The 72,089-nt window shown below is 42.3% G+C and overlaps 1 protein-coding gene across 1 annotated transcript; it reads left to right on the top strand.

Moving 5' to 3' along the window:
- The first annotated feature begins 49,100 nt into the window (after window positions 1-49,100).
- LOC144828226 (uncharacterized) lies at window positions 49,101-70,214 on the top strand. Its single transcript, XM_078686313.1, has 3 exons — window positions 49,101-49,506; window positions 49,778-50,152; window positions 70,057-70,214. The coding sequence occupies exons 1-3, from the start codon at window positions 49,101-49,103 to the stop codon at window positions 70,212-70,214; spliced, it is 939 nt and encodes a 312-aa protein (XP_078542439.1).
- Window positions 70,215-72,089: the final 1,875 nt, after the last annotated feature.

Below are 72,089 nucleotides of genomic sequence, written 5' to 3'. Positions count from 1 at the left end.
TCCACTTTCTCTACACCAATGGTATCAATATTTTTCTTGAAATCTAGAGGCAAATAAACAACTCTTCCCTTTAATCCTCTCTGTAAATCTGAAGGAGGCAATTTCCCTATCTTAGGCTCCATGCGAACAATAGCCTGAAAAGGATGGACCCATTGAATCAAAATAGACTCATATGTATTTAAATCCATCAATTCAGGAGGAATGTCTACCAACTCCAGATTATTCTGAACAGCTCTAGCAGGCATTCTGTTTTGATTTAATTTATCATAACAATATTTACAAATACGCTGATCAGAACTCAAATCAAAACAATTCTCCACCCACAAATAGGTTGCAAAATCCTTCCACTCATAATTATTTATCTTTTCACTTTTTACGTATAAATCAACTAATCTAGTTTGATGCTTATAATGAGTTCGTGGACAACACACACAAGTAAAATTCGGCCTTTCACTTGATTTCACGTTAAACCTGGTAATTTCCTGGTCAAACTTTTCTGTACTTGAAATCTGTACATTGTCTTCCACATTACCTTGAATTTCTGTCTCAATTTCTACACTGTCCTCTTTTTCACCAAAATAACAAATCTCAATTTCTTCACAAATCTTCTTCACATCTAATTCAAATCCATGCAAAAGAGCACTGTTTAATTGTTTAAGCTTAAGTGCTGGACTTTTTGCATAATACAACATTCTCACTAATTTCCTCATTTTGGTATGATGCACTGCTAACATCCTAAAATGATGAAAAACACTCTGACAGACTTTTCTAGAAAGACAAGCCAGTGAATGCCCTTGCAAACCTGTGTTTTCTCTCACTCTGCAAGGATCTAAGTTTTGCAACAACTTCATTTCCTGCTTTAGACTTTTCTTACTATATGTACGTAAGAAATTACAAAACAAATCAATTGATTCCTGTCGCACACTACAAATACTACCACACTTCCAAGTGTACACTGGACCCGTAGTACGTCTCCCTAAAACTTCATCTGTTGACACCTCTTCTGGTTCTCTAGGCACAAGTTTCTCTTTTTCAATCGGACAACCGTCTTTCACCTCATATGCTCGACCACTGGTGTCAACTGCATGCACTAAATCATTCTCCTGGAAGTAACTCTCCTCATTAAAAAATGGATCACAACTTGAACTGTGCATCCATTCTCCTGAAAAAACTTTACAAAAATTAGTCCGATTAATTACTCTTTTCCATCTACTGTTTGATTTGAAAACATCAATTGTCTTGTTAAGTGTCCTAATTCTATTGATTATTAAAATAAATAATTTTTTCTTAACTTCAAAAGCCTGATCAACAATCTTCTCTACACTTTTCTTTTTCTTATAAAAAGCAGCTCTCTGTTTACCTTTCCTAATGTTTTTTAACAAATTTAAAACCACCCTATTGCAAAACATTCGTTTACGAATGTCTCTAAACTGATTCTGCCTTCTATTCCTATACATATTATTCTCTCCTGCTCCAGTTGTAAGATTTTTTGAGGGTCTCTCCTTCCTTTTCAAATTTACTCTCTCATTCTCTTTTTCTACATGCTGTCCAACATGTGTTTTTTGATCTACATATGTTCCGTAAGAAAGACTTAGTTGTCTTACCAGGAGCTTTGTTCCTTTTTTTTGAAGTATTTGTTGTGGAAGAGTGCTGTAATTCCGTTGCTGTTTTTGTTTTTTTGCGGTTATCATGTTTTCTTCTCCTTTGCCTTGAGGGCATCTTTCCTTACTATTGAAATCTTGATTTCAATCTGTGTTAAAGAAAAAAATAGCACATTATAGACCACTATTACCAAACAACAAAGCAATGACAAAAAGCAAACGGTCTATTCAGGGTTACAGATCAGGTGAGGATTCTCCAGGGGTGCAGAAGAGGTGAGGCCTGTATTGAAGAGTGTAGTGGAAAAGAGCTCTGTCCACAGGTACAAAGAAGATGAGACCTGTGTCTAAGAGTGCAGTAGGGGATAGGCTTCATGAAGTCTAGTCCACTGCACTCTTACACACAGGCTTCACCATCTATGCTTCCCAGGAAAGGCCTCTCTCCCACTACAGTCTTGAACATAGGCCTCATCTCCTCTGTCCCTCTGGACATGGCTCACCTCATCTGCACAATCTACTTCCTAATCTGAAGTAACACAGGTGACATTATTGTGAAAGGATGAAATATATGTATTTAATCATGCAGACACTATTTATTCCTTCTCAAAAATCTAAAACTCATTCATTTGCACCAAAATCGTTTTTAAATAACATTTTAGACACACACTGCACTTCCTATGTATAAGCATTCAGTGTCCATGAGTACAGTGGAGAGGACTGACCTCCTCTCACCCTTGGACAAGCCTTACCTCATCTGTGTCCTCTGGACAGGCCTCAATGTATTGAGTATAATTGATGGTAACTGGGTGCAGATGAGGTGACGCATGTCCAAGGGTGTAAATAAGCTGAGGCCTGTCTAAGGATACAGATTAGTTAAAGTCTATTCAGGGTTGCAGATGAGGTGAGGATTGTCTAGGGGTGCAGAAGAGGTGAGGCCTGTATTGAAGAGTGTAGTGGAAGAGAGGTCTGTCCACGGGTACAAAGAAGGTGAAACCTGTGTCTAGGAGTGCAGTGGGGGACAGGCTTCATAAAACCTAGTCCACTGCACTCTTAGACACAGGCCTCACCACCTACGCTCTCCAGAAAAGGCCTCTCTCCCACTACAGTCTTGAACACAGGCCTCACCTCCTCTGTCCCTCTGGACATTCCTCACCTCATCTGCACAATCTACTTCCTAATCTCAGGTAACACAGGTCACATTATTGTGAAAGGATGAAATATATGTATTTAATCATGCAGACACTATTTATTCCTTCTCAAAAATCTAAAACTCATTGATTTGCACCAAAATAGTTTTTTTAAATAACATTTTAGACACACACTGCAGGTCCTATGTACAAGCATTCAGTGTCCATGAGTACAGTGGAGAGGACTAACCTCCTCTGACCCTTGGACAAGCCTTACCTCATCTGTGTCCTCTGGACAGGCCTCAATGTATTGAGTATAAATGATGGTAACTGGGTGCAGATGAGGTGACGCATGTCTAAGGGTGTAAATAAGCTGAGGCCTGTCTAAGGATACAGATTAGTTGAATTCTATTCAGGGTTGCAGATAAGGTGAGGATTGTCTAGGGGTGCAGGAGAGGTGAGGTCTGTATTGAAGAGTGTAGTGGAAGAGAGGTCTGTCCACAGGTACAAAGAAGGTGAGACCTGTGTTTAAGAGTGCAGTGGGGGATAGGCTTCATAAAGTCTAGTCCACTGCACTCTTAAACACAGGCCTCACCACCTATACTCCCCAGGAAAGGCCTCTCTCCCACTGCAGTCTTGAACACAGACCTCACCTCCTCTGTCCCTCTGAACATGACTCACCCCAACTGCACAATCTACTTCCTAATCTGAGGTAACACAGGTGACATTATTGTGAAAGGTTGAAATATATTTATTTAATCATGCAGACACTATTTATTCCTTCTCAAAAATCTAAAAGTCATTAATTTTCCCCAAAATCGTTTTGACATCACATTTAAGAAACACAGCACAGCACCTATGTACAAGCATTCCATGTCACTACTAAAACTTCACAATTTTACAAAATACATTTCCTCTATGCAACGAAACTCAATGTGCTTCCTACACTGAGTTAACACAGGTAACATCATTCTGAAAAGGTCAAATTTATTTCTTTCAGCATGCAAACACTATTCATTCCATCTCAAAAATGTAAAAGCCATTCATTTTCCCCAAAATCGTTTTTGACTTCACATTTAAGAAACACAGGACAGGTCCTATGTACAAGCATTCCATGTCATTACTGAAACCTCACTATTTTACAAAATACAATTCCTCTATGCAAACAAACTCAATGTGCTTCCTACACTGAGTTAACACAGGTAAAATCACTGTAAAGAGTCAAATTGACGCCTGTGTCTAAGAGTGCAGTCGGGGATAGACTTCATGAAGCCTAGTCCACTGCACTCTTAGACACAAGCCTCACCACCTATGCTCCCCAGGAAAGCCCTCTCTCCCACTACAGTCTTGAACAAAGGCCTCACCTCCTCTGTACCTCTGGACATGCCTCACCTCATCTGCACAATCTACTTCCTAATCTGAGGTAACACAGGTGACATCATTGTGAAAGGGGCAAATTTATTTCTTTAAGCATGCAGACACTCTTTATTCCTCCTCAAAAATGTAAAAGCCATTCATTTTCCCCAAAATCGTTTTTGACATCACATTTAAGAAACACAGCACAGGTCCTATGAACAAGCATTCCATGTCACTACTGAAACTTCACAATTTTACAAAATACAATTCCTCTATGCAAAGAAACTCAATGTGCTTCCTACACTGAGTTAACACAGGTAACATCATTGTGAAAAGGTCAAATTTATTTATTTAAGCATGCAGACACTATTTATTCCTACTCAAAAATGTAAAAGCCATTCATTTCCCCCAAAATCGTTTTTGACATCACATTTAAGAAACACAGCACAGCACCTATGTACAAGCATTCAATTTCACTACTGAAATTTAACCATTATCAAAAAAAATGACACAAACCAACAGCAAACAAACTCAATGTGCTTCCTACTCTGAGTTAATACAGGTAACATCATTGTGAAAGGGTCACATTTTTTTCTTTAAGCATGCAGACACTCTTTATTGCTTCTCAAAAATGTAAAAGCCATTCATTTTCCCCAAAATCGTTTTTGACATCACATTTAAGAAATATAGCACAGGTCCTATGTACAAGCATTCCATGTCACTACTGAAACTTCACAATTTTACAAAATACAATTCCTCTATGCAAATAAACTCAATGTGCTTCCTACACTGAGTTAACACAGGTAACATCATTGTGAAAGGGTCAAATTTATTTCTTTAAGCATGCCCACATTATTTATTCCTTCTAAAAAAAGTAAAAGCCATTCATTTTCCCCAAAATCGTTTTTGACATCACATTTAAGAAACACAGCACATGTCCTATGTACAAGAATTCCATGTCACTACTGAAACTTCACAATTTTACAAAATACAATTCCTCTATGCAAAGAAACTCAATGTGCTTCCTACACTGAGTTAACACAGGTAACATCATTGTGAAAAGGTCAAATTTATTTCTTTAAGCATGCAGACACTATTTATTCCTACTCAAAAATGTAAAAGCCATTCATTTTCCCCAAAATCGTTTTTGACATCACATTTAAGAAACACAGCACAGCACCTATGTACAAGCATTAAATTTCACTACTGAAATTTAACCATTATCAAAAAAAATGACACAAACCAACAGCAAACAAACTCAATGTGCTTCCTACTCTAAGTTAACACAGGTAACATCATTGTGAAAGGGTCACATTTATTTCTTTAAGCATGCAGACACTCTTTATTGCTTCTCAAAAATGTAAAAGCCATTCATTTTCCCCAAAATCGTTTTTGACATCACATTTAAGAAACACAGCACATGTCCTATGTACAAGAATTCCATGTCACTACTGAAACTTCACAATTTTACAAAATACAATTCCTCTATGCAGTAAAAACTTTTTGCCAAACATTATCAAAAAGCATGACACAAAGCAACATTAAAAAACCACAATTTGCTTCCAAATCTTCTCCATAGAGTATACAAGTCTCTATGTATATTAAATGAATCATTACTCACCTTTACAAATGCTTTAGGAGATTGAGAACAGTGTCAGACACACACACCAATATTTCTTTAGCAGAGCAAAAGGTATGTACTCCAGGCACTGCAGCCATGAATGGCACAGAGAACCTCTAATTCTACACACATATTGCACATGGTAACCAATCAAAACTCTTCCCTCTCTATTTTCAAACCAACACCCTTCCCCCCTCAGCCTTTTCTACCTGTTACCATAGCAACTCCCTCCTCACTGAGCTCTCAGGGTTAAAAGTTTATTCTACAATGTTGCAAATGAACTAAGCAAGGATGTTTGACCTCTCAATACACCAGCTTATCCGCTGCAATCTTTCTTTAAATGATTTTTTCTTAACCATTCAAATTGCTTCTTTCACAGAACAGAACCATGCACCCTAACTTCCAGTTTTCAACTATCTGAATCCACCAATCATTGCTTGTGATTGAAGAGCACTGAAACTCTACAGTTTTTTTTTTGCAAACTCATACTGTTCCAACTGCCACTTCATTCCCACACTTCATCTGACTGCACCAGAACCTCCTCTTAAAATGTATTCTGTCTGGATTATTGGACATAGCTACATCCACTGGGCTCAAAGGTATGCAGCTACCAGAAATTTTCACAACCTTGACTTACCAAATGTAGACATAAAATGGATTGGCCAAAGAGGATTGAGATGTCATCAATTGATACCATTGGTGAAAACCTTTTTGCAATTGCCACACCCTAACCTCATAATTCTGCACTGTGGTGGAAATGACTTAGGCACTTTGACTGGGGTAGGTCTGGAAATGCTTTTAAAGAACACCTTTGGGCAATTGATGGCACTTTTTCCTCAAACTGCCTTGGTATATTCCAATATATGCCAAAGACAGAAATGGAAGTGGTCCAACCAATTTTGTCCACAATTTGAGAAAGCACGGAAACATGTGAATAAATCTGTTTCTGCTTACATGAGAGACTATGGAATGGGTTCAATATACAACAACAACTTGCGTTACAACATGCAAGATATCTACAGAGGAGATGGTGTGCACTTCTCAGATGAGGGGAATAGAATATTCCTCCTGAATATAAGACTGTGCATTGGAACCTACTTGTAGGTACCTAAATCAGCCACAGAACCCAAAAGCTCTTTTCAGAGCTACCCTACCTCTGATCACTCAAAATGATTATTTTACTCTAACTTTTTTCACTGTTTTTCACCAAAGTACGCTCCCCGGTACGCTTCCCGGTGCGCGTACCGGGCGCTCCCCCCGCGAAAATTAAAAAAAAACTTGGTTTTTTTGGGCCTATATGGTCCTCCTAAGCGCGCACCGGTAAGCGCTCTCAAAAATTTTTAAAAGTTAATTTACGTAAAAACCTCTGGAGACACTTTCACCAAATATAGAATAGGCCCTACTACATACCAATCCCTGCCATTTTCCCAAATTTGGTGGAATTCCATTGAGCCATTTCAGCTGTAGCATTGTCTAAATATCCTGAGGTAAATTACATGACAAAAACACATCTGAAGTGTTAGAATTTACAACGAATTAAAATGTTACTTTCATTTTCTACTTTTTCTTCCTGACATTTGATTGGTTATGTACATGAATATAAATGAAAAATGAGAGGGAAACACGGCCATTTTGACTACAACTTTTGCTGTTTGGCTTCCTGTGCCTGCTCTTGACCCGGACCTGCTGCTGATTCATAGTTTGGGCTCTTTAGGGGGAGCGGGACTGCGAGGACCAGAGGGACTTGCGCTTCGTGACCACGTGCACCGTGTGCCTCTTCCTGCCCCCTCCTCCCTGCTGCCTTCATAACACGACTCGTGGCCCCCGCTACGCGGGTGCCGCTCGCAGTTGAATTCCTGGAGTAACCTGGTGACATTGGCGTGTTTTTAAAGCCCGCGTACCTTCTCTTTTACTGGGAACTTTTGCTGTTTGGCTTACTGTGCCTGCTCTTGACCCGGACCTGCTGCTGATTCATAGTTTGGGCTCTTTAGGGGGAGCGGGACTGCGAGGACAAGAGGGACTTGCGCTTTGTGACCACGCGCACCTGGTGCCTCTTAACGCCCCCTCCTCTTCCCATATAGCCACACAAGCGGGACGCGCGCGGGACGAAGACCGGGACGAAGCCCGGACAAAGGGCGGACAGTCTAAGACAGTCCGAGACAGAACGGGACTGGACTGGGCACGATATACTGCCCGCGCCGCTGCTAAGAGCGCCTCGTGAAAGTAAGACATATTGTGTATGCTATCGCTGCTCTGAGGTCTAACATCTGGTTCTACTTTGATATATCGTAATTCACCACTACATGGACCAGAATATTGTGCTATAACTACCATTATTTAGCATGCCAAAAAAGATCCCGCCAGCATTGTCTAACACCATGGACAATTATCTGGTCCAAGTAGTATCCAAAATTAATAGTGAAAGAAGACAGTCATTAGGACTAAGTCAATCCCCTATTCTCCACCCCCCCCCCCCCCCAGCCCACCATTAAATTCTCCATGGGTTGATATACCATCCCAGGTCATAGGAAATGAAGTTTTAGACACTGAGCTACGTGATAGCGAGATCCATAATCACAGTGCACTTCTAGAGATTGACCCAGAAACCGATGATGAAAATGACCCCGAGTTTCAGGTTATTGTCACTGCAGAAGTTTGCCCTATACAGGTGGACTCACAGGTAGACACATTAGTAGAGAAACCTCCTATTCTCGTGCCTGTTACCCGGGTGGTTATAACATGCAGAAAAGCTCAGTCAAACCGTGGAGGGTCACGACCTGGGAGAAAAAGGGCTGTATCACCAGTGAATACAAAGGACAAAAATAGGGGCCAGGGGGAAGATGGCGGAAATCAAATCATGGACAATGAGTTATTTAATAGGATAGCGGATATGATTGACTACAAGTTCAAGGCAATTATTAAACCATTGGTGGCTAAATTAGATAAACTCGCCGCCGAAGTAAAGAAACTGGGTGGGACACAGAATAAGATAGCGGATGAGGTGGCAAATACAACAACTTTGGTCACAAACCTAGCCAATACACACAAAGAGCATAACGTGAATAGGGCAGATGGAGGTGAAAACGAGGCACTGATTATCTCCCCAGAACTTATATTAACAACAGAATGTAACCAGCCTGAGATAGGAGACGACCCTATACCACGATTACCTGTAGAGACCACACCACATATAGAAAAAGAACCACTACAATTTATAGAGGAAGCCTCGCCCTTAGTGCTGGTACTAGCAAATGTAACCGCTCTGACTTCTGGCCAAACAGAATCCCCGACATCTCTGACAAGCAAAGCCCTGCACTGGCTGACTGGTAATATGCAGATGTCTCCTGGGGGGAAACAACAGTTAGCAAGTGAGGTCAAGTCAGCTAGAAGGGTACCCTGGATAGGTCACTGTCCAAAAAAGTTTAAGGGAGATTGCATAGTGCTAAACTTCACCAACTCAGCTGTACTCCCTAACGTCTTATCAAACATACTTCCGCCCCAACGTAGGAGTGGCACCATTGTCCCACTCACTTTAGAATTTTTTAATGGAAAACAGCGAAGCACGTCATATCCCAAATCACTCCCTAATCTTATAAGGTCAGAGTGGAATGTAAGGACAAATGGATGGGGTATGGGTGCTCCTGTAAACGACTGGGGGAGCAGTCTAGAGAGGCGAATAGGACCAAATCAGCTATATCAACACAAGTACCATTACCCTACTTATTTTAACAACCAGTACAGTATCCCTATTTCAAATAGGTTTGACGCCCTGTATGGCCAGGGAGGTCTGGAAGGAGTAGAATGACTACCTAGTGTACAATTTCAGCTCGATCACACTGCTCATATAGATTTACGAAACGAGGCCACTATAAATGCGTTGTATGGATTCACGCAAGCTGAAAACTTTGAACTAAACAATCCCTTAGCTCATGTAATGGGTTCTTTAACTGTGGTAGAGGCAACAATAGCCCGGACAAACCGACCTATTAGCTTATCAAATGAGTATAATCCTGTCCCTACACAAGTTGATCAGTTATATAATACTGTAGAAGAGCAGGTTCTCAGATGTACAGAGCTATCGCATACTATCCCACCTGAAAAGACTAATATAGACACAGATACAAACGACCTGTGTCTACAAATTCCCTGTAGTGCAAGCCTAGTATCTTGGAACATCGCAGGGTTGGTTGATAAAGCTTGTGATATCACTTGGCTGTCCTCTGTTAAACAATATGCAGTGGTATGCCTCCAAGAAACATGGCTGGTGGAAACAAATGTCCACATTGAGGGGTACCAAAGTTTTTTCATTCCAGCTGAACCATCGAACAGTGAAAGAGCAAAGGGGGGTTTGGCAATTTATGTCAATTTGGCTTTGATATGTCATAAAGTTACACGCTATTCTGGGAACAGAAATATCCAGGTCCTAGAGCTAAAGAGGGGTAAAACTACTTTTGCCCTGATGAATTTTTATAATGCAGTGAACCAGAATGGAGATTGTAATATATTGTCTCTGAGCGATTTTCTGAGAGAAAATGCGAGGAGTTTGCTGCGCCAAATGTTGATTGTAGGTGATTTTAATACTCATCTATGTGGAAATCCAGGAGAGACTGTTATTGATCAACTGGGATGTAACAGCTTGAAAGGCTTCCACTTTGATCACTCGCGGCGTGGAATGCAACTAAACACGCTAATGAATGAAAATAACTTAATCACAGCTATGTCCATGGTGGCAGGACAAACTCTTTTTACCGTTCCTACTTACAAGGGTCATATAAACGGATCATACATTGATCACATACTATTGTCCGCGGACCTCTCCAACACTGTCCTGGGCTTCTCCATCCAAAGGAGCATTTACAGTGATCATAATCCTATTTGCATTAAAATGGGTGGGGGAATCTTTGAACAGCGAAAGCCACGTGTTGATCGTGGATCCATAAAATGTATAAATGGAAAGCGTCGCTTAAAATGGACAATGGTAAATTGTGAAGATTTGTATATCTCTATTAATAATTTGTGTAGCCCCGAGCTCTCTCTATGTATGTCATCAGTATCATCACCACAACAAATCTTGGCAGCTTTTGAGGGTGTCGCATTAACAGTAGGATGATTGTTAATGGTGCCAGCCAAAGGGAATAGTAGTAATAATCCAAAATGGTTTGATAATTCGTGCTCCAAGGCTAGCCGAGATCTAAAGATGGCTTTGAAAACTATACCTAGAGACCCGGATTACAGCAAGGCTATGCGTGGTAGATACAAAAAGTCTCTTGCCAGTCAAAAGAAAGAGGTAAAGAAAAGTGTATGGGAGGCCCTCTTAGATCCCAAAAACGTGAGAAATAGTGCCAAGTTTTGGGAAATTATTAACACACCTTTGTTTGATCACCCAAGCAACTCTATTATTGGCACAAATATCCCAGAGGAAGAGTGGGTTAATCATTTTAGTTTAATTTTTAAAAGTAATGAGCCTCAAGCAAAACATAGTCCGGTTATACCTAAGGAAAACTTTTTACTCTTCTCAATAAATGAGGTTGAAAAAGGAATTGAAGGGCTAACAAGTAATAAGGCCCCAGGCCCGAATGGCATCCCACCGGATCTTTTTAAATCTTCCATATCGCTATGGGCGCCTGTCCTCACAGCTGTACTTAATGCGGCTGTGGCTTCGGGCTGCCCAAAGTCGTGGGGTGTGTCTACCATCGTACCCATCTTTAAGAAGGGTGAACGTAATAGCCCCCTCTGCTACAGACCAATATCCTTAATTAACTCGGTGGTTAAAGTAGAAGGGGGAGTAATTTTAAATAGGCTAGTTGAATGGGCAGACGAAAACAAAGTAATATCCCCAATACAATATGGATTTAGGCCCGGTCATTCAACGATCACCCAGTGTCTGAACTTGTACATGATAATAGGGAAATATACTATGGCCCGACAAGGTACAATTCACATGGCGTTCATGGACCTATCGTCGGCTTTCGGTTGCGTAAGCCGAGGAAGGCTCTGGGACACCATGGCGAAAATGGGTGTAGAGCAGAATTGAATCAACTTGTTAGCAGACATGCATTCTGACACGAGAGCAAATGTCCGGTACACACATGACCTAAAAGTGACAAGAGATTTTGGTGTGCACCGGGGTGTCAGACAAGGCTGTATTTTAGCCCCGTTTCTTTTCAACCTATATATAAACGATTTGGAAGAGTACCTTTTAAGTAGAGGAGGAGATTATCCTTATGTTGGACGGAAGGGACTGCCAGTTCTGCTTTATGCGGACGACGCAGTCCTTTTATCCAGGACTGCAATAGGTCTTCAAACACTGCTAAACTCCTTCTTTGCTTTTATGAAGTCCCGAGACTTGAGTATAAATAACTCTAAATCCTTCGTAATGAAGGTTGGCCAAGGTAATAAAAAGCCAAACTGCCTAAATGTAAATGGGGAAACAATCCCAATAACAAAAACATTCTCTTACCTCGGAGTTCTCTTCGACCATCAACTAAATTGGGGATCTGCGGTACAGAAGAAAAAGGGAGAGGTAACCCGGGCAAATGCAGCAATACTCGATTTTGCAAGAAAAATGGGAAATAGCCCAGTGGCCACACTGCTTCAACTTTACCAGGCCAAGAGTGTTGCCATCGCAAGTTATGGCAGTGAGTTATGGGGATACGTATCAATAGGTGCCCTGGAGGTATTAAAAAACAACTTTTTAAAACAGATACTCAGGGTACCTAGGGGAACAGCAAACTTCTCAGTACACGAAGAGCTGGGTATGTCATATTTAAGTGACAAGATAGCAGTAAGTCCTTTACTGTGTTGGTTAAATTGTTGGCTAAACAGTGATGTACCCCTTACTCAGCTCATACTGAGGGACGCACTAACGTGGGAAAATAGGCTTAAGGTACCACAAATAAAATATCTAAGCACCTGCTTTAATGAATTAGGGCGCCCCAAACTCTTTTTAGCTCCAGAATCCATTACTAAATTGGATGTTATTACTGTGAAGAAGGTTTTTTATCTGCACTAGGCATTTAGTCAGGGAGAATGGTGAATTAAAGAAAGGAAGTGTACGGAAACATGTGCTATTAAAAACATCTATGCTCATGGACCCGTACCTGACATGGCTTATGTCAAGTTATGACCGTTTCCTGTTGACGAGGTTCCGTATGGATTTATTTCATTTACTACTGGCAGTGCCTAGGGGGTCCTATTATAGTCAAGAGTTGCCGGCTTGCGGCTGCGACGAAAAGTCTCCGCAAGACCTGGCACACTTTCTTTTTATCTGTCCTTTTTATATCATACCAAGGAGGCTATTTTTAAAACCCTGCCTCAAAAAATTGAATTTCACACAAATTAGACCAGCACTTTATTATCTCCAGTTGTTAAGTTGTTATTGCACTTTATTTGTATGTAGCTTTTTAAAATTAGCTCTCAAATTTAGGAAAAGTATGGAGGGGTAATAGTGATATTGATATATTCTCTTTTAAAAATTTACTTGTAAAAATGAGTCGGCACATTTGTCATAACCTTGATCTATGATGCTTTTAAAAAACTTCTTTTGTAAATACGAGTCAATGTATGTATAATGTAATATGCTTTTATGGTTGTTATTTTCAATAACCGAATAAAGTTATTTGACTGACTGACTGACTGACTACAACTACCTGAGGTACATCTTGAAAGGATTTTCGCATTTTGTCCTCTTCACCTCTCTGTAAAGTAAGTTGATAATTTGTAAGGGGCACTTTAAGTTAATTTGTAAAAACGTTTTCTGATAGTTATTTACTGTCCCTCTGCTATAGTTATACATAGAGATAGGCTCCTCTGTTATATTTATGGATTGACTTAGGCTTCTCTGCTATAATTATGAATTTACTTACGCTTCTTCACAGGCACTTTTTTATATTTCTACTTCCTGCCTGTTACCATACACTGCCCAAAGTTAACTTCACTGTTAAAAAATCAGACCTACCTGTCTGAACTTAAACCCAACAGTGCCCTAACTCTACTGATATAGTTATTTTTTATGCAATTTACAGCAAAAATGTACTTGTAAAAATGAGTCGGCACATTTGTCATAACCTTGATCTATGATGCTTTTAAAAAATTCATTTGTAAATACGAGTCAATGTATGTATAATGTAATATGCTTTTATGGTTGTTATTTTCAATAACCGAATAAAGTTATTTGACTGACTGACTGACTGACTACAACTACCTGAGGTACATCTTGAAAGGATTTTCGCATTTTGTCTTCTTCACCTCTCTGTAAAGTAAGTTGATAATTTGTAAGGGGCACTTTAAGTTAATTTGTAAAAACGTTTTCTGATAGTTATTTACTGTCCCTCTGCTATAGTTATACATAGAGATAGGCTCCTCTGTTATATTTATGGATTGACTTAGGCTTCTCTGCTATAATTATGAATTTACTTACGCTTCTTCACAGGCACTTTTTTATATTTCTACTTCCTGCCTGTTACCATACACTGCCCAAAGTTAACTTCACTGTTAAAAAATCAGAACTACCTGTCTGAACTTGAACCCAACAGTGCCCTAACTCTACTGATATAGTTATTATTTATGCAGTTTACAGCAAAAAAATGGAAGGGGAGCAAGAAAACATCAATGTTTCCTTCGAGATTACATATGAGGAGATTCTTAATGAAGATTTTGTTGAAGAAGATTTTATGGATCAGTCTTTGGATCAACAATTTATTGAATGTTTACAAGATATAGAAACATGCATTTTTGAGGAGATTCCAGATGATCTAATGCTGGAAGTTATATTGAACTATGAAAATTCTAACCAATACATTTTTATTTAATAATTAAAAATTGTTTGAGACAATATTCATTTTTATATCTAATTCATGAAGTACTACCAAAATGATTATGTTTATATTATAGTATAAAGTGAAACTTACAGTATACTGTGCAATTTTAAAACATCATAAGGGAGCAGAGTAGACTACCCATGATCCCCTAGGTCTTCTCAGGGAGTACTTAAAGGATTTATGTTTATATTATAGTATAAAGTGAAACATACAGTATACTGTGCAATTTTAAAACATCATAAGGGAGCAGGGTAGACTACCCATGATCCCCTAGGTCTTCTCAGGAAGTACTTAAACGATCTCTTTCTGCTTTCCTGACAGACTATGGTATGGATTCCATATACCACAATAACTTCTGTAACAACATGCAAGATATCTACAGAAAAAAAGGTGTACATTGAATTTAAGACTCTGCATTGGTACCTACATGTTGGTACTTAAATCACCCACACAACACAACAACTCTATTCAGAGATACGCTACCTCTAAGCACTTTAAAATATTATTTTACTGTTTCACTGAGTTTTCCCCATGTGTGGGGGGGAGGTGTGTGTGGGGGATGGTGGGGTGTGTCTGTGAGGTGTGTGTGTGTGTGTGTGTCTGGGGGGTGAGATGTATAGGTGTGTGTAGGTGTGTGGGGTATGTGGGTGTGGGTGGGGGTGTGGGTGTGTAAGGTGTGTGTGTGGGTGTGTGGGGTGTTTGAGTGTAGGTGGAGGTGTGGGTGTGTGAGGTGTGTGTGGGAGGTGTGTGGGTGTGGGAGGTATGTGTGTAGGATGTGTGTGCATGTGTGGGATGTGTGGGTGTGTCTGTGAGGTGTGTGTGGGGGGGAGGGAGGTGTGTGGGGGGATGTGTGGGGTGTGTCTGTGAGGTATCTGTGTGTGCGTGTGTGTGTGTGTTGGGGGGTGAGGTGTGTGTGTGGGGGGGTGGGGCATGTGGGTGTGGGTGTGGATGTGTAAGGTGTCGTTGTGGGGGTGTGGGGTGTTTGGGTGTGGGTGGAGGTGTGCATGTGTGAGGTATGTGTGGGGAGTGTGTTGCTGTGGGGGTGTGGGGTTGTGTGCGTGTGGGTGTGTATGGGACGTACTTGTAGGTACCTAAAACAGCCACAGAACCCAAAAGCTCTTTTCAGAGCTACCCTACCTCTAATCACTCAAAATGATTTTTTTCCACTACTATTTTCACTATTTTTCCCCAAAGTACGCTTCCCGGTACGCTCCCCGGTGCGCATACCGGGCGCTCCCCCTGCGAAAATCGATTTTTTTTTTCACCCGCGGGACCCTTTTATGGCCCCCACATCAAACCTAGGGGGTCAGGGGGGTCTACCCTGCCCCCTTTTGGTTATTTGCCCCTTTGTTTTTGCCACCTCTTGTGTCTCGATCCTACTGAGACACAAGATGGCGGCCGCTCCGGACTGTTTGGAATGTTTACAGACACCCGAGAGCCTATCAGCTTTCCGTGCGCAAGTCGCGTGGCGCGCCCGGAGCGCTCCCCGGTGCGCGTACCTGGGCGCGGCTATAGATATATATATTTTTTTTAACCTAAATTACTCAAAATCCACTGGAGCACATATCTTGAGACATAGCAAAGGCACATCGGGCTACCAGTCCCTACAATTTTGCCAAGTTTGGTGGAAAACCATTCAGCCGTTCGGGCTAAAAGTGAGTCCAACCGCCCTATGGAAATTAACATTGGGAAAACACGTTTTGGGACCCCCCTTTTATCTCAGCCCCCGCTTGACGAAAGGAGCGGAGAGCCGCGAGGCAAATTTGAGGAAAATTTCAGGCAGATTCCTCAACCGGCGCCAAAGTTATTCCCAATAGAATGTTGCAATTTCCCTATGGAAAACAATCCTAACTATAACTACCTACTGGCGGTCGCCAGTAGGTAATATATATGTATATATATATATATATATTCACAGAAAAAACCATAGGTTATAGACCATATATAGTTAGGAATTAGCATTTACAAAACCTTGAAAATTCACTGAAAAAACCATAGGTTATAGACCATATATAGTTAGGAAATAGCATTTAGAAAACCTTATTTTACTCACACAAAACCATTGAAATTCCATATATAGTTAGTTGCACTAACTATATATCGCGCACCTGCAATCCACTGCTGATGATGTCACATATTACATCATTCATGACATGGTCAGTGACATCACTGATGACATCACTGATGACATCTCAAATGACATCACTGATGACATCACTGATGACATCTCATTTGACATTACTGATCACATCACTGATGACATCATTCATGTGATGATACAATGAACCTCTTCAGACTCTAATATAACCTTAGATACACTCAGTGTAAACAGACACTCACAGACTGTCACTCATCCATGGAGTTACTCACACACCTAGTCAGTCTTGCAAAGAATCAATCACACCTCGATTTCCTCAACTATATAGTTATACACACCTTACTTATTGGAACATATAATAACACATATTTACTCTGTTATACAATCCCTGATACAAGTTCACAATAATCCATACAGCCACTCACACATTCACTGGCTCTTATGCACAGTTATTTATATATGTCAACTATCACATGTACTGTGTTTTACATATGTACTTACTTTGACATGTAGCACTGAGATATCCATTCACTCACCAATACACTCATGCACACAGTCAACCGCCCATACAGATGTTTCCACATGCACTTTTGAACCCATACATCTAGTGAATCAACTGCTCACACATCTATGCACAGAGTCATACACCTCCCAGACACCCACACACACACTCAGTCTCCCATACAAATACTTGGGCAACTAATCAATAACCCATATAGTTAGTCATATAGCTAATGATCAACACATGCATCAGATTACAAAACAACAGACACAATGATGCACAATTTAAAACAGTTTAGTCACTAACCCATGCACTCAGTGAGACACATTTAATCACTCACTTATACAGTCAGTCATGCACCTACTAAATCCTTCATCCAGACACTTATACATCCACTCATTCTTCAATATGTAAGACATATTTTAACTTTACAGAAGCATACAGTCACTGGATGTTGTCATCAGTGATGTCATCAGTGATGTCATTTGAGATGTCATCAGTGATGTCATCAGTGATGTCACTGACCATGTCATGAATGATGTAATATGTGACATCATCAGCAGTGGATTGCAGGTGCGCGATATATAGTTAGTGCAACTAACTATATATGGAATTTCAATGGTTTTGTGTGAGTAAAATAAGGTTTTCTAAATGCTATTTCCTAACTATATATGGTCTATAACCTATGGTTTTTTCAGTGAATTTTCAAGGTTTTGTAAATGCTAATTCCTAACTATATATGGTCTATAACCTATGGTTTTTTCTGTGAATTTCATTGGTTTTTTAACAGCTAATATCTGTAGCTGTAAAATGTATTCTTCTTTAAATCCAAAAATATATTTTATATGTTTATGAATAATTTTTTTTTAAAATATTTTTTTTTCTTCGTTCCCGCTTCGCGAATCGGGAAGCTTCCCGTTAGCTGACCTTGATGCCGCGAAATAGACCGCGAGCCGGTAAACGTTTCTTTACCGCAAGTGCCGCGTTAGAAAACAACATCGTGACGCCTCCCGTCCGCATGACGTTCCACGTTGTCGCTTGATACGTCATATGACGTGCTACGTTAGCAAACTGGTACGCGAAGCGAGTGCCAAAGCGCAGGTTTCTGGAAGCAAACCGGGAGGCCCTGCAAAGCGCTTAACGTAAACACAGCAAGTCATGTGACTTGGTAATAACACTTTTCATTGGTTCATTTCACTTTTGGTTTCCTAATGATGTAAAACTAGGTCATATAATCTAAAATGAACACTTTTGATTGGTTGAGAACTCTTGTTTTTCCCAAATGATGAAAATCCCTCCTTCTTTCCTCACTCTGACTTTCATCATTGTGAGAGAAAGACCCTTTGTGATCACTGAGCAATGGCTTCTTTAGTAGCTTCAGCTGGTGCTTCCCCACCACCTCCACCACATCCAAGGAAGAGTGGACCACCTGCTCAAGTTGTAATTCAACAAGAAGAAGAAGAAGAGGAACAGGAGGACGAGCACGAAGAGAGGCAGTTTTTGCCTGAGCAGCCCAAGACGTCTCACCGGAAAGAAAACTTCATTTGGCAATTTTTTAAAATTCCCAAAGGTCAGAAAAAAGTAAATGCAAGATACGTAACTTGCCTTATATGTCAAGATAGACTGTCCAGAGGGACCGACAAAAAATACAGTTTCGGAAACTACACAATGCATCGCCATATGACTAGGTGGCATCCTAACAACTACAGTGCTGCACAGTTTCGGAACGACCTAGATAATCTCCCTATTATGGCCAGAAGATCTGTTGTACCGGAAGTAACGGGACCAGAGGGCAGGGAGATGGTGCCAAATATACAAATGAGATTTGGTGAAGTAAAACACACCTGCGTATTTTGCGATGGATTCATTTCCTACGGAGAAAGAAGCATCACTCTGATCAACAGAGCTATTGACTATCATATGCAAGTTTGTCCGAAACGCCCAAAATAATAAATACTTCTTTTTTTTGTTTTGTTGCTCCTGTTGAGCCCTTTACAATGAATCGTTTTCATTGCCCCCTCCAAGAAAAACCCAAAAAAATATAAAACTGTTCCGAAAAATTCAAAAACAGTAAAAAAATGTTCAGAAAAATAAAAAAAAAAGTTCTTTTCAGAACTACCTCCCCGTTATTAAAAAATTGGTACAATATTTGGAACTGTGCCAACCTCTATTTCTCTTAGTTCGCTTCCTAGTTCGCTCGCTGGTACGCGAACTGGAAGCGAACCAAAAACAGTAAGTATAAGGGAAGGAAACACACACTTATGTTAAAAGAAAGACAGCTATAGGGGAGTAAACTAGAGATACTATTACCCATAATCCACTACTGATGATGTCACATATTACATCATTCATGACATGCTCAGTGACATCATCAGCAGAGGATTGCGGGTTTTTTGGCAACATGCCTTATCCACGGTTTAATAACGCTGCCTTTTGCTTTATATAAGTTTTCAAATTGTATGAAATATATACCAATAGGTCTTTATGAACCTTTAGGTAGTGCTTTTGTTCATGAGGTCTGGTCGCTTCCATACACATACAGATGTTTCAAAGATGATCAAGAAGTTTATCTGAATGGAGAGGAATGCACTGAGACGCCAGATCATTCACTAATGTGTAGGCACATACAGTTACACGATTCATGCAACAAACACCGACCAAATATGGCTTGCGTGTTGCAAGGCACGCCAGTTCCTGCTATCATCCCCACGTTCAAGTTGTTGGAAAATGGTAGTTATTTGATGCTCAATAATGAAGATTGTTCTGAGTTAATTAAAAAGTATTCCTTTTATCGTAACAGTAAGTGAACGGGTTATTTGCTGCAGAAATGTTCTATTTCCTCCCACACATGAACATAGGGAGTTTTCAATCTGGCCACAAATACCAACCTTGGGACACGTTTCAACGGCATGACAAGAATAAGAGCTCTTTTGTCTCAGAGAGAGGTGGCCTTGAGTTCGGCCCGTGAAACTTTCGTACTTCACATAGCGAACACCCGTACACAGGTTTGCCTTTCAATTTCAGCAACATGTTTCCGACTATCTTTAACGCATCCTCCACAAAATCCCTGGCACACTTTTTTAAAGTTGTTACCAGTGGTCTCGTGACTTCATTTGAGAAAATCTTTGGAGTCATCCCTGCTCCCTTTCATTCCATTTTCTCCACTCTGGTTCGTGGATTGCATTTTTACTTGCATTACCAGCGGACGCTCTTGTGCTTTTTTACATTTTTAAATATGGATGTCCCTCCTATGCAACCTCCGACCCTGCAGCTGCTGACACTGTTCCGCAATCGCATGCTAGAATATTATGGCACAATGCCGTTGGCGATATTAAGCACGGCATATGGATTATCTTTTCGGTTCTCCTACTTCACCTGTGTCCAGCCTGTATTTCACTGCCTGACCTGTGATTTCGATTGGGCCATTGATTTGTGTCTCTGCGGACCGGTTTCTCCTGACGTCGACTTTAATCAGCTGATGACTCCTATCATTACTCACGAGTTGATTTGTCCTGGCGAAAGGATTATGGCTGTGGCATTGATGCATGGACTACTTGGTCCCTGGAATTTACTGGCGGCAGCACAGTCTTTCTTGGAACACAGCTTTCTTGAAAACCCACCGAGCTGTCCTCTGATGGTGATAGAGGATCCGGTGCTGGGAGAGCACGTATGTTCTTTTCCGCTTTTAAATTGGATGGCTGAACTGTTTTCGGATGAAGACGGTGACTTCCTATTGGAGGCTGTTGCAGCTTATTTTGCATACACAGTTATGTCATAGACCTTTTTCATGTTTGATATGCTGAGTACTAGCATTTCATTGACAATTCATTGACTTATTTGTCAAGTTTTTATTATTTACCTTGCCTATTGGCTTAAGACTCGATAAAGTACTTGGCTGTTTTATTTTTCTTTAGCATTGAATTTTCCTAGTTTTTAATGCTTTACCTTGCGGACCGTCCACATATAAACTTGCAATCTGCTCTCATGAGATGGCACTTCTATTATCTTATTCAGTTCGTTTCCGGATCATGAGGAGGTGTCATCTAGGTCCTGGATATCTTTACACCGTGTTAAGTTAGCATGGGCTCATTACCGGTTTAAACGCCATTTTTCCTTTTTTGCAACTTCTGCACACGACACTTAGTTGTTGCTTTAGCTTTCCACCTAGTAGTTCATCGTGGTTTACATGAGAATAATATGTTATTGGTCTACTATCTGCTTTACTTGTTAAACTATATCTGTACAGCGAGTGCTAAAGTTTCAAGAACAACACGATACAGAATTGTTATGAGGTCTGATCTCCACGACTTCATACTCATAACATAAGTGCAACTTCTGCCAATTCTGGGCATGAGGCGGGTTTTATATTGCTTTGCCGAACACACATACACAACAGTTGATGCGGTTCACATGAAGAGAGAGCTGGTGTATGCTGATGTGATTCCTTCAAATCTAAGACACTAAAGTATGGACACGCCCTAAACCAACACAAAGAGACCTTCTTAGCAAATAATATAATATGTGTATTAGGGAGGGTGAGATATAAGCAGCCGCGGGCCGTGGAGGGAGTTACGATGGGGCAGGGAGGCGGGGAGGGGGAGAAGCAGGGTGGAGCCCTCTCTACCTTGCCCCTCCCCCTCCCCGCCTCCCTGCCCCACCGTAACTCCCTCCACGGCCCGCGGCTGCTTATAAGTGTTGCTAACTCTTATTCATTTACAGCATGTTAACATACTGTCACCATTCGCTTTTTATGTACTAGTAACTATGCTGGTAATTTTGCTACTGATAATATGTGTACTTGTATTCTCCACCCTGCTTCTCCCCCTCCCCGCCTCCCTGCCTCACCGTAACTCCCTCCACGGCCCGCGGCTGCTTATAAGTGTTGCTAACTCTTATTCATTTACAGCATGTTAACATACTATCACCATTCACTTTTTATGTACTAGTAACTATGCTGGTAATTTTGCTACTGATAATATGTGTACTTTTATTATCTAAGGTACTACGCCTGAGAAGACGGCATTAGTAAATAAACATTTCAAATACACATGTGTTCTTCTTAACTCCATGTTCTGGTTTCTAAGAAATATATAACGACCGACTGTTCATGAGTTCCACGTATCCTGAGGTACTATAAGTTCATATTCTGGATTGTCTAAACATTGAGAGTTTGTTATATCCAATGTGACACTGTACCTAGCTTGCTAAATAGTTTTTGATTACTAACGTGAGTTTTGGGACACCCTAATTCGCCGAGGTTCCAATCCTCTGTCCACAGTTCTGTGTGAGAACAGAAACCCTGCGACAGGGGCACCCCCGACCCTTGCTGGAGCTTCATCACACTTGCGATACAACTCCAGCAATGCGCCACCTTTACGGCACAGATACATCACGCATCTGTGCTGTTTTTGCCCCATGATGCGCCGCATTGTAAATGCAGCACACCATAGGTGACGGAACAGCGGCACAGAATGACTAACACATCCCTGGTGATGCGCCAGTCATCATAAATCTATCCCTATGCTTCTTATCTTGTTAGAGATGAACCGCCATATGTATCATAAAAGTTATTTGCATTTCCTAAATAGCGAACTTTAAGGAATAAATAGCGATTCTTTACCATTCCTAGTTTGCGATGAGCTATTTGCTAATTAGCCGAATGTAGCCCAATGAAGCCCAATGTAGCCCAATGTAGCCCAAAGATGGCCGCCAGACACACAAAAAAACAAATGTAGCCCAAATATCAGCCAGATGTAGCCCAACTATAGCCCAGTGACAGAATGACCAATCAGCTTCGCAAACCTCCGTTACGCGAAGCGGAGCGCTGTTACAGATATATATCTTTTTTTGAACGTTAATTTCTCAAAATCCACTGGAGCACATATATTGAGACCTAGCAAAGGCACATCGGGCTACCAGTCCCTAATATTTTGCCAAGTTTCGTGCAAATCCATTCAGCCGTTCAATTATTATTTTTATTATTTTTTTTTGCCCCGCGGGGCCCTTTTAAAACCTCCACATCAAACCTAGGGGGTCAGCGAGGATCTACTATGCCCCCTTATAGTTATTTCCCCCTTTGTTTTGACCTCCTCTTGTCTCTCGATCCTACCGAGAGACAAGATGGCGGCCGCTACGGACTGTTTGGAATGTTGACAGACGCCGGAGAACCAATCAGCTTCGCTTCACAAAGCTCCGTTGCGCGAAAAGTCCGCGAACCAGAGCGCTAACCGGTCCGCTGTTACAGATATATATCTTTTTTTAAACGTTAATTTCTCAAAATCCACTGGAGCACATATATTGAGACCTACAAAAGGCACATCGGGCTACCAGTCCCTACAATTTTGCCAAGTTTCGTGCAAATCCATTCAGCCGTTCGGGCTAAAAGTGAGGCCAACCGCCCTATGGAAAACTCAATGTTAAAAACACGTTTTGGGACCCCCCTTTTTTCTCGGCCCCCACTGGACGAACCCCCCCCAAATTTTCAAGGGCTGCTCAGAAACAAAATGTGCCATTTTCCTGAAAATTTCAGCCGATTCCGTCCACAAACGCCAAAGTTATTAGACATAGAATTTTCAAAAAACCCATAGAGAAAAAATCCTAACTATATATACCTACTGGCGACCGCCAGTAGGTAATGTATATATATATATATATATATATATATATATACATATATTCCTTACTCCGTTTCCCGATGCACCCAGAAGTCTCACCAGCCGGCAAGCAGTACACGGACACGGACCAGTTAGGTGCTGTTCATTTTATTTGCAGAGAAAAGTCAAAGACGTTTCGGCTCAACGGAGCCTTGTTCACATGATATATATATATATATTACCTACTGGTATATATATATATATATATATTCACTGAAAAAACCATAGGTTATAGACCATATATAGTTAGGGATTAGCATTTACAAAACCTTATTTTACTCGCACAAAACCATTGAAATTCGCATATATAGTTAGTTGCGCTAACTATATATCGCGCACCCGCAATCCACTGCTGATGATGTCACATATTACATCATTCATGACATGGTCAGTGACATCACTGATGACATCACTGATGACATCTCAAATGACATCACTGATGACATCACTGATGACATCACTGATGACATCATCCAGTGACTGTGTATTTCTGTAAAGTTTAAATATGTTTGATATATTGAAGAATGAGTGGATGTATAAGTGTCTGGATGAAGGATTTAGTAGGTGCGTGACTGACTGTATGAGTGAGTGCATAAATGTGTCTGTTGTGATGTAAACTGCTGCATGTGTTGATCATTAGCTATACGAGAGGCTATATGTGTTATTGATTGGTTGCCCAAGTATTTGTATGGGAGATTGAGTTTGTGTGGGGGTGGCTGGGAGGTGTGTGACTCTGTGCATAGATGTGTGAGCAGTTGATTCACTAGGTGTATGAGTTCAAGAGTGCATGTGGAAACAGCTACATGGGCGGTTGACTGTGTGCATGAGTGTATTGATGAGTGAATGGATATCTCAATGCTACATGTCATAGTAAGTACATATGTAAAACACAGTACATGTGAGAGTTGGCATATATAAATAACTGTGCATGAGAGCCACTGAATGTGTGAGTGGCTGTATGGATCATTGTGAACTTGTATCAGGGATTGTATAAGAGAGTAAATATGTGTTAGTATATGTTTGAATAAGTAAGGTGTGTATAACTGTATAGTTGAGGAAATGGAGGTGAGATTGTTTCTTTGCATGACTGACTAGGTGTGTGAGTAACTCCATGGATGAGTGACAGTGTGTGAGTGTCTGTATACACTGAGTGTATCTAAGGTTATATTAGAGTCTGAAGAGGTTCATCGTATTAGCACAAGAATGATGTCATCAGTGATGTCATCAGTGATGTCATCAGTGATGTCATTTGAGATGTCATCAGTGATGTCATCAGTGATGTCACTGACCATGTCATGAATGATGTAATATGTGACATCATCAGCAGTGGATTGCGGGTGCGCGATATATAGTTAGCGCAACTAACTATATATGCGAATTTCAATGGTTTTGTGCGAGTAAAATAAGGTTTTGTAAATGCTAATCCCTAACTATATATGGTCTATAACCTATGGTTTTTTCAGTGAATTTTCAAGGTTTTGTAAATGCTAATTCCTAACTGTATATGGTCTCTAACCTATGGTTTTTTCAGTGAATTTCAATGTTTTTTTAATAGCAAATATCATAAGCTGTCGAATGTCAAGTACGTGGTAAGTAAAAACATTTTCGTGTTTATGCACACTGATCTGCTTTGAATGCTGCCCCCCCCTCATTTCTATTAGGAGTACTCTCTCTTTGCAGATAGTGAAGGGTAGTTAACGCAGGCCTTTGCCCCCGTTGTAATCCGTCGTGCCTGCTTCTCTCTCCATTTGATTGATTGTTATCCAAGCATTTACTGTTTTAGAATTGGTTCTCTTTGGTTCATTCTCTATTTACAAACAAGCACAGAGTCGCAATACTCTGTTTAGTCTTTGCAGATAGTGAAAAATCGTGTAAAAAAACAAAAGGAATCGAGCAAAATCAGTAGGCCACTAATGGGATCTGTTTTTGACCTCGCTAAAATAGAAACATTAGGAACAACCCCTCATGAGAAATACGAAACTAGTGAGATGAACTGAGCTCCACACCATGATGGCTGCAAGACAGCTCGGCTCCGCCACCCACCCCGCCCAAAATAACGATAAACTCTATGCAAATATTACAAATATATACAACACACCAGCAAAGTAACAGGGTAAAACATTTTATTAAATAACTATTTACATAACTATTTTATACTTTGTTGCCCGATCCGGCTAGCTCAATCGATCGAGCATGAAACTCATGCACTCTGATAGTTCAAAGTTTTGAGGAGTGCTTGTTAGACTGTCTGAAGCTTATTTGCACCTGCTACAGCTTCACTATTCTCAATGTAAGTGGGGGCTGTTTGAGGACGTGACTGCATTTGAAAACAATGTGATGCGGTGCCTCCCTGAACCGCTTGACGGAGGCCCCCGAGGGACGGTGTAATGGCGCGGACTCGGAGGGGGCGCTTGGCTCCGGCCCCCTCCCCAAGTCGTGTTGCCCTGTTGTGGCCTGAGATCGCCCCAGACATAGGTGGCCGGCTCCCGGGGTCAAGCGGAACTTTTTGCCTTTTGGTGACTCTTCCATTCTTGACCTTGTCCCACAATCCGTTTGACCTAAAGACACGCTGTAGTGGGGCGCCCCTTTACCGTTTCAGTTGCCATTCCGCCCGCTTTTGCTACACTGTGCCTCTTCCGCTATTCAGCTGTTTACCGCCCGCTCTTGCGACTACAGCGTCTCGCTCACCATGTAGTTGAGTTGCTCCCGCTCTTGCGGTGCAGCGATAGGCGGCTGCCACAGGACTCTCAAAATGGCGGCCGGCTCTTCAGATTTGGGCGTGGTCCACTAAAATGGCCCTGCGACACCTTGGAACTCGGACGCTTGTCTGCTAGGGCTTGGGCTCCATTCTCGAAAGCGTCCCCTCAGCCTTGAAGATTCTACAAAAGTCTTGGGGGCCCCCGACTCCCGCAGGCTTCTGGTGGGGAGCGGCTGCCATGATTGCTCGTGGAATGGCCACGACGGAGCTACGAGATGGTGGTGCTCTCATGCTGACGCCAGCTTCAGTCTGAAACATCCAGAAACACTGTAGACTACCAATTCGATCAGTTCCGGTAGCGCCCCAACGTGACCCGGTAGAGAAGAACTTGCCCTCCCCTCTTTGACTGATGGTTCTTGTTGCCTGTCCCTTCTGTTGTCATTTAACAGAACTATTTAGCCTGCTGAAAGGGGTTGTGTTCCGACCGCTGGTTGGTGGAGACATTTTGACTATATTCTGGACCTGCGTTGTCGCGTAATGCGTCATATGACGCGCAGCGTTAGTGCTTCCGGAAGTGCTCCGGTGCGCGAAGCGCAGCTTCCCAGAAGCGATCCGGGGCGCGGCGCGCAGCGCGTAACGTAAGCATAACAGGTCATGTGACTTGTTAATAAAACTTTTCATTGGTTCATTTTACTTTTCTTATTCTAATGATGAAAGGCTTGGTCATATGACCTAAAAATTACACTTTTTATTACTTTCGAACATTATTTTTTCTTAAACATATATGTTATAATGTTCCAGGCTAATGTACTGTCCCGGAAAATTTACAACTGTCCTGCAAGTAAAATATATTCCTTTTTCGAGAAAAAGGGCGTTTCTTCGTCCCATGACGGAGCCGTTGAGAAAAAGAGGCTCGGCCTGCTGTCTTAGTCGCCGATACGCCTGAATATCAGATTCTTATCGATCACTTTATGTTGCAGGAGTAGAAAACACAACAGCCCTTGACCATTTATCTTTACTGCGTTCCTGCGTATTATACCTTTTACCCTTCATGTAATTGGACTGCTTTATTTCACTTGCCTTTTACTGATTCGAAAACAGTGACTATTATTAAAAACTTTACCAATGTAAATACTACTACCATGTTTTCTTTTAAAAACCTTTATTGTGAAAATTTCAGTATACAAATACGGGCCTATAACCACGTGGGCCGGCCACGGAGCAAACTGTAATCGTATATGATGAGGAGACATTTACACTGTAGAGGAACATAACGGGCGGGCCATTAGGTTGCAAGAACTAAGGTGTCTAACAGTTGCGGAATCGGTGGACGTACATTTTATAATTAAAATACGACAGGGCCAGTTACAATAAAATAATCTAGATATACATTTGCGGGCAAGTACCATGGGTGACGTTAATTCGAACTTTCAATAGTACAGTAATCAATAACACTTAATATCAATAGGGATGTCGAAATATTCAATCAATTCTCGTCCCCGCCCGCCATGTGCTTCAAAACTGCATACGTATCTCGTGATATCAAGGTTGTGCAACCAGTACACAACAAGGAGTTATGAGTCCCATTTATTCCGGCGCCATTTTGGGCGAGGACGGGCAGGTCCAGGATATAGTCAAAATGTCTCCACCAACCATCGACTATGATGATGTTCATATGCTGTATTTATTAGAGTAACACTCATCTGTCCACATGAAATTAATTTGCCACAATCTAAACATGTCATTTTAATCTTTCCAAAGTTCTTCTGAATATTTGGGACCGTTTCCCTTGCCTCTGATGCTGTCAGTGCCACTTCTTTGGTGAATGTACTGGCAGGTCGGGGGTTGTCCTCCAAATCTCTCTTTTGTGCAGCACTATAATTAATCGGTGCCACCTCTCTATATGACGATGCATGGTATAATTACCATAACTATATATTTTTTCGGTTCCTCTGGAGAGTACATCGTGGCAGATGAGGCAGGTAACGTACCGGGCATTTACCTTTTTTGCATGAAGAGGAAAGGAAACAAAATTCGAGCGTCCGAGTTCTAAGGTGTCCCAGGGCCATTTTAGTGGACCAGGCCCAAATCCAAAGAACAGGCCGCCATTTTGAGAGTCCTGTTGCAGCCGCCTGTCGCTGTAGCAGCAAGAGCGGGCGAAACTCAGCTAGACGGCGCTCCACTGCAGATGAAGTGCCTCAACCTGGAGAGGCGGGAGAGGCTCGTTTGCGCCGCCTCCCCCCCCCCTTCGGGCACCCCACGCCGTCTTTCGGCGCAGCATTGTAGGATGGCCACACCAGTGCGGCAACTTGCTAGACACCACCTCGGTGCCATCCGGATCTCGGCGCCCCACTGCAGATGAAGTGCCTCCACATGGAGAAGCGGGAGAGGCTTGTTTGCGCCGCCTCCCCACCCCCCCTTTGGGCACCCCACGCCGACTTTCGGCGCAGCATTGTAGGATGGCCACACCAGTGCGGCAACTTGCTGGACACCACCTCGGTGCCAACCGAATCTCAGCGCCTTGTGGTGTCTTCCATTCCGAAAATATTGTTGGCAGCATTTTGAAAGGAAAGATAAACAGCCGTTTGTGGCCCTCACTACACCGTTCTCCTAGTGAGTCTCACATTGTTACATTTAGGAAGAATGTTGAAGAGTAGTATGTTGAAAATCTGAAGCCATTGTTCTTCAAACTCTCAACCAGCCTTGGATGGAAAAATCCTGAAGAATGTACAAACTGAAAACCAGTTTTTGTCTGTATAGCATCAGCAGCAACGCTTGAGTCAGCTTTGTGTGAAGCCGCCATTTTGATTCAATCAATAGCGTCCCCCTGCACACATTCAGGGACCTGGTCGTGTCTTCAGGTCAAACGGATTGTGGGACAAGATGCACAAAGGAAAAGGAAAAAAGTTCCGCCGGACCCCGGGAGGCGGCCGCCTATGTCATGGGCGATCTTCGGCCACACCAGGGCAATAGTGAAGCTGCAGCAGGTGCAAATAAGCTTCAGACAGTGTTACAAGCGCTGCTCAGAACTCTCAACTATGACACCACCTCGGTGCCATCCGGATCTTGGCGCCTTGTGTTGGTTCCGGCCTATTCACACATCGGTCCGCTACTGACGCCACCTCACAGGCCAACGGGGCACCCCACGCCGACTTTCGGCGCAGCATTGTAGGATGGCCACACCAGTGCGGCAACTTGCTGGACACCACCTCGGTGCCATCCAGATCTCGGCGCGTTGTGCTGCCTTCGGCCTATTCGCCACAAGTGCGCACGCAACTCAGCTGCATAGCGAGTGAAACACCAAGGGGCGCCCCACTGCAGCCGAGGAACCTCTATCTTGGGGGCGACGCACAGCATCACATTTATTTATTTATTTATTTACGTAATTTTTATAGCGCAACAAATACCCGGAGGTGTCTCGGCGCTGTGGAGCTACTGGAGTCAGCCATTCTCTTACTGGTTAAACAGCCATGTTTTCAAGAGCCTGCGAAAACTCATCAGGTTCGGGGCGGCTTTAATGGCAAGTGGCAAGAGATTCCAAAGTTTTGGGGTGGCCACAAGGAAGCGCCTGTCTCCCCAGGTGACCGTTCTTGTACGTGGCACAGGGAGGAGACTGGTATTGGCCAATCTTAATTGCCTTCTGGGAGTATACAGCTGAAAAGCTTCGGTCAGGAACCTGGGTCCTATGCCGTGTACTGCCTTATATGCAATACAGAGGGCCTTGAATTTAATACGGCTCTCAACTCTCAGCCAGTGGAGCTGACGAATGCCAAGAGTGGTGGATTTGCGGCGAGGAATGTTTAGGAGGATCCTGGCAGCCGCATTCTGAATGGATTGCAGCTTCGTTATGACACGCTTCTGGGTGTGAAGAAAGAGAGCGTTCCCATAATCTATTTTAGAGAAGACTAAGGTAGAGACCAGAGTCTTCCCAGCTGAGGGAGGGAGATAAGGTAGCAGCTTCTTAATTTTTTTCAGGATAAAAAATGATGACGACACGACCTTATTAGTGTGGAGGTCAAAAGCCAGCTTGCTGTCAAAAATCACTCCCAGATTTCTGGCTTTTTCCACTGGGACAGGTGGATGGCCAAGCTTTTCCGGCCACCAACTAGGGGACCATTCAGGGGAGAGTCTTCCGAAGGTCATAACCTCGGTCTTGTCCAAGTTGAGCCTAAGACAATTCGAGGCCATCCAGGTACTGACCTCAAGCATAGCTTTCTGGAAGTTGGCCGCTACAGTAAGGCCGTCCTTGTGGATACCCAGAACCAGCTGGGTATCATCTGCATACGATGTAAGCCGTACCCCATGGGCCTTTATTACCCTCGCTAAGTCCGCTACATAGATGTTGAATAGCATAGGACTTAGCGAGGAGCCTTGTGGGACTCCACAAGGGAGTGCAGAGATAGGAGAATAGAAATCTCCCAGCTTTACTGTCTGGGTACGGTTTGCCAGGAAAGATGAAATGAGATCCTTGGCCGGACCGTTTATCCCCAGAGCTGTGACACGGTCGACTAGAGTGACATGGTCGACCGTGTCAAAGGCTGCTGACAAATCCAAAAGGATGAGGACAGCCGCCCCTCCCTGATCCATAATCGCCCTGATCTCATCAGAGGCCTTTATCAAGGCAGTCTCTGTTCCATGCCCTTTCCTAAAACCAAACTGCATTTCGTCGAGAAGTTGGTGGGTCTCGACAAACTCTGAGAGCTGTCTGTTCATCAGGTGTTCGCATACTTTGGCAGGAAAGGGCAGGCACGCAATCGGTCTATAACTTGTGACGGCTGTAGGGTCTAAGGAAGTTTTTTTTAAAAGGGGTTTTATAACAGCCTTCTTCCATATACTGGGAAATTGGCCTGTCAGAAATGCAATATTGCAGATCTCCATAAGGGGGCGCTAGATCACTTCTGTGAGTTTTAGCATCACAGAAGGAGGGCAAGGGTCCAGAGGGGAGCCCGATTTGATGGTGGAAATGAGTTTAATAACATCGTCATGTGAGGCGGGTGAAAAACATGGAAAGGAATCATGATTGTGGTGGGACAGTACTTCTTTCACAGTACCACCTCTGTGTTCAGTTTTGATATCATCTTCAAATGAAGCATATATATCTGCGACCTTTGTGGTAAAGAAAGTGGCTAATTCATTACAGAAAGTCTGTGAGGGCTCAACTCCAGGGCCAGAGGGGGGGGTGGACAAAGTAGTGACAACAGAGAACAGCTCTCTGGCAGAATTAGCAGCGGTCTTAATTTGCGCCGAGAAAAAAAACGTTTTTCGAGCCAAAATCGCCTTTTTATAAATCATAAGGGCATCTTTATAAATTTGTCTGGCTATGGGGCAGTAGGCTTTCCTCCAGCGCCTTTCTAGATTCCTACAATGTTGGCGATGAAGTCGGAGATCTTCATTATACCAGGGGGCCGAAGGAGATACTCTATTAGGTCTCGTGAGTTTCTCTGGGGCCACTAGATCAGCGGCACTTTGGATCCAGTCCTGGAAATCTGAGGCTGATAGTACAGGAGCATTTCCTCCCTGAGGACCGGAGGAGGCCAGGGAATCTAGCATCTGAAGAAAGTCTGCGTTTTTCCAAGCACGAGTCCCCATCCTAGTTCGGGGCCTGGGAAGTGAAGGGTACACGGTCCGTATATCTAGCTGAAATATAATAGCCCTGTGGTCTGACCACGTGATAGGAATAATGTCCAGCACAGAAATGTCAGGATCATTAGTGAACAGACCATCAAGGGTGTGTCCAGCTTGATGTGTAATGCCCTTGACTAATTGGTGCAGTCCTAAATTGGAAAAGTCAGTCATGAGTTGAGTGGTATCAGAGTTGTCCTGCTCTTCCAAATAGAAGTTAAAATCTCCCAATATCGTATATTTATCTGAACCTATGACGTTATCATTCAGGTCAGAGAGAGTGGAGAGAAAAGAGTTACGGAGGCCAGGGGGTCGATAAAGTATTATACCCTTTAGTGCCTGCTTGGGGTTAATACTAATAGCAAAGGCAGCTGATTCACAATTGGCCGAGTTTATAGGGTCGAGTGTGGTACGATATTTATCCTTGTAAATAATTGCAAGGCCCCCACCTCTTCCTATAGGCCTATCATGTCTAGCGACGCTGTATCCATCCGGGGTAGCATCGCAAAAATCCGGACCTGACCCGGCATCTGCCCAGGTCTCAGTGGCAAATAATAGATCCAGATCATGGGCGAGAATAAACTCATTAATGTGAAAACTATGACATGGGAGTGAGCGCGTATTAATAAGCGCAGCTCGACAGCCATGCAGAGGAGCGTTATCTGAAGCATGTGGCGTGCCGTAATTTAGTTCTAGATGGGCTAGTAGATGAGGTTGGGGGAGTTGGTAGCTACAACCTGGGCACATAGAGGGGCGAGTGCCCATCACAGCAGTCAGAGAGGCGGTAGTACAGTCCTGATAAATCTTACCAGGATTCAGCTCTTTTAGATACTGGGATGAGTACAGCAATCGGGGACCAGGGGTTGTGGCCCTGGGCCGTGTCCGGTCGCGGACGGGCGCAGACGGGCTTGGCTTTGGCGCGGCTTCGGCGCGCGCCCGCTGCGCCAGCCCGCTGCGCCGTCTAGACATGGTACTAAATATATAGAGCGTGAGGAGGGTGAGAGGCCGGCGCGACTAGAGCGCAGCCCCAGCCCACACCCAAGATGGCGCCCGCCGCTGCCTTCCGCGAAAACAAAGCGGCTAGGCGAGGCAAAGAGAAGAGGATTAAAGCGTGAGGAAGGTGTTAGTGTGCCTAATCTCAATTCCCTTTTTAAAACAGTCTAATTAAAAGCCCCCAAGAAAATCAGCACATAAATGTTAAAATGATTAAAAATCGCTATTCACAACTCTGTAATGCAGCAAATTGAAAACTGAACGCAGTTGGCTCGCAGCCCTAGTACTCCCGACTAGGGAGAGCTCTAAAGGCAGCGAGCGGCAGAGAAACTCCCAACTAAATAGTCAGGGAGGGCGGGAGGCCGGCGCGACTAGAGCGCAGCCCCAGCCCACACCCAAGATGGCGCCCGCCACCGCCTTCCGCGAAAACAAAGCGGCTAGGCGAGGCAAAGAGAAGAGGATTAAAGCATGAGGAAGGTGTTAGTGTGCCTAATCTCAATTCCCTTTTTAAAACAGTCTAATTAAAAGCCCCCAAGAAAATCAGCACATAAATGTTAAAATGATTAAAAATCGCTATTCACAACTCTGTAATGCAGCAAATTGAAAACTGAACGCAGTTGGCTCGCAGCCCTAGTACTCCCGACTAGGGAGAGCTCTAAAGGCAGTCAGATCCTCACACAGCCCCCACTGAACGACGCGAACTCACAGGCCAACGGGGCGCCCCACGCCGACTTTCGGCGCAGCATTGTAGGATGGCCACACCAGTGCGGCAACTTGCTGGACACCACCTCGGTGCCATCCGGATCTTGGCGCGTTGTGCTGCCTTCGGCCTATTCGCACATCGGTCCGCTACTGACGCCGCCTCACGTGCCAATGGATTTTCTACGCTTTTTATAGCCCTATGCCGCATAACAGGTCATGTGACTTGTTTATAAAACTTTTCATTGGTTCATTTTACTTTTGGTTTCCTAATGATGGAAGGCTTGATCATATGACCTAAAAATAACACTTTTCATTGGATTAAAACATTTTTTTTTCCCAAACGATGAAAGCCCCACCTTGTTTCTGGATGTTTCAGACTGAAGCTGGCGTCAGCATGAAAGCACCACCATCTCGTGGCTCCGTCGTGGTCATTCCGCGAGCAATCATGGCAGCCGCTCCCCACCGGAAGCCTGCAGGAGTCGGGGGCCCCCAAGACTTTTGTAGAATCTTCAAGGCTGAGGGGACGCTTTCGAGAATGGGGTCCAAGACCTAGCAGACAAGCATCCGAGTTCCAAGGTGTCCCAGGGCCATTTCAGTGGACCAGGCCCAAAAAGGAAAGAGCCTGCCGCCATTTTGAGAGTCCTGTGGCAGCCGCGTATCGCTGCACCGCAAGAGTGGGCACAACTCAGCTGAATGGCGGATTTTGGCACAGTGTACCAAAAGCGGGCGGAATGGCAACTGAAACGGTAAAGGGGCGCCCCACTACAGCAGATGAGCCTCCACCTGGGGAGGCCCGTTCACGCCGCCTCACCCCACCCCCCCGGGGCGCCCCACGCCGTTATTCGGAGCAGCATTGTAGGATACCAAAACCAGTCCGGCAACTTACTGGACATCACCTGGGTGCCATCCACATCTCAGCGCGTTCTGCTGCCTTGGGACTATTCGCACAACAGACCGCTACTGACGAGGCCTCCCCCCGCATCCCCCGGGACGCCCCACGCCGTTTTTCGGAGCTGCATTGTAGGATACCAAAAACCAGTGCGGCACCCAGGTAACATCACCTGGGTGCCGTCCAGAACTCAGCACGTTGTGCTGCCTTGGGACTATTCGCACAAAACACAGCTACTGACCATTGTTGCTTCTTTTTTCAAAAAAATGTTTAAATGTATTTACTGTTTTTGTTGCGTTGTATATATTTATAAGTTATTAAAGTTTTATAATCCTACTACTTTGTTGGAGTGCTATATATTTTTAATGTGACACATAATTGTAAAAACTTTGATGTACAAAGAGGCATCCCTGGAATCTTCCGCTTCAGGCTCGGTCCCCTCCCCAATCACAATACAGGATGGTTTTCAAATAGTAGGAACGCGTGTGGTGTGACGGATCTCATCGGGTGGGGGCCTTGATCTACTGTAACTCCTTTGAAGAGGGGTGATTCTTTACAGCTGGGGCCATAAACTACATCTGCAGGGCTAGGTGATAGCTTGGGACCGGCCTGGACAATCGGACACAGAGGAAGAGGAGTGTCAGAGGGTGCGGTAGTGAATAGGGCGAAAGGGAGGTGTCGGGCGGGCACAGGGTGTGATTCTCAAGGAAGAGCAGCGCAGATGGGGGGAGGTTTATTGCCCATGCATAAGACAGAGAGCGGGGGTGACCAGTGCCTGGGGGAGATGCTTGCGAGGGTGGGGAGCCATGCTAAGGATCGACAGCGTGCAGAGAGTGGGTCTGGTCAAGGCATCTAAAATGGCTGCCGTGCACGACAAAAGTGTGACATTTGAAAAAAGGCAAGATGGCGCAGACAATGTTTATCAACACTTCCTGATTTCCTTCGAATCGAACGTTAACAGACGTTATCTCTCCCACACTACCGGTCCCCCTGGGCTTAAACGCCGAGATGGTAGGGACTGCATCCCGTGGAGATAGGCCGAGACGTCACTCAGCAGAAAAAAAAAGAAAAAAAAAGTCTATAAACATACAATAAGTTAAAAGTCAATCATTCTTGTTTCCTTGTAGTACGCTCCCCAGTCCGCTTTCCGTTACGCATACCGGGCGCACCCCACGAAAAAAAACGATTTTTTTTTTTATTTTTTTTTTGCCCCGCGGGGCCCTTTTAAAGCCTCCACATCAAACCTAGGGGGTCAGGGAGGATCTACTATGCCCCCTTATGGTCATTTGCCCCTTCGCTTTGGCCTCCTCTTGTCTCTCGATCCTACCGAGAGACAAGATGGCGGCCGCTCCGGACTGTTTAGAATGTTGACAGACACCGGAGAGCCAATCAGCTTCGCTTCGCGAAGTTCCGTTACGCGTCAAGTACGCGAACCGGGGCGCTGCCCGGAGCGCGCTTACAGATTTATATCTTTTTTTGAACGTTAATTTCTCAAAATCCACTGGAGCACATATATTGAGACCTAGCAAAGGCACATCGGGCTAACAGTCCCTACAATTTTGCCAAGTTTCGTGCAAATCCATTCAGCCGTTCGGGCTAAAAGTGAGGCCAACCGCCCTATGGAAATTAACATGGGAAAAATGCGTTTTGGGACCCCCCTTTTTTCTCGGCCCCCCCTTGACAAACCCCCCTCAAAGTTTCAGTGGCTGCTCAGAAACAAAATGTTCCATTTTCCTGAAAATTACAGCCAATTCCGTCCTCAAACGCCAAAGTTATTAGACATAGAATTTTCAAAAATCCCATAGAGAAAAAATCCTAACTATATATACCTACTGGCGACCGCCAGTAGGTAATATATATATATATATATATATATATATATATATATATATATATATATATATATATATATATATATATATATTACACCAGTTATAGTTAGCTGGAAATTTTACTCGCATAAAACCATTGAAATTCCCACGTTATAGTTAGTTGAACTCACTATAACTTGCGCGTGCAATGCACTGCTGATGACGTCACATATTACATCACTCATGACATGGTCAGTGACATCACTCATGACATCACTGATGACACCATCCAGTGAATGTGTGTCTTTCTGAAAAATAAATAATAGTGAGTAATGTTTAAATATTTAAATATATGTATTAATGTAACACTTTGTGTATAAGTGGCTGCATGGGTTGGTGTGTAGCTACATGTGTAGGTATATGCGTTATTAGATGTTTTTCTTAGTATCAGTATAAGTGTTTGTATGGTTTGGTGGGGGTATTACTTAGCACATAGATGCATGAATGACTGACTCTCTGTTTGTATGTGTATTGAATATAGCACATGTGCAGGACTGTATGGGTGGATGAGTGTGTATATGTGTATGTTAGTGAGTGAATGACTGTCTCACTAGTGTCTTTATCAGTAACTACATATGTTGTAATGTAGTATATGTGAATATTGATGTATATAAGTGAGTATATGTGAGACTGAGGGATTGTAAGAGTTCCTTTTTAAATTAGATTGTTTAAGAGAGTAAGTATGTGTAAGTTTCCTTAAAAGTAAAGTGGTAGTGTGTGTATAACTGTATATGCAAATAAATGGATGTTTAATAGTTTATTTGCATGTGTGAGTATGTGTGACAGTATCTTTTGGATGACTGTCATGTGTGTAACAGGATGTATAGGTGTATCACTACATATGATGAGTGAGTATATGTATGAGTGACTACATAGAACTGTTGGTGAATGAGTGGATGTGTATATAGATGGTGGAATTACTGAATTGGTTGTTGTAACTGGTATGGGTCTCTCCATTTTTTTGAAAATTTTAGTTTCTATTTTTGAATATGTGTTTCAAGGGTTACATTACAGTGAAAGGAGGTCTGTCACTCTGTCACAAGGATGGTGTCATCAGTGATGTCATGAGTGATGTCACTGACCATGTCATGAGTGATGTAATATGTGACGTCATCAGCAGTGCATTGCACGCGCAAGTTATAGTGAGTCCAACTAACTATAACGTGGGAATTTCAAGGGTTTTATGCGAGTAAAATTTCCAGCTAACTATAACTGGTGTAAAACCTATGGTTTTTTCAGTGAATTTAATAGGTTTTTTAAATGCTAATTCCTAACTATAACTGGTGTGAAACCTATGGTTTTTTCAGTGAATTTCAATGGTTTTTTAATAGCAAATCTTTATATGTATAAAAAAGAATACATTTTAAAACGAATTTTATATTGTATAATTATGTCCAAATGTATTATTTTTTTTTTTTATATTTAACTTGGGGCGCGCCCTGGGGCGCGTACCGGGGAGCGTCCCGGGAGCGCTATTGCCGCGAACGAAAACAACATCGTGAGGTATCGCGCACACGCGTGATGCGTCATATGACGCACAGCGTAATCGCAACCGAAAGCACGCGATCGCATACGATCGCGAAACGTCCTGACGCGCTTACGTTACTCACCCGCGGGCGCGCCCCGGGGCGCGTAGCGTAAGCGCGTCGGGTCATGTGATTTGAAAAGAACACTTTCTATTGGTGCAGAACAGGTTTGGTTTCTAAATGAGTAATGCCTGGGTCTTGTGACCAGCCTGGGTCTTGTGACCTGAAAATAACACTTTCTATTGGTGCAGAACAGTTTTGGTTTCCATATGAGTAAAGCCTTGGTCTTGTGAACTGAAAATAACACTTCTGATTGGTTCAGCACAGTTTTTTTTCCAAATGATAAAAAACCCCACCTTTCTTCCTCACTCTGACTTTGTCCTTTGACTGAGGAAGACCTGTTTCATCTACAGAGACAATTCTTTTGTACTTTGAAATGGCTACTGTAGCAGCAACAGCTGGAGCATCTGCACCACCACCACAACCACCAAGAGGACCACCACAACAATACATTGCTGGTGGTGAAGAGGAGGAGGAGGAAGAGGAGGAGGAGGAGGGGAGCAGATGGCTGCCTGAAGAAAATACCCCATACAAGCCAAAAGAACACATTGTATGGGAGTTTTTTTCACTTCCAGAGGGCAAGAAAAAAGTTAATGCGGCTAAGGTAACATGTCGAATCTGTGGTGCAGAACTCTCAAGGGGCAATCCAGATAAAAAATATTCATTTGGTAATAATACCATGATTCGGCATATGATCCGGAAGCATCCTGCTAACTATTCTCGTGCAGAGATCAGGGAACTGGCCAGTCACCTCCCCCAATGTTCAAGGACCAGCTCCAAAAGAAAGCAATCCACTCAATCGGGACCAGAAGCATCAGAGGTGATGCCTTGTATCCAAGAACGATTTGGTACTTTTAGAGTCACTTGTACTGAATGTGGCAAGCTCATCGCCTATGGTGAAAAGAGCGTAAAGCTGATCGTCCTTGCTGGTGAGAATCACATTTGCCCCAAACAAAAGAAGTAATTTTTTCCGTTTTTTGTTTTTTGCTCCAGTTGAGCCATTTTCAATTCCTTTTCTCTTTGTTTCTTCCCATAAAAAATACAAAAAAAATATAAAACTGTTTTGAAAAGCCAAAAAAAGTACAAAATGTTCAAAAAACATTAAAAAAATATAAAACAACAAAAAGAATAAAAAAAACTGTTCTTTTTAGAACTACCTTTCATTTATAAAATTAAAGCTATATTTTTAAAGGATCTCTGACAATTTTTTGCCCTTAGGGTACGTGTACCGGGGCGCGCCCCCCCAAAAAAAGAATTGTTTATTACATAGTAAAAAATAGAGAAGGTGTAATTGGATGAAAGTGAGAAAATTAAAATGACTAAAGGAGCGAAAGAAAGGAAGAGAGAGGAAGAACACTAAAGTAGAGATAGTGTGAGACTGTGATTGGCTGTTAAAAGAAAAAGAAAGGACAGTAAAAAATGGAGAATGAAGGGTACTGGCGGAACCACGATAAATGAAGAACGATGAGGGAAAGTGAGAAAAGACCAGGTAGTATAAGTAAAGAGGGATGAAAGAGGGAGAAAAATTGAATTAGGATAACACATGGGGAGTGACAAAGAGAGAGGACAAAGAGAGTAAAGGAAACAGTACCTGAATGGGCTTGAGTAAAACAGCAAAAAAAGATAAGTAATGCAGTGTGTGTGACTTATAGGGAGTCAGTGGGTGTAGGTCGGGGTGTGGGTGTGTAAGGTGTGTCTGTGGGTGTGGTTGTGTGGAGTGTTTCGGTGTGGGTGGAGGTGAGGGTGTGTGAAATATGTGTGAGAAGTGTATGAGTGTGGGGTGTATATGTGTTCGATGTATGTGTGTGTATGGAATGTGTGTGTGTGTTTGAGGAGTGTGTGTGGGAGGATTTTTTGTGTGTATGAGGTGTGTGTGTGGTGTGTGTGTGGGGTGTATGTTACAGGTGTGTGTATGTGTTGGGAAGGGGATGAGGTGTATGTGTAGGAGTAAGGTAAATAATTAAGAAATAGAGAATGAGTGAAGAAGCAAAGGAAGGGAACAGAGGGTAAGTGAAGTAAAGAATAGGGATTGAAAGAAGTTGAATATGAGAGGGGAAATAGGGAAAGGGGAGTGAACATGTAGAATCAGAATAAGTGAGGGAAGCAGAGTAAAGACACAGGAGTGAGGTAGATTGAGAAAATGTTAGTGACCTTAAAGCAAAGGGTGATGACAAACTACATTTTTTTAGTCATACTTACCATATAATAAATGTAACTTTAATAAAAAAATGTAACTACACTTTGTATCTGTGAAAGAGAGAAGAAAAAATAAGTTATAATTAGTAAAATATGTATTTTAAATTAAAAGATACAAATGAAGAGGTTAAAAATCACAATGCTCTATTTAGAAATAAAGTTAGAGTGAAGGACAGAGAAAGGGAAATAAACTAAGGTAGAAGGACAAAAAGAGAGAAAAAGAAATAGAAGGAGATCAAATTACAAAGAATAAGGCATATAGATTCACTGACAAAAAGAGAGAGAAGAACAGAGAAATGAACTGAAGGTAAGAAAGATACTAAAACAATGTGAGTTAGCAAAACTAAATCAGGAAACAGAAGTAAGTAAAAAGATAATGACTGAGACAGAAAACAGTCTAATTAAGGATGCATTTAGAAGAATGAGGAATAGAAGATAACTGAGAGTAAGTGAAGAACAGTCATAGAGTGAAAGGATGAAGGAAGACAGGATAATATACAACGATTGAGGGAAATGGACTGAGGAAGTTATAAGGTAGACACACTAAGAGAAAAACTGAGTGAGGTGGAGTACAATGAGTGAGAAAAGGAAATGAGTAAGTGAGCAAAAAGAAGGAAAGAGAGGAGAAGATGACTAAAACAGTGCTACTGAGAGAAAATATTTTGGTGATGAAAGTAAAGAGAAGGACATTGAAAGAAAGGAAATGAGGGATAATAATGGAACCAGAGTAAAAGAAATGGAATGAAGAACGATGAGAGAGGAGCAGTGAAGTTGTTGTAAAAGAAGTGATAGAAGGTAGATAAACACAAGTGAACATAACAGAAGTAGAGTGAGGCACTGACGACATAGAAGTAGTAAACGAAAAATAGAGAGAAGAGGTCAAAAGTAAGGAGCAAACAAAGATAAGCGAGGGAGAGTGGGTGATTTATAGTGATAGAGTGCAATAATACTGCTGACTGAGTAAACAGGAATTACTAAAAGAGCAAAGGAGGAAAATACGGAAAAGAGAAGTAAAGCAGAGAGACTGAAAGCTGAAAAGTTATGCAAGGGAGAGACGGGATGCACACAGTTGAAATGAGAATGAGGTTTTGTCAAAGAAGTGGAGTAAGGGAACGGGGGTTACAGAGAGTGAGAGAAAGATATTATAAGTGAGTAAAAAGAGCTGAAAGAGGATGGAAAAAGGAAAGTAAGTGTCAGAGAATGGGAATACAATTTAATTTACACAATCCAAAGTATAGAAATAACTTGTACAACATGTTACATAGTTTATTTTTGCTGTTCTCAGAATATATTGAATTTCACTTAAAACAGTGAGTTCAAATTACTCATCATATGACAGCGGGAAAAAAAAACACAATCTAAAAGATTGTGTTTTAAAAAAAAAATTAAATACTGACAACTGACAAATGTATGCTAATCTTAGATTGACTTACTTTTCCTTGAGGCCAAATACTGTATCATGGTGGTCCTTTTCTCGTTGGAAAGTACTTTGCTGTTCACTTAAAAATCCATTTCATCGACTTTCTATAAGAAAAGCTCCAAGAACATCTGAAATATGTTCAATATTTTCATATACTCCTTTTTTTCAGTCATGACTCTTTACTCATTCCTGCACCTTTCCATTTGGCCAAATAGTGTCAGATGTATGAGTATATGTTCAAATTAATTCTAAGGCACTCTGAAATGACCTTTTTCCCGACGTTCTGAAAGAAAGGCTCTACAACATTTTCACAATATTCAAGTATTTGTAAAACCATCTCTGACTCACTCATGTTCATCATTTTCTATAATACTAATATCACTTACTATGAGATCCACTTACAGTACCTATATGACAAGTCAATTTTTTATATTGCCTGGATCACTTTTACTCAGAATATATTTTTAAACAGCAAAATAACCTTTATTAACTGCTCCCGTCTTCATTGGCCAATTACTTTACCTAAATGTTGGCTGTAAAAACACTAGGTTTGAAATTATAAAGCCAAAAGGCAAACGTTGTTTGAAAGTCAAATGAGTGTCGTTACATTGGGTCCAACCTTTAGTAATGCCCTGATGTTGTAAAAGGACCATCATGAAAAATAATAGCTACAGTTGCAAAGGTTCTTCCTGATATCAATAACTGAGAAGCCACGAAATTTTTAATAGATGTTGTCAATTTAGTTCCATCAGGTCTACATCGTTGGAACATTAAAATGACATAGTGACCATAATTTTGTAGAAATAATGTGGACAGCATTGTAGACTTACATTGGGTACACACCATATTGTGATCCGCTGCTTTAACTAGATTATTAAAAGGCACTGATTTGCAGTCTGGTAAAGTCAAATATATAAATCTTTCAGAGTCTATTCTAGTAGTACTTGATGAAGCACAGTTATCACAGTCATGTTGTCATTGATAAGAAAGTTTAAAAAGATTTTTTATATCTACTCCTTCATCTTCCAATACATCAAACATATACATTAAAAATTCCTGACAATCCTGCAGAATTATCTGTGGAAATTGATTTTGACCTGAACATATGTCTACAAGATTTCTAATTTCTGAAACACTTTCTATTTTTCCTCTATCACTACTACATTTCTCTAACACAGAATTCAATAAACAGCACAATGTTTGTTCCCGATTTTCGACAATCTGTTTTTGTAAATTTTGAAGAAAAAAACCAACATTAACTACTACATTAGCATAGCAGTTGACACCAGAACTGTTTTCAAACTGAAATCCAACAACATCCTCAACAGAATCCTTTTTCCTTCTGCTTACAATTACAGTTTCATCTACTTTTTGTCTTTTTGCTACTACCTCACTGCAATTACTCTCATTTCTTCTTTTTCGGCCTACCACACGTTTTACAATCAGAGGATATTGAGGCAAATGTGGAGCATACTCTCTTCTTAACCTATTGTATTCTTTAACACAATCTAGATCAGCACAAATCTTTGTTTCATCACACTCAATCAAGTACAATCCTGATAAAGTTCTGACTCGTGATAAAGCCACATATGCCATACCCTCTTTAAACACAGAACTTCCAATGTTCACCAAAGCACTAACTTCACTTAAACCTTGAGATTTATGAATTGTCACTGCATATGCCAAACAAATAGGAAACTGTTTTCGGCGAACATATAAGTCTTTCACGAGCAAAAATCTAGCTGAACAACGACAAATTTGTTCTATTTCATCAATGCCATCAAATTTAATTTTTAAAATTTCAATTCCATCTCTATTTTTGTAATTCACAAAACCAACAACATGACCCATTGCTCCATTTACCAGACCTCTTTCAACATTTAAATTCCTTCTCAAAATGACACGACAATTCAAACACACATTCAGAGTCTTTTCAAAACCAGCAGTTTTAGATATACTCTTCTCTAATGATTCCAATTTTGATTTCAAATTTTCAGACAAAACAATTGTTGCTCCCATATGCTCTATTTTATCTGCAGCTTCCAGTTTCACTATCTCTTCATTTTCTAAATTTAACATTTTGTTGTTGAACATGGAACATTCTTTCAGAGTTGGCATCAATCATATGGCAGATTTCCTCTCGTTAATTTTCCTAAACATATTCTCTGGAAGAATGTTTTCATTTGGGTACAAATTTGAAATTAACCATCCATGTAAAGCTTCTTTCCCTTGCTGTCTTATTTTTCCTACTCTTACGTCTTGTAAAATATTTTTATAATCTTCATCCTTTGCCTGCCGCATATTTTGAAGCAGTTCTGCATATTTGAAGTTTAACCATATATTAACGTTTCCAATGCTTCCTAGGCACTTCCAGGTATCTTCATGCATGAGCATTTTGAACACAGGTTGTCCTTTCACTGGAGTCAACTGCAGAAGATCTCCAAAAACAATAATATGTTTTCCTCCAAATAAAACATCATAGTCTGTACTAAGAATTTCTTGCATTCTCAAATGCACAAAGGCAAGCATTATATTTGACACCATGCTTACTTCATCAATGATAAGAAGTTTCATTTTCTTCAGGACTCTCGAAACTTCGGAACACGCATCTCCAGATAGCTTGTGATATTGCAATTTGTTATCATGCTCCACTGGCAGCATCAGTAAACGATGTAAAGTAATCCCTTTAATATTATGTGCTGCCAGCCCAGTTGGAGTGGTAACAACACAAGACAGCGGTGATTCAGTCCTTTTCTGCAGATAAGATGCAATTGCTTTAATCAGAAAACTTTTTCCAGTTCCCGCTTCTCCACTCACGTACAGTCGGACAGGCTTAAATGATGTACATGAGTACTCTTTCTTCTCATGACTCAATCCATGTTCAACCTGTTCTGTGACTTCGTCATATATCAGTTTCTGCTCAAGGTTTAATTGTTTCACCAAATCTTCTAAATTAATTACATCCTCTTGAGCTTGCTCCATAGCTCTTTCCATCTCATCCATGGCAGTGGCAGCTTCATTTTGGATAATTGGTCCTCCTAGTGGATCCTGACTCAATGAAGCAGAACTCTGACTGCCTTTAGAACTGTCTCTCGCAATCTCTGCAGCAATTTTTGCTTCTTGCTCGATTTCTTCATTCAACATTTGCAGATAATTTGAAAAAACAGGACATTCTATGGTATCCTTCGTAGCATTAAAAGAGTCTTCATAACAGAGAAAATCTCCAAGTAGTTCCTCTTCTTCTCGCCATGGTTTAAAGAGTTGCAAAAGAGCCAAATAATAAAATTCTCTTGTATCTGGATTTTCACAACTCAATTTTCGATGATTAATCAAATGACCTTTTTTCTGTTTCACTAGACATCCTTCACATCCAATGACAGCATATATTCCATTATTGATATCATCTCTGATGTTCCTCTTATAAATATATCTTTGCAGAACTTCATAGAGACAAGCATTCTCAAGGTGAGGACTTCTATTTGGATAGTATGTATCCAACACGTTTGTCTTCAAAATATCTGTACTTTCTGGTTCTTTCTCCGCCAAATACTCTATCTCTTGTACAGATTTCAAAACTTGATTTCGTGTTGCAGCAAGACCTAGACTCACCCAAATGATGGTTCTAGATTTGGCATAAAGACTTGCTGACGACAATCGATCAGAACATTCATATGCTCCAATTTCTCGATGCGACAACATCTTCAGACTGTAACTGTATAATTTCTTGCTTAGACTATTTTCATGTGAAATGTCCTCCCACATTTCCTTCAGTTCTGTCTTTTCTTTTTTTGTGATGAAAGACGTCACATATCGAGCCACAGCAATAGAGTTGTCAGCAACGAACTGAATATCCATGTTAGCATTCCACATGGACAAAATCACTGGGTTGTAGTCGTTGATGTACTTGGACTCTTCGTTTTTTTTAAAATTGTTTGTATTTTTTGGTGATTTCCTCGTCACAGTATGTCGCAGAGAAGACATCAAATTATTTACTCTTCCTTTAGAAATCACTGGTCGTGGAAAGCTGAAATGACATTTTGTGTAGAACTTGTCCTTGTTTCTGAATTTTCGACGACAGTACTTTCCACAACAATGGGATTGAAAGCGTAAAACTTGTTGCCTTAAACTGTTTTCCTCTGTAGTTTTTGGAACAGCACATGTTGAATACTCTTCAATAAAACTCATCACTGTTTCATCCGAATCTGTTCCAAATTTGGGTGCATCTTTAATCCACAACAACATATGTATGTGAGGAGCACCTCTCGCTTGATACTCCTTTCTCCAAAAGAAATCCAAAACCTCTCCAAGGGGAGGATTTTTTTTGTTGGTAATAAAAGACATCATAGCTTCAAATCTATGATTGAAATATCTGCATACATTCACTGGATCCAAAGAACACAGTTCTCCAGGTGTTTTGAATTCTATATTTTGTATATTTGCATTTGCCTCTAGTAGAAATTGAAGTAAGTCGTCCCATGCATACTCGGCTAAGAGTGAGGAACCATGTAGGAGTTCCTAAGTTTCTTAGCATACATTTCAATTCCCCATGACGACGGTACCAATACTCATTTGTACCACGCTGACATGCCATGAGATTGATTAGATGAGATTCCAAAATATTATCTTGCAGATTCACTTTCTCCATAAAGTCCCTCGCCGAAACATTTTGCAGATGTGCTCCACTTTTCAGTATATAGTTTACTGCATAAGAAAGCCCAGACAAGTCACTTTCATACAGTAGATGAAACAAATAGGGAATGCACTGACGAAACCTTGGATCTTCAGCATATAATCTTACAGTTCGATATTCAGATGCAGGAATTTGAAGTGGACGATCGTCATATCGTCCACCCCGACCTGTTGGAAATAGCTGTGGAAAACAACAAGCTTCCAAACTTTCTTCCCATACACTAATGGGACTTCCTTTTGCTGCTTTCATTTGAAACAATTCAATTGCATTCCCCATTACTTCTTTGGAATGCAAAGGATGAACAGTATAATGTTCATATATTTCTTCACTTCTAGACACATCAACTTTTTCATTTTGGCCGCCTGAACAATCACTGTCTTCATCTGCAGCTGTTTCCTCTGCTGCAACACATACATCTTTGTAATACTCATTGTTTTTGACTAAATACAACGTTGCCTTTTTGACTTTCCTAACATCCACTAAATCTTGCCAGATTTTCTTACTCTTTGTCGGAACCCCATTAACTAGAATAACTAACGGTTCCTCTTCTACTTTTTCTATACCAATTGTATCAATATTTTTTTTGAAATCAAGAGGCAAATAAACAACTCTTCCCTTTAATCCTCTCTGCAAATCTGAAGGAGGCAATTTCCCTATCTTAGGCTCCATGCGAACAATTGCCTGAAAAGGGTAGACACATTAAATCAAAATAGACTCATATGTATTTAAATCCATCAATTCACGGGGAATGTCTACCAACTCCAGTTTATTATGAACAGCTCTAGCAGGCATTCTGTTTTGATTTAATTTATCATAACAATATTTACAAATACGCTGATCAGAACTCAAATCAAAACAATTCTCCACCCACAAATAAGTTGCAAAATCCTTCCACTCATAATTATTCATCTTTTCACTTTTTACGTATAAATCAACTAATCTAGTTTGATGCTTATAATGACTTCGTCGACAACACAGACAAGTAAAATTCGGCCTTTCACTTGATTTCACCTTAAACCTGGTAATTTCCTGCTCAAACCTTTCTGTACTTGAAATCTGTACATTGTCTTCCACATTACCTTGAATTGCTGTGTCAATTTCTACACTATCCTCTTTTTCACCAAAATAACAAATCTCAATTTCTTCACAAATCTTCTTCACATCTAATTCAGTTCCATGCAAAAGAGCACTGTTTAATTGTTTGAGCTTAAGTGCTGGACTTTTTGCATAATACAACATTCTCACTAATTTCCTCATTTTGGTATGATGCACTGCTAACATCCTAAAATGATGAAAAACACTCTGACAGACTTTTCTAGAAAGACAAGCCAGTGAATGGCCTTGCAAACCTGTGTTTTCTCTCACTCTGCAAGGATCTAAGTCTTGCAACAACTTCACTTTCTGCTTTAGACTTTTCTTACCATATGTACGTAAGAAATTACAAAACAAATCAATTGATTCCTGTCGCACACTACAAATACGACTACACTTCCAAGTGTACACTGGACCCTTAGTACGTCTCCCTAAAACTTCATCAGTTAACACCTCTTCTGGTTCTCTAGGCACAAGTTTCTCTTTTTCAATCGGACAACCGTCTTTCACTTCATACGCTCGACCACTGGTGTCAACTGCATGCACTAAATCATTCTCCTGGAAGTAACTCTCCTCATTAAAAAATGGCTCACAACTTGAACTGTGCATCCATTCTCCAGAAAAAACTTTACAAAAATTAGTCCGATTAATTACTCTTTTCCATCTACTGTTTGATTTGAAAACATCAATTGTCTTGTTAAGTGTCCTAATTCTATTGATTATTAAAATAAATAATTTTTTCTTAACTTCAAAAGCCTGATCAACAATCTTCTCTACACTTTTCTTTTTCTTATAAAAAGCAGCTCTCTGTTTACCTTTCCTAATGTTTTAAAAAAAATTTAAAACCACCCTATTGCGAAACATTCGTTTACGAATGTCTCTAAACTGATTCTGCCTTCTATTCCTATACATATTATTCTCTCCTGCTCCAGTTGTAGGATTCTTTGAGGTTCTCTCCTTCCTTTTCAAATTTACTCTCTCATTCTCTTTTTCTACATGCTGTCCATCATTTTTTTTTAAAGTACATATGTTCCGTATAAAAGACTAGGGGCCAGATGTAGGTAAATCCATTTTACCGATTTTTAAATACCGAATTTTACCGATTTTTACAGATTCGGTATTTAAAAATCGGAAAATGATATGTAGGTAAAAAATCGGAAAAATATTCCGATTCGGTAAAAATCGGTAACGGGTGATCTGTATTTACCGATCGGTACTACCGATCGGTAAATACCGATCGGTATTACAGATCGGTATTTCCAATGCATTCCTATGGGCCAAAAGTCCCATAGGAATGCATTGGAAATACCGATCTGTAATACCGATCGGCAAATACCGATCGGTACTACCGATCGGTAAATACCGATCGGTATTACAAACAAACGTGCAGCAAACAAAAGTGAAACTGAACACAACAGCCAATCAGGTGCAACCACCCTCCCCCTTCCTCCCAGGAAGTGCCTGCCCAGCCAGGTGCAACTCATTAGAAAGTTCTGGAGACAGGCAGAGCAGAGCACACAGAGAGAGGAGCAGGGGGAGAGTTGTTTGTGTTGAAAACCCAGGAATAATGTCAAGCAGCAGTGAGAGAAAGAGAAAAATTAAGTTCAGCAACACTGAGCTTGAACTCCTAGTTGAGGAGGTGGTCAAGGTGCACACCCAACTATTTGGGAAGCTCTCCCTCACCATGGCTGAGTCAGCTAAGCGAAAGCTGTGGCTGCACATAGTGGAAAGGGTAAATGCAGTGGGAGTCACCAGCAGGAGCATGGAGGATTTAAAGAAAAGATTCTATGACCTCAGGAGCCAAACCAAGAGGAAGCTTGCAGAGCTGCATAAACAGGCTGGTGTCACTGGAGGAGGCAGGAATCCAGCACCCCCCCTGACTGAGCTGGAGGAGTTGGTGGCGTCTACCATCGAGCCAGACAGTGTGGTGGGACTGGGAGCAGTGGACAGCTCAGCCCGAGCCAAATCAAAAGGTAAGATGCATGCGCAGCACAACACCCCATACCAAGCAGCATCCCTTAAACCTCTGAGCACAGGCCAAGCCCAGTCCAGTACTGCTAGCACTATACAGGAGCAATGCATAATGGGAAATGTAGTCTGCTAATATTAGACCATGTATAACTGAACAGACATCAGCAAGGCAGTGAAAGTATTGCAGAATCATGAAAGTTAAATGTGTAAAGATTTATTTATAGTCACTGTGACACAGTAACAATCAATGTACATACGCTTATTTACACCTAGGGGCACCATCAGCCAAGCAAGGCACATCGACACCAGGGACTGCAGCAGCGAGGGAGGAGAGTGAGGAGGCAGGGCCAAGCCATGTGCAACCATCGCAAGATGAGGAGGACACAAGTGGCATTGCACAGGAGGAGGAGACAGGCCTCACCCCCGACCTTCCACACTCCCCACACCTGTCACAATCACCTGCATTGGTATTCTCACCGGAGACTTCCCCAGTAATGCAACAGGCTGCACCTGCAACACCACCAGCCAGGAGGCGACTCGTGGCCACACTGCCCTTGATGGAGGCAGCATTAGATCAGGCTGAGCAAACTCCACCTATGCCTCATGCTGCACTGCAGCCAAACACTGATGAAGACACCATGCCAAGACGTCGCCGCATGCACAGCACTGCAGGAGGCACTGGAGAAGGCACTGTCTTCCGGGGGCTGGAGGGAAGCATGGTGCGCATCCAGCGCATGCAGGGCAGATCCACCCAGGCCTGCCACCGGCAATTCCGTGCTCTCAATCAAACTGTAGGAGAGATGGGGAAGGGCATTACTGATATAGCCAATTGCAGCAGGGACATGGTAAAATCAAATGACAACCTAGTTGCTGGTATTACGTCTGCTATCACGCAGCTGTGCGATAAGATGGATCACATAGAGAATACAAGGCGCAGGGACACCCGCGCTACCAACAGGGCGCTGAATCGCCTTGCCACTGCCACTGCACAGCTATGCAGGAGAGGAAACAATATGCAGGAAAGCCTAACACAAAATACAGCAGAGGTCACAAGGGGCATAGCCAAAATAACCAGTGCCCTAGAGGCAATGATGATCAGTAATGCTGCTCACAATCCTGCCCTGGATGTGGCTGAAGGGGAGGACAGTAGTAGCCGCAGCAGCTTGGGTAGTGCTGTGGTGCCTGCTCGTAGGGGCCGGAGGCGCACAGCTGAGCCTTCAAGCCTGGAGGAAGGCAGTGGGGATACTCCCAGTGTGTCTGGGAAGCGGCAGAGAAAGTGACTTTAAAAGTTTGGGTGAAGTAACCCTGGACATGTTGTCCCCACCTTTGTACATGTTAATTTGTTGCACCTAAGTGCTGTAAGTTCGTGCCAACAGATAAATACTTTACTTCCATTCACAACCTGTCTGTGTGTCATTACTTACTCAGAAATAGTTGGCTGTTATTTCCTCACGCCTGTATCTCCCATCACTTGGTGTTGTGACTCCAGCAGGTTGTATGTCAGGCACGGCATTGTCGTCATCATGGTCCTCGTACTCCTCCAACTCCACCTGTGTACCCTTTTTGACAGCCAAGTTGTGCAACATGGCACAGGCAGCTATGATTTTGCAGCATGTTGTGGGGGTATACTGCCTTGCGCCTCCACTCTTGTGAAGGCATCTAAATCGGCTCTTCCAGATGCCAAATGTCCGTTCAACCACATTCCTTGTACTTTTATGTGCCCGGTTATACCTCCTTTGGCTGGGTGTGGAGGGGTTGAGGTAGGGAGTGAGAATAAAAGAACGTAGGGCATATGCACTGTCTCCTGAAAGGGAAATGGGAGTACATTAGTCACATGTATACTTGTAAGTCTCACTGCAATATGTGTGAATGCTGTCGCAGACTCTGTCTTACCTAGGAGGTATCCTTCGCCAAATTCCCCTGCTGACAGCCGTTCATAGATGCCGCTGTTCTGAAATATATAGGAGTCATGTGTACTTCCAGGGAATTTAGCTACAAGGTCTGTGATAACGTACTTTGCATTGCAAATCACCTGGACGTTGATGGTGTGGCTTGACTTCCTATTGCGGTAAATGTATTCGGTGGCAGCAGGGGGACAAATGGGGATGTGTGTCCCATCAATGCATCCGATGATATGGGGAAATCTTGCCATCTGGTAAAAGTCTGATTTTGTTTGTACCAGTTCAGCATGGGTGGATGGAAATGAAATATAATGCTCCATCCTGTGCAACATGGCGTCAAGGAATCTGTGGAAGAACCTTGAGAGGCTGCTCTGGGTCACCCCTCCCGCCACAGCAACCACGCTCTGGTAGCTCCCTGACGCCAGCAGGTGGAGGCTGCACAGCACCTGCACATGTGCTGGTATTGCATGTGCCCTTGGGGTGGGGTGCTCCAACAGTGGTTTAAGGTCCCTGATGAGCTCCATGATGGTTACTGGAGCCAACCTGTACCTTTGTACTATCTCCTCCTCTGTCAGCATCAACAGGGTGACCCTCTGCCTGTAGACCTGCTCCTGTCTCAGCCATTCCCTCTCTCCTTCCTCCCGTAGCCGTAGACGTCTTGCTATTACATAGAATGCCGCCATTGTGCAAACTGAATTGCATTTTGGGTCCTTTTTTATAGGCTGCACCTGGTTACCACCTGATTTGAATCCATGGTAAATTCCGACTCTCAAATACCGATTTTGAGGCAAAATCGGTATTTCTGGGCCTCCCTACATCTCGATTTTCAATTTTACCTACTTTTATTTACCGATCTGTAACATTTCCGATCGGTAACAATACCGATCTGTGACATTACCGATCGGTAACATTTCCGATCGGTAACTTTACCGATCGGTGACATTACCGATAGGTAACATTACCGATAGGTAACATTACCGATCGGTGACATTACCGATAGGTAAAATTACCGATAGGTAACATTACCGATAGGTAACATTCAATTATCGGTATTTTACTGCTCGGTAATTATACCGATCGGTATAATTACCGAATCAGCCTATTTTTGGTCACCTACATATCGAACGCTCACTACCGATCGGAAACGGACGGAAATCGGTATTTTCGGCCGATTCCGATCGGTAATAGCCTACCTACATCTGGCCCTTAGTTGTCTTACCAGGAGCTTGGTTCCTGTTTTTTGAAATATTTGTTGTGGAAGACTGCTGTAATTCCGTTGCTGTTTTTGTTTTTTGGCGGTTACGTTGTTTTCGTTTCTTTTCCCTTGAGGGCATCTTTGCTTACTCTTGAAATCTTGATTTCAGTCTGTGTTAAAGAAAAAAATAGCACATTATAGACCACTATTACCAAACAACAAAGCAATGACAAAAAGCAAACAGTCTATTCAGGGTTACAGATCAAGTCAGGATTCTGCAGGGGTGCAGAAGAGGTGAGGCCTGTATTGAAGAGTGTAATGGAACACAGCTCTGTCCACAGGTACAAAATAGGTGAGACCTGTGTCTAAGAGTCCAGTAGGGGATAGACTTCATGAAGTCTAGTCCACTGCACTCTTATACAAAGGCTTCACCACCTATGCTTCCCAGGAAAGGCCTCTCTCCCACTACAGTCTTGAACATAGATCTCACCTCCTCTGTCCCTATGGACATGCCTCACCTCATCTCCACAATCTACTTCCTAATCTCAGGTAAAACAGGTGACATGATTGTGAAAAGATCAAATTTTTTTTATGTGATCATGCACACACAATCTATTCTTTCTCAAAAATGTAAAAGCTTATACATAGCACCTTATCTCTGTTTATCAAATTTCATTCTAAAAAAAGATTATGAGGCCTAAGCAGGACTGCTCATGTGATGAATCCTGTCTAGGGGAGCACAAAACGTGAGGCTTCTGTCCAAGAATGCAGTGGACAGGACTAAACTGGAGTAGTGTGCAAGAAAAAGATGAGCCTCATTTATAAAGCCATGCGTCAGTTTTGCGCTACTGATGCGTCACTTTTTGTGATGCATTGGCGGCATAAAAAATGTGCCTTGTTGCACCATATTTAAAAAGTGACGCATGCAGGTAGATGCGTCATTTTTTAAACCTCTGCACCACATTCTACCTCTGTCAAGTGTAATGTACACAGAGGGGTAATTTCTCCGCAAAAAGCCTCGTAATAATGACGCAGTGAAATGTATGAGATTTCACTGCGTCACTTTTAGGACACTGTTACATCAAAATCTTGCACCTGCCTCACAGCAGGGATAAGACTGAGGCAAACACTTTCACATGGAGCTTTCCCCATGTGATAGGATTCTGACACCTAAGCAGGAGTTCAGATGAGATGAAGACTGTCCAGGGGAGCACAAAAGGTGAGGCTTGTGTCCAAGAGTGCAGTGGACAGGACTAAACTGGAGTAGTGTGCAAAAAAAAAAAAACTCATTTATGAGGCCCTGCGTCAGTTTTGCACTGCTGATGCGTCACTTTTTGTGACGCATCGGCGGCTTAAAACATGTACCCTTTTGCCCCATATTTAAAAAGTGACGCATGTAGGTAGATGCGTCACTTTTTAAACCTCTGCGCCACATTATACTCAAAAATGTAAAAGCCATTCATTTTCCCCAAAATCGTTTTTGACATCACATTTAGAAAACACAGCACAGGTCCTATGTACAAGCATTCCATGTCATTACTGAAACCTCACTATTTTACAAAATACAATTCCTCTATGCAAACAAACTCAATATGCTTCCTACACTGAGTTAACACAGGTAACATCATTGTAAAGAGTTAAATTGACGCCTGTGTCTAAGATTGCAGTCGGGGATAGGCTTCATGAACCCTAGTCCACTGCACTCTAAGAAACAAGCCTCACCACCTACGCTCCCCAGGAAAGCCCAAACATGTACCTTTTTGCGCCATATTTAAAAAGTGACGCTTGTAGGTAGATGCGTCACTTTTTAAACCTCTGCGCCACATTATACTCAAAAATGTAAAAGCCATTCATATTTCCCAAAATCGTTTTTGACATCACATTTAGGAAACACAGCACAGGTCCTATGTACAAGCATTCCATGTCATTACTGAAACCTCACTATTTTACAAAATACGATTCCTCTATGCAAACAAACTCAATATGCTTCCTACACTGAGTTAACACAGGTAACATCATTGTAAAGAGTCAAATTGACGCCTGTGTCTAAGAGTGCAGTCGGGGATAGGCTTCATGAAGCCTAGTCCACTGCACTCTTAGACACAAACCTCACCACCTACGCTCCCCAGGAAAGCCCAAACATGTACCTTTTTGCGCCATATTTAAAAAGTGACGCATGTAGGTAGATTCGTCACTTTTTAAACCTCTGCGCCACATTATACTGAAAAATGTAAAAGCCATTCTTATTCATCCAGTGAATGTGTGTTTTTCTGAAAATTAAATATGTTTTATATATATATATATATATATCTTAAGGTCGAAGAATAAATAGGTATATAAATATCTAAATGGATGATTTTGTTTTTTGTAAAATTGATTGTATAACTGGCTGGTTAAGTGTATCTTAGTGCATACATGGGTTAGTGATTAATGTTTAAATATATAAATATCTGTATCAGTCTATCACTTTGTGTATGAGTGGCTGCATGGGTTAGTGAGTAGCTACATGAGTGTCTATATGGGTTATTAGTTGAATGAGTGACTAACTGTTTGTATGTCTTGAAAACAGCATGTGTGCAGGACTGTATGGTTGGATGAGTGGGTGAATGGGTGTGTTAGTGAGTGATTGACTGTCTCAATAGTGGCTTTATGAGTAACTACATGTGTTTTAAACTAGTATATGTGAGTATTGGTGTATATAAGTGAGTATATATGAGAGTGAGAGATTGGAAGAGTTCCTGTATAAATAAGTATGTGTTTCTATAAGTGATTGTTTAAGAGAGTAATTATGTGTACGTTTCTGTAGAAGTAAGTGTAGTGTTGTGTGTATAACTTTACATGCAACTAAATGGATGTTTGATTCTTTATTAGCATGAGTGACTATGTGTGTGTGTAACTCTATGAATGAGTGGAGATGTGTAACAGGATGTATAGGCGTATGAGTACATTTAATGAGTGAGTCAATGTATGAGTGACTATATAGGACTGTTGCAGAATGAGTGGATTTGTGTGTAGATCTTGGAATTACTGAATAGTTTGTTGTAACTGGTATTGGTATGTCCATTTTTGTGAAAAGTTTAGTTTCTATTTTTGAATGTGTGTATCAAAGGTTATATTAGGGTGAGAGGAGGTCTGCCACTCTATCACAAGGACGATGTCATCCGTGATGTCATCAGTGAGGTCATTTGAGATGTCATCAGTGATGTCATGAGTAATGTCACTGACCATGTCATGAGTGATGTACTATGTGACGTCATCAGCAGTGCATTGCGGGCGCGCGAGTTATAGTTAGCTGAACTAACTATAACAGGGGAATTTCAATGATTTTGTATGAGTGAAATGTCTTGCTAACTATAACACCCCTGAAACCTATGGATTTTTCTGTCAATTTCTAAGGTTTTATAAATGCTAATTCCTAACTAAAACATGCCTGAAACCTATGGTTTTTCCAGTGAATTTCAAAGGTCTTTTAAATGCAAATTTCTAACTTTAACGTAACTGAAAACTAAGGTTGTTTAAGTGAATTTCAAAGCTTTTTTTAAATGCTAGTTTCTAACTATGCCTACACAGGTAGGACATGTGAAGAAAGAAGAAAAAACACACAAAAGGAAAAAAAGAAATGCAGAAAGAAGCAACAGAAGTCCTCAAAGACGAAGTAAAGTGCAGGAAGAAGGAAGACGTGCAGAAAGAATCATCCGTTACCCTCAACTTTTTCAGATGGATACTGGTGGTAACTGACTCTGACAAACCAATCCTAGAGCCAGTGCTATGCTAAAAGACACTTAGAATACAGTTAAAACACCTATATACACTAGGGAACACTATTCGTTGGGGTGCCCCTGTTATTAGCATCACCTCCTCTGTAAGCCCCATGTATATAATAGGGCAGGGGGATTAAAACTTCTTCTTAAAATGCACCACAGGGCGCGTTTGCACACTGGTGAGGGGAGAGGGGCTGAGCTGACGTGTGCAAACACGCCCTGTGGCCGTTTTAATTTGGGGGTAAAGTCCCATCAGATATCTCTAGTTAGCACCACAGAGCTGTGTTGCAGAGAAAATGGGCATGGCCTGGACCACCTCTCTGCAACGCAGCACAATGGCGCGAACTGGAAGCACCTGGTGGACTAGTTGGCCCCCATGGGCCCTCAGGATTGAAGGGGAATTATTTCCCCAACTTAAAACGCGCCATAGGGCGTGTTTGCACACATCACCTCAGGCCCCGTCCCCTCCCTTCCCCACTGTGTAACCAAGCCCTGTGGCCGTTTTAAGTTTGGAGATTAACTCCCCTTGAATCCTGAGGATTCCTAGGTGCAAATTAGGCCACTAGGTACGTCCAGTGAGCACCATTGCAGAGAGGTGTAAAAAGGGGCATGGCCTGCGCCACCTCCCTGCAACACAGCGCATTGGCACTTACTGTAAGCACCTGGTGGGCTAGTTGGCCCCCAGGGTCCCTCAGGATTGAAGGGGAATTATTCCCCCAACTCAAAACGCGCCACAGTGCGTGTTTGCATACGTCACCTCAGACCCCGTTCCGTCCCTTCACCACTGTGTAAACGCGCCCTGTGGCCATTCTCAGTTCGGAAATTAAGTCCCTTTGAATCCTAAGGATCCCTCGGTTCAAGCTAGCCCACTAGGTACCTCCAGAAAGCGCCACAGAGATGCATTCCAGAGAGGTGTAAATAGGGGCGTGGCCTCTGAACACCTATCTGCAACGCAGCTCCCTGGCGCATTCATGAGATACCTGTTGGGCTAGTTAGCCCTCAGGCACCCTCAGTATTGAAAGAGAGTTAATACACCAACTTAAAAAGTGCAACGGGGAGCGTTTGCACAGTGGTGAACGAGGGGGGCGTGGCCTGAGGTGACATGTCTGTAAACACACACTGTGGCGCGGTTTAAGTTAGAGAATTAATTCATCCTCAATCCTGTGGGTCCCTGGGGGACAATTATCCCACCGGTTACCTCCAGTATGCGCCAGAGAGCTGCGTTGCAGAGAGGTGGCGATTACTGGAGGTACCTGGTGGGCTAGTTGGCCCCCAGGGACCCTCAGGATTGAAGATGATTTAATTCCCCAACTTAAACCACGCCACAGGGTGAGTTTGCACACATGTCAACTAGGCCCGCACTCTCCCTTCACCACTGTGCAAACACGCCTGTGGTGTGTTTTAAGTTGGGAGATTAACTCCCCTTGAATACTGAGGGTCCCTGGGGGGCAACTAGCGCACCAGCTACCTCCATTAAGCACCACACAGCTGCGTTTCAGAGAGGTGTAAAAAGGGGCATGGCCCCAGAACACCTCTCTGCAACCCAGCCCAAGGCGCATACTGGAGGTTCCTGGTGGGCTAGTTGGCCCCCAGGGACCCCCAGTATTCAAGGGGAATTCTTTCCCCATCTGCAAATGCGGCAGGGGGCATGTTTGCAGAGTGATGCTGGTAGGGGTGGGCCTCCGGCGCGATGCTGGCCTTTTTTTTCTTTTCTTTTTTTTAAGAAGGGTGGCTATGTAGTCCCCCTTCTTTTCCAATTTTACTGGCCTTGAGGATCCTATCCCCCAGGGCTTCACCCCTATTTTTTTTTAATAAAACAAATTTGGGAGGGGGCCGCGTGGCCCCCCTCCCAAGGCCATAATTGGCTCCGGGGACCCCATCACCCAGGGCATGGCCATTTTCTTTTTAAAATTTAAATGGAGGGGGGCTACTTTTTTTTTTAATGGTGGAGAGGGGTCTAGTGGTCCCCCTCCCGGGCCACTTATGGCCCCAGGGACCCCATCTCCCGGGGCCTGGCCTCTCGTTGGGGACCGTGGGGGTTCCCCAATTTCCCCACGGTCCCGCCGGCTCCACGTGTCATTTGGGAGCCGACATTGCTTTTCCACATGGGGAGCTGCTAAGATGCAGCTCCCCATGAGGAAAAGCAATTTGGTTTGAATTTTGAAAGAGAGAACAGGTTTTCCTGCTCTCTCTTTCAAAATTAAACTCAAGTTTTCTATGGCAGGTCGGGAGCCGCGAGACTCTTGCCCTGCCATAGCAAATTACAGTTTCCCATGGGTGGGCACCCCGGGACACTGCAGGAGATTGCCCTGGGGGTGGCAGTCCCCAGGGCCACGGCAAGGCTCCAGGAGGGGGGGCTGCATGGCCCCCCTCCCACAACCTACAAAGCCCCGGGGGTGGTGGTACCCAGGGCTAAATGTTAATATTTAGAGCCCTTGGGAGGTGGTGGTCCCCGGGGCATGTAGGAGGGCTTGAGCCCCCACACAGGGTATTTTTTTTTTAAAGCCCCGGGGGTGGCGGGGGGCCGTGAGCCCCCCACCATTCTTTTCTTAAAGCCCCAGTGTGATGGTCCCCAGGGCTTGGGGGGTCTGAGTGCCCCCTCAACTGATTTAAAGAAGCCCCAGGGGTGGTGGTCCCTGGGGCTGGGGGGGCCTGGGAACCCCCCACCTAATTTAAAGAAGCCCCGGGGAGTGGTGGTCCCCAGCGCCTGGGGGGGCCTGAGAGCCCCCCAACTAATGTAAAGAAGCCCCAGGGGCTGCGGTCCCTGGGGCAGGGGGGTCTGAGAGCCCCCCACCTAATTTACAGAGTCCCCGGGGGTGGCGGTCCCCAGGGCTGGGAGGGACTGAGAGCTCCCCGCACATAATTAAAAAAATCCCCGGGGGCGGCAGTCCACGGGGCTGGGGGGCCCCTCAGGGCCCCCCTTTACATAATCATTATTGCTCCCTGGATTTGGCCCCCCCGGGGGCTAATTACCAAAGAAGCGTGGGAGCCCGCGCTTTGTTTCTTTTTTGTCGGCAGGATCCGCGCACCCTGCGTGGATTTTTCTGATTTAAATAAATATATATATTTTAGCCCTGGGGTTCCTTGTGGGACCCCCAGAGCAGGCCTAGGGGGTCAGGGTGTTTCTCCCCTGCCCCCTTTTTGCGTTTTGCGTGTTTGTTTCTTAGGTTTCTTGTGCCTTGGCTCTACCGAGGCACAAGATGGCTGCCAATAATTCCTGATTTGGAGTGTTGTCAACCAATTAGCATACAGCTCGTGCTCAGCAGGGTGCGCTTAGGGTGCGCGGATCCTCCGCAGCCATTTATATATATATGTGATCCTACTGTGGATTTTCTCAGGAACTAATCACCGGATTTACACCATTTAACCAAAAAGAATGACTCTGAACCAAGGGCTACCTTTTTACCAAATTTGGTGTAATTCCGTTCAGCAGTTCGGGCTGTAGCTGCTGCTAAACATTCCTATGGGAAATTGCATGGGGAAAACACGTTTTATGACCCCCTTTTTTCTCTGCCCCCGCTTGACGAATCACCCTGAGACTTTCAGAATAGGAGCGGACCGGAGCGCTCCACCAGTTTTGAACATTTTACGAAGATTCGTCAACTGGCGCCAAAGTTATTCCAAATAGAATGTTTCAGATTTCCTATGGATAATAGGACCTAACTATAACTACCTACTGGCGGTCGCCAGTAGCTAGTTATAGTTAGGACCTATTATCCATAGGAATACGGAAACATTCTATTGCCAATACCTCTGGTGTCGATTGATTAATCTTCTTGACATTTTCCAAATGTTTGGCCAGCCCAGTTCCGCTCCTTCCCTGAAAGTTTGGTGGTGATTGATGAAGCGGGGGCGGAGAGAAAAGGGGGGTCCCAAAACGTGTTTTCCCCATGCAATTTCTCACAGGACTTTTAGCCACGGCTACAGCTCGAACGGCTGAACGGAATAACACCAAATTTGGCAGAGAGGTAGTTCTCCGTTCCGACTTGTGCCTTTGGCATATCTGGTGTCAATCTGTTCAGTAATTTCTTTGAAAACTACGGTTAACTTCATTTATATATCTATGGGCGCGGAGGATCCGAGTATTGTGCGAGGATTGGCCTCATAGGATAGGCGCACCATTCCGATCACGTACTCAATTCTAATTGGCTGTCAAGCGGTTGTAAACATTCGAAACCAGGAACTGTTGGCAGCCACTTTGTGCCTCGATAGAAGCGAGGGTGAAGAAGTCTGTGAAATATGTTGGCAAAAATGAACAGGGGCAGAATAGACACACCCTGACCCCCTAGGCCTGCTCAGGAGTGACATAGTGACCCGTAGGACAAAAAAAGTAACAACATTTTTTTACAAAAAAGTCGCGAGATGCGGGTAGGATTCGCGCATTTGGTCACTGAAAAATATATATATATCAAGCTTATGTGTAGATTTTGGGTGGTTCGACAAAGAGCCCTTTTGTTTATTGAGAGATTTTAGTAATTACTAGTAAGTACCGATGCAGAGTCTAAAGTTCATGAGGAAGACTCGGTTTCGTTCATCTGCAAAATGTACACTATCTCTTTAATAGCTGCCATGCATATTGAAACGCAGATTGTTGTGGTATATGTAAATGTAAATGTAAAATGATACTTGTATAGCGCACTACTCACCCGCAAGGGTATCAAGGCGCTTGTATGAATACCGCTGTGGAACCCATCCTGGCTTTCCCTGTGAGGTGTCCACTCCTGGGCACCCCTAAGGTGGAGGCCAGGCATCCTTAACGTTGTGGGGGCCATTGTGGAGATTAAGCAAAGCTATTGCCCAGAGTTGCAGAGTGGGACTCCGTGATTGGAATAGGCACCGAGGCGAGAATTATCAGGTCCGTGGAATTTTGAGCCCAAGACCCGCTGAGGCGGGGAATTGAACCCTGGTCCTGGGCTAGACCTCTGCATCAGGGTCTGCCGCTCTAATCATTGAGCCACACTTCTCCACTTCTTCCTCACAGTTTGCCTCCCGTAATACACACATTTCATGGGGTGGTGGTTCCCGGTGTTTGAGGGAGGTCGTTGAAGCCCACATACTTGTAATTTTGTAGGGGGAGTTGGACGCAAAAGTGGTGCAAGGGGGTTGTAAATCTGGTACACAGTGTTTTGTTTTACTTTGCATTCCTTTCTGTGATGTAGAAGATCCTGGGTAAATATAACGTTTTTTGAACAGCCAGTAACTTTTAACCCTACCCCCAAACAGCTTTCTGCCTGTTACCATAGTAACAGTTCATGGAACACTTACGTGAGCACAGAGGTTAAAAGTTCACCCCACTAAGTTGCTAATGAGTTAGCCTCAGAATTATACTTCAACTTATAAAAATCATTTCTATAGATGACTGCTACCCACATAAAAAAAAACAGACGTATGTACTTTTTTAATTAACTTTTATTAAAACAACAACTGGAACTATAACTAAAAGATAACGATACAATAAATAACTAGAACTAACAAAACAATATAATAAACAACATATAATATGGACTCCAAAAGAAGTATTGTAGTTAATCTGCAAAACAAAAAAGAAAATTAGTGTTTAAAATTAGATTGATGTGACTAAATGAGGTCAATCATTACAAGTCAAAGTAACACCTGACGATATTTATCTTTTTTTTAATGTTTGCAGTGTGCCTGAAACGCTTCCACTGGCATTGTACATGCAGACTTTGGTCCACCCTTTTTATCAATTTTTGCAGTTTGAGATATAAAGTCCTACCTCTGTTATTCTTCTCCTACTTTCTCCTTTCAAATTCTCTTGTAAAGAACTTAACAACAATTAAAAGGAATATTTTCTGCATATTTTTAATAAAGCATTTGACACAATGCATAGTGACACCGTATCTATTGAATGGTTTGAAATTAATTTTCACAAGTCTTAAAAAAGGTGAATGCAAGAAAAGTTACATGCCGCATATGCAAGACTGCTTTCAAGAGGAGACCCCAATAAAGAGGACTGGTGTGGAACTGCAAGTATGCGGAAGCACTTGCAGACTAAGAATCCGGTCAACTTTGCAAGGGAAGAGTTAAGGAGATTGAGAGAGGCTCCTCCTGCTTCATGAGGCGGCCCAAGTACCAGTGGAGCAACACCGTCAACCTCTACTGCACAGCCTAATATTGGTGCCCAGTTTGGAACCCTTTAAGAAAAAAAGTAAGAAGGTTGGGAGCTCTGTATGCCATCCTAATACCTAATCATACTTTAGTTATACAGAGATCTACCCTGTATCAGACCTATCCGTACAAGTGTGAATTTGAGATTATCTGCCACCGAAAACCCCTCAAGTACTTATATCTGTTACTTTTTAACTTCGTTGATTAGTCGTATTGTGAGTATTTACCTTAAAGTTGTCCGTTAAAAATGTATGAATCTCTCTGGCTTCATACAACTAGTTCATGCCATATTTGAGACTTCGGTGAAATTAACTGGAACAGGAGGATATACTTTTTTCAATGTTGGTAACTTGCTGCTGACTTATGTAACACTGTGGTTACTGAAAAAAGAGTTAAAAATGTATATGTTGTACATATGTCCAAGCTTAATTTTAATGTTCATGAAAACAATTGTTCTCAATAGGATTGGGGATGAAAAGTAATCATCAGAGGTTATATTTGGACAGCAAAATAGGAGATAGTTTTGCATTATACAAATGTTAGGCCGAGAATGGTCACTCACTTCATTCACAAACCCCTGGGCTTGATCTGAAAGAACCCTTTTTGGACTTCCATGATCTAGAAATTCAGAAATAAATAGCAAGGAAAATTAAAAGACAAGTTTAAAAAAAATAAAAACATTTATTTTTACTTTATCTGAAGTACAGGCTGAAAACGTGTAACGAGCATTTTAATGAGAATTGGATTTCAGAAAGAAACGTCTATAAGATTATCACAATGCAGATTTATATTTTATAAAGAAAAATTATAACTCATACATTGTTCAATTTTAAATCACATATTTGGGCAATAAAATTGGGAGGACATGCTTTTTTTACGTTTGGTTGATTTCAGAATGCCTACGAATTTTAGTAAAACATGACAATAACACAGTTATCCGTCTGCAAACACATGAAATACACAAATGCTTATCTCAGAATGGTTTTCGATCATGAAATGTTGAAGACAAACTTGATAAATCCATTAGGTCCATTGCAATTTTCGGCTGATAACATATGGAGAACAGTGAGTGGATCTGGTGTGTCGAGTTGTTCACCACCACGTGGTATAGTGTATGGGCAGGACAGCTTGTGGCGACCAGTACGTCTCATGGTTGAGATATCTGTATAATGAGATAGAACAGGGGGCAAATGAAGTTTAAGGTTATTAAAAAACATGGAGAGCGTGCTAAAATACAACATTGACCAATCAATTACATGTGCAGTGCATGGGGAGGAAGCAGCACGTGACGCACTACTTAAAAAATTATATGCGGCAGGATTAAGTGATTTGCCCAGAAACATCGCCTATCAAGGCAAAATATTTAAGTTATAAGAGCTGGAAACTGTGCTAAAATACACTTTGGCCGAAAACATTACTTTTGCAATGCATGGGGCACGTGACGCACTACTTACACGAGAAAAACTACATCGCATTCACTTGAACAGCACGTAGCACACTGCTGTAGGACCGGCCACGTGGCGCTTTCCAAATTAAACAATCGCACCAGGATTAAGTGATTTGCACAGAAACAAAAGTTACCAAGTCAACTTTAGCGATATAAAAAAGCAGGAAAGCATGCTTAAAACCAGCATTGCCAAATCGAACATAAATTTGCTTTTACGCGGTATTTAAAGATTGTTCAGATTAATTAATTTAATTACTCTTAAAAAAAGTGCTCACCTACGAAGAAGTGGATACGAACACTCTCAATGGCTGTGACTGCAGAATAGGAAAAGTTCAAGAAGGTTGGCAGCTTATAAATGCTTTGCAGAAGGATGATTGGTTGAGGATGATGTCACTGGGTGTGAGAGCTGTGATTGGGCATGATGTAATTGAGCATGCCGCAAATAAAATGAAATACGTTAGGGGTACATAGCCAGACGGTGGGACGTATTTTGCGCATGCGTAACATTAACATGCATGCACTACCACAAACATGCATGCGCAAAGTGAAGGCAGCTCCTAAGGGGTACATACATAGATGGAGTTCGGATGTCCCCATGGTCTTGAAGTCGCTTCAGGAGGGGGGCTTTGCAGACCTTCTCCATAAAATAATAATATATAATTAGCCATGCCCCGGGGCTGGGGACCACGGTGCCCAGAATTGGGCACGGGAGGGGGGCCACGCCGCCCTCTTCCCATAAAAAAATGGAATTCATAAACTCAGCTTATTGTCATCTTACCATAAGCGCACCCTTCCGAATACGCGCTGATGGCTAATTGGCTGTCAAGTGGTTGTCAACATTCGAAACTAGAAACTGTTGGCAACCATTTTATGTCTCGGTACAAGGGAGGCTGAAGAAGCGTGTGAAATGTGTGTTTAAAATGTGAAAAGGGGGAGGGTAGACACACCCTGATCCTCAGGGGGTCCCACAAGGTCTCCCAGGACCCCTATTTTTTTCTTTTTTGGGGAAAAATCTCGGGGTGTGCGTATGATCCGCGCATTCTAGCGATATTTTTTTTTAAAAAAGACGTGGGTTTCTGCACGTCTTTGGTAATTTGCATTCTTTCAACTGTTTAGAGGAGATGCAGGAGTGCTGTATCCAGGATCCACCACTGAGTAAGAAAAGGTAACGATAACACTATTTACCTGCCAAGTGAATTTCTACCCATAGGATAATTGTGATACTTTTTGAGAAAGTTAAAGAAAATTATTAAAATAATGACCTCAGATAATCTCTTGTCTTAATATTTATATTAAATATATATAAATACGTTTTTCAACAATGAAAAAATTGCGGAAGTCGCGCACACACTGCGTCTGATATGTATATGACGTCACGCACTACAGCGCGTCCGTCACGTCACGTTATATGTACATCTCGTGTATGCGCAAGGTGTTGCGCACAAGTCGCATAGCAACCGCGTGGGAAAAGTTGTACCCGTCGCACACCCTTCACGGATCCTAGACAGCGACCGTAAAATGGTGGACATGTTTTGCGCAGTAAAAGAAAAATAAATATTTTTATGAAAAAAATGTGTAAGGTACTTTAAAAAATAACATATAAAAATAAAAAGATTTAAAAAATGTAGTTAGAAAATATAAAAAAAACCAATAACAATATTTACAAATTAGCATTTAAAAAATCTTTGAAATTCACTGAAAAAACAATAGGTTTCAGACATGTTATAGTTAGGATTTAGCATTTAAAACACCTTTGAAATTCACTGAAAAAACCATAGGTTTCAGATAAGTTATATTTAGGAATTAGCATTTAAAAAAACCTTAGAAATTCACTGAAAAAACCATAGGTTTTTGGGGTGTTATAGTTAGCTACACATTCACTCGTACAAAACCATTGAAATTTCCCCAACTCGCGCGCCCGCAATCCACTGCTGATGATGTCACATATTACATCATTCATGACATGGTCAGGGACATCACTGATGACATCTCAAATGGCATCACTGATGTCAGCAAAGAAAGGAATATAATAAGTCTTTGTTCCAACTCACCTGACTGTCTAAGGATTGCCCACAACAAACAATTGTGCCTGTGTTTTAGGGAAATGCACCATTTGGCTAAAGAATATTGGAGGACTTCCAGGAGGAATATGAATAATGAACCCAGTGCACTATGGGACTTGTAGTAAGTGGAAATCAGTCAGGTGACTCACCTTAAAAAAAAAGCGCCTCGGCACACCTGCGTGTCATTTGATTCCATCCGCGAGCAAGGCAGAGTGCCGAATTGGTGCTCCTTTAACTTGAACATTAAAGTTTATCTGCAGTATTGGGCCTCAAATTGTGTGTTTTCCGTGGTGGAAGGATGGGCTGCTCCGTGCCCATTGTGTGAGGCCTCTCTGTAGGGTCAGGCTCCGGAACGGGGGACTTTCTTTTTGCATCAAATGTAGGAGCTGGACCCACTCGCCCCTCAAACCTATTTAGGATATGCTAATTCAGCGAAGAGAAAGCACGAGGAAGAGATTCTGGCAGGGCGACTTCCTGCCATGATCGTGCTGCGAGAGGGATTTATTTTCAAGTCAGCAAAGTAAGGAATATAATAAGACTTTGTTCCAACTCACCTGACTGTCTAAGGATTGCCCACAACAAACCAGAAGACCACATGTAGGACAAGACGCGGATACTCGTTGCGAATATTTGACCTTCATCAATTTGTGAAGAATTTTGGGAATTTATTTCTATAAGGATGCCTCAAAAGCCCTGAAGAAGTCCGGTAACGGATGAAACGCGTTGGCTATTCATTTTAAAAACATCGTTGAGAATAAAGAATCCATTTTAAATTGAAGAGACTTCATGTGAAATTCTTGGGAGAATTTCTTTGGAATCATCAATGAGTCAAATAATGTTATGAATTTAATTAAGAAGTGCGACAACAATTCTTGAAGGGTGCGGGGTTATTCTTGTATCATTTTTGTTGAAGGTCAAGTTCTCTTGGCTTTTAATTATTGGGACCTAGGGGATTGTGTCCCAGACCATTTGCACCTTCAATTTAGTAGATACTTACTTTAAGGACTTCAGTACCGGTGCGGGCAAAGTAGCCTTAATCTCCGTTCTTATGTGATTATACAACAAACAAATGTGCCTGTGTTTTAGGGAAATGCACCATTTGGCTAAAGAATGTCGGAGGACTTCCAGCAGGAATATGAATAATAAACACAGTGCACTATGGGACTTGTAGTAAGTGGAAATCAGTCAGGTGACTCACCTTAAAAAAGAGCGCCCGGCACACCTGCGTGTCATTTGATTCCATGCGTGAGCAAGGCAGAGTGCCGAAACGTTGGAGAATGGAATCGGTGCTGCTTTAACTTGAACATTAAAGTTTATCTGCAGTATTGGGCCTCAAATTGTGTGTTTTCCGTGGTGGAAGGATGGGCTGCTCCGTGCCCATTGTGTGAGGCCGCTCTGTAGGGTCAGGCTCCGGAACAGGGGACTTTCTTTTTGCATCAAATGGAGGAGTGGACCCACTCGCGCCTAAAACCTATTTAGGATATGCTAATTCAGCGAAAAGAAAGCGCGAGGAAGAGATTCAGGCAGGGTGACTTCCTGCCATGATCGTGCTGCGAGATGGATTTATTTTCAAGTCAGCAAAGAAACGGATATAATAAGACTTTGTTCCAACTCACCTGACTCTTTAAGGATTGCCCACAACAAACCAGATGACCACATGTAGGACAAGACGTGGATACTCGTTGCAATTTTTTGACCTTCATCAATGTGTGAAGAATTTTGTGAATTTTTTTCTTATAAGGATGCCTCAAAAGCCCTGAAGGAGTCCGGTAACGGACGAAACGCGTTGGCTATTCATTTTAAAAACATCGTTGAGAATAAAGAATTCATTTTAAATTGAAGAGACTTCATGTGAAATTCTTGGGAGAACTTCTTTGGAATCACCAATGAGTCAAATAATGTTATGAATTTAATTAAGAAGTGTGACAACAATTCTTGAAGGGTGCGGGGTTATTCTTGTATCATTTTTGTTGAAGGTCAAGTTCTCTTGGCTTTTAATTATTGGGACCTAGGGGATTGTGCCCAGACCATTTGCACCTTCAATTTAGTAGATACTTACTTTAAGGACTTCAGTACCAGTGCGGGCAAAGTAGCCCTAATCCCCGTTCTTTTGTGATTATACAACAAACAATTGTGACTGTGTTTTAGGGAAATGCACCATTTGGCTAAAGAATGTCGGAGGACTTCCAGCGGGAATATGAATAATAAACACAGTGCACTATGGGACTTGTAGTAAGTGGAAATCAGTCAGGTGACTCACCTTAAAAAAGCGTGCCGGGGACACCTGCGTTTCATTTGATTCCATCCGTGAGCAAGGCAGAGCGCCGAAACGTTGGAGAATGGAATTGGTGCTGCTCTAACTTGAACGTTAGAGTTTATCTGCAGTATTGGGCCTCAAATTGTGTGTTTTCTGTGGTGGAAGGATGGGGTGCTCCGTGCCCATTGTGTGAGGCCGCTCTGTAGTGTAATGCTCCGGAACGGCGGACTTTCTTTCTGCATAGATATGTAAATGTGGGATACTTGTAAAGTGCACTGTTACTCTAGCCGAGTGTCCTGGCGCTGTAGACCGCTGGGGAACCCGTCCTGATTTTCCCTGTGAGATGGTCCCTTTCCGGCATCAGTGGGGGGCTGTTGTAGAGATGAGGCAAGCTTAATGCCCAGAGTTACCGAGTGTGTTCCCTGGTTAGAGTAGGCACTGAGGCGAGAATTATCGAGTCCGTTGACCCTGGTCCAACACCCTGCCGCGTTGGGAATTGAACCCTGGTCCCGGGCCGTTCTCTGCTTACAGGTCTGCCACCTCTAACCAGTGAGCCACACCTCTCTTGGGCATTGGCGAACTTGTGGCATTGGAAGAACATTTTGAGACCTGTCTCTGCCAACTGCGAGACCGCGGAAAGGATATTGCTGGTAAGAGGGGAAAACCTGCAGTGCTCTGGGGAGGGGTGAAGTAGCACTGTGTGCACTTCGGAGGAGGAGGTTTTCCAGTGACCACCGGGATCACAAGTAGATTAAGGGCAGATTAAGGGCATTACAGCAGTGGAATCTGCGGACCCGCCCAAAAGAAGAAATTAATGCTGCTGATACAAAGTTTAAGCACAGCTAGCATATAAACATTTAACGTGTGACTCGGCAAGGGACTCACGGACAAATACAGGCCTGGTTTCTCAGAAACCAGTGTTCTTTGCTGTGAGTGGGGAGGAATTGGCCACTGTAATTTAGTGGTTAGGAAATCTTCGCCCAGACTCGCGCCATCCCGTGGAGCCAATTACTCCCCACCCGTAAAAGAAGGCTCATGGAGCACTGACTCCTACCGTTTCTAGCTTTCAGAAATACTGACTGAGCTTACATGCTAACAATACCGACTGGGTACTGTATTTAATATCACTCTTTGTACATAGCACTTTTTAATTTTTGCGCCAATTGTTGGCAACATAGTGAGCACTAAAGGGATCATCTTTAGTCCTGATGAAGAAGCCTTGATGCTTCGAAACATGTTGACTTGACCAGGAGTATCCGCACATTAAAACACGGGATATCTCTGAACTACCATTTTAACAGTACCAGCCTATGACCTATAAAAACCTTTACATCTATAAGTCCAGGTACCTTTTAACCCACTCACCTTATCCACCCCTGACCCTTTCTCTCACTACACATACACCACACATAGCACTACAATAACAGTGCTCCAGTGTAGTCGCTAGTCAAAGCACGCCCCGTCCTGCAGCGGGGCGGGAAGACCCCTATGATGAAGCATGACACCAAGGGCCCTCTTGGTGTGTGTGAGGCATATTTAAGCAAACACAGTGTATGCCCTACCAAGTTTGGGAACACTTTCCTTTGAACCTCTTTGAGGTGAATGCTTTTGTTTTGTACCAATACATATTATCTGCAAATGCAGGGAACTACTATGGGGACATCATTAGCCCCAACGTACGCAAATGTATTCATGGGTCAGTGGGAAACAGTGGCCTGGAGTGTACAGAATAAAGTCAAAATGGAACAAATTTAATTTATGGGTACGTTTTATTGATGACCTTTTCCTAATATGGGAAGGGGAGAAATTAGATCAGGAGTGCTTCCTGAAGTCCTTGAATCAGAACAACTTAAACCTTGAATTCACATTTGACATCCACGACAAAGAAATCCGTTTCCTGGATATCACGGTTTACATTGAAAAAGAGAGGATTGCACTAAAATGTACAGAAAACTGACGGGTACCAACAGCATACTCCATGGCAATAGGGGACAACCCTTACCACTGAAATGAAGTGTCCCATATGGGGAGTTCCTACGGGCAAGACGATGCTGCACAGAAGAATCTGATGTTAAACATCAGGCAAAAGAAATTTTAAAGGATTTTAAATAAAAGGTTACCGGAAACAGTTTACAGGATGCCTTAAAAGAGCAAGCACTGTTAAGACCAAAAGAAGTGTCAAGTATGGAAGAAGGAAACAAAAACCATGATGTCAGATTTATAACTAAGTACAACATTTCAAGTGGAAAGGTGAGAGACATACTCAAGGTCAAATGGAAAATTCTACTTATGGAAGAAGATTTGAAGAAAACCCTTTCCGGAATGCCTAATATCACTTACGGTACAAAAGGGGGTGGTGATGGATGGAGCATCTGAATCAATCAAACACTCACACCCAGTCAAAAGATCTGGGTTTAATCCATCACCGTTCTTTAGCCCACTCTGCCACCCCAGTTCAGACATGGCTATATGCAAATCAGTCTGACCCTGTGCCTCATGGGAACAGTCCAGCCCGAACTGCCAAGCCATGTCTTCCCTGGACCGGAAATAAGCTTCCGAGGACCGGTTTCCGGCATTCCATCCGTCTTCAGCCCGGCTTGCTTGAATCCAGTGGCAAAGTGAGCAAGGGACTCACGTAATATCACTTACAGCAAAAGACCATCATTGGGGGATCTACTGACCAGCACCTAAATAAAACCAATTAATACTCAAACAAACGTGACCACATAACTCCCAGTTCCAACTAGAGGTTTTTTCAGATGTGTAAATTGCAAAGCTTGTAGATATGGCATAAACAAAACATAATACAAGACCAGATATGATGAATAAGATAAAGGAAAAAATCACCTGTGAGACGGAGTCAGTAGTTTATGTCCTTGAGTACCAATGTGGCATAAAATACGTGGGCAGTACAATCAACACATTTTAGCTCCGTGTGCTGCCACATCTGAGAGCCATAATGAACAAGGACCATCAGTATGCCATGGCTAGACACATATGGGGAACACATGCTGGGAGCATGGAAAATATGAAGTATTACTGTATCAAACATGCACAGGAAAAACCATGAGGGGGAAATTTAAAACTGGAGCTACGCCATGAAGAATCCTACTATTGGGAACAGAGACACCCAATGGCCTAAATATGGATGCAGAATTATATATTCATGTTTAGATCAGCTGAGTAACTCATTTGTGGTGATTTTACACTTTTATAGGCTGTTTGATATTCCTTGAATTCATTAGTTCCCATGTCTGTTTGAAAATGTTACATTGGGATGATTTGTAGGGACTTTTTACATGTCTTGATTTTGGGGTCTGAAATATTTTATAGTGTACACTCCAGGCTGTTTTTGTATATTTGTATTTTTGTACCTTTTGGTATTATATATTATAAACTATTCAGGTAACAACGTAGAAATTTTAGCGAATTCTAAATATATACCTGGAAAGGTTTTTTTTCGATACCTGTTGATAATGTAAGACATGAACTAGGCCCCCTTTCTAAATTCATGTGATCCTGACCACTAATATTTTTGTTTTTAGACCCTTTGCACTAGCAATAGATCCAGTTACTAAATGCACTTTAGTAACTTTTGCACAACAGGAAGACACTTTGAATCTAAAGCCCAGCTTCCAACTTAATATGCAATCAAAATGAAATGCTCATTTATTTAACATTAAAACTACAGATGCTGGATAGAAAAATAACATGATACTAATATTAATAATATATATATTATTTATACATTTTTAGTATTTCTAGTATGATCCTAAGATACACCTAAGAGAGACTGAAACTTTCGGACATTTGTGTGATTATATATATATAT

This window comes from Lissotriton helveticus, chromosome 4_1 (genome assembly GCF_964261635.1).
Source record: "Lissotriton helveticus chromosome 4_1, aLisHel1.1, whole genome shotgun sequence".
In the NCBI taxonomy this organism is placed as follows: Eukaryota; Metazoa; Chordata; class Amphibia; order Caudata; family Salamandridae; genus Lissotriton; species Lissotriton helveticus.
Note: the sequence above shows the minus strand (reverse complement) of the source record. Positions and strands in the feature narration are given on the sequence as shown.

What these genes read in the sequence shown, in the direction of transcription:
- LOC144828226 (XM_078686313.1), top strand. Translation starts at nt 49,101, where the DNA reads ATGTCAAGCAGCAGTGAGAGAAAGAGAAAAATTAAGTTCAGCAACACT. An exon ending in AGCCCGAGCCAAATCAAAAG is followed by an intron (nt 49,507 to 49,777) that starts GTAAGATGCATG and finishes ATTTACACCTAG; the next exon opens with GGGCACCATCAGCCAAGCAA. An exon ending in TGAAGACACCATGCCAAGAC is followed by an intron (nt 50,153 to 70,056) that starts GTCGCCGCATGC and finishes TAATATGGGAAG; the next exon opens with GGGAGAAATTAGATCAGGAG.